This window comes from Diadema antillarum, unplaced genomic scaffold (assembly GCF_040938485.1).
Source record: "Diadema antillarum isolate AM-2024a unplaced genomic scaffold, OU_Dant_1.0 seq00000288_RagTag, whole genome shotgun sequence".
Classification (NCBI taxonomy): Eukaryota; Metazoa; Echinodermata; class Echinoidea; order Diadematoida; family Diadematidae; genus Diadema; species Diadema antillarum.
This window is the reverse complement of record NW_027271315.1, coordinates 1062907-1134995: the sequence shown is the minus strand read 5'-3', so window position 1 is coordinate 1134995 and position 72089 is coordinate 1062907. Positions and strand designations below refer to the sequence as shown.

General features: G+C 39.1%; 2 protein-coding genes across 2 annotated transcripts; both read right to left on the bottom strand.

Annotated features, from left to right (window-relative positions):
• Positions 1-22507: 22507 nt before the first annotated feature.
• Positions 22508-45949, bottom strand: LOC139730061 (vacuolar-sorting protein SNF8-like). The gene is made up of 5 exons (XM_071640972.1): positions 45837-45949; positions 42625-42814; positions 41571-41754; positions 35734-35878; positions 22508-22663 (listed from the first exon to the last, which is right to left on the bottom strand). Exons 1-5 carry the CDS (start codon positions 45885-45887, stop codon positions 22508-22510), a joined length of 726 nt encoding a protein of 241 aa, XP_071497073.1. The 5' UTR covers positions 45888-45949.
• A 4501-nt stretch (positions 45950-50450) lies between these two features.
• LOC139730069 (D-3-phosphoglycerate dehydrogenase-like) lies at positions 50451-71013 on the bottom strand. The gene is made up of 11 exons (XM_071640979.1): positions 70776-71013; positions 66590-66741; positions 65463-65528; positions 63129-63282; positions 61092-61224; positions 60304-60452; positions 58283-58435; positions 57161-57299; positions 55378-55508; positions 54490-54715; positions 50451-53461 (listed from the first exon to the last, which is right to left on the bottom strand). Exons 1-11 carry the CDS (start codon positions 70908-70910, stop codon positions 53310-53312), a joined length of 1590 nt encoding a protein of 529 aa, XP_071497080.1. The 5' UTR covers positions 70911-71013; the 3' UTR covers positions 50451-53309.
• Between the last annotated feature and the right edge of the window lie 1076 nt (positions 71014-72089).

Sequence of the window (72089 nt, the reverse complement as noted above, 5' to 3'; positions counted from 1 at the left end):
TGCAGCCACTGCAAATCCCCCCCCCCCCCCCCCCCCCCCCCCCCCCCCCCCCGAGAGAAAAGCCCTATTAAAGACCCTGTGTATAGCGGCCACCTGTCTAATGCGGCCAGCGACCACCTGTCTAAATGCACCCAGCAGCCAAAAATTTTGTTTCCCGCGGTAGATTTTAACCTGTCTATAGCGGCCACAGACCCACATGGAACCGTAGAGGAGCCGGTAATTCAGCATGTTTTTCTGCTTCGTTGCCGTGCCATTCATTCATGGGCAACATTTAGTGATAGCCACCGCTGCATTAATCACTCATTAACTCATAATAATTCAATAGTGTAAAGCTTTCTTCACGACTGTACACATGCTACAGTGCAACAACTTGATAAGCAGCGGCATTGTTCGAAGCATTAAAGACACATGTGCATACATATGCACATACAGAGTACTGTAAAAATTGATATTTTCGCACTACTAATTTTTCGCGCTCGGTTGAGAACAGTTCGCGTGTTTTTAATTCCACGGAATCCAGGCATAAACTACTGGAACATATGGCAAGCAAAAATATTGGCATGCTTTTATTTTCACGCAGATTTGGGATTGTGCGAAATGCGCGAAAATTTCAACACCGCGAAAATTTCCACTTCTACAGTATATATGTACGTGTAAATGTCAGGGGCAGATCCAGCAATTCCGTAAAGGGGAAGCGGCTTTACAAAATTAAAAGGGGGTGTACGCACCCATTTTTTTTCCTTTTGTTTTAACAAAAAATAAAGAGAGGGCGCATGCCTGGTGCGCCCCCCTCTGGATCCACCACTGCATGTTAAGTACTTACAAGATACATATGATGATACATGCAATGTACATGTAGGCAACGCACACAAAAGTAAGATAACCAGTCTATAGCGGCCACCTGTCGATAACGGCCACTTTTTTGTCTCCTTTGAGTAGCCACTATAGACAGGTTTGACTGTATGTTAAAACCTGTTCCATACTAAATTCTGAAATCCCCATAGAATTAATATACAGGCCACCAGGTTCCTGTATGGAACAGGTTAAGTTTTGTGAATATTTAGTGGTGTGACCAGATGTGTCTGGAAATAATCAGAGGGTATTTTTCCAAGACGGCAAAACATAAAATGTTAAATAAGATAAGAAAATACCAAATCGTTTCACATGATTTTTCATATGTGGATAACTTTCATCACTTTACATCACTACTGAAAGTTTAAGCACTTTTTTTGTCACTATACAACTGCAAAGAGAAAGTGAAAGTTTGGCGAAAATGTGAATGCCTGATTCAGAGTGCCTCTATGACAGTTGAATATTCAAAACATTTGGGGTGTTTGGGGGGAGTTAATTATAGCCATCGGCTGCAACTGGTTATCAAAAGTGAATAGTTTATCAGTACAGGTGATATGTGGTCATAGATCACTTGACAGCTACAGCATAATGCCAAATTCCTCTTTTTTTATGCGGGCCAGCTTATTTTCTTCAGCAAAGTTCAACAATTTCTGAAATTGAGACACAACAATTACCAAACAATGTCTTTAACCATATATGCTTTACCAGATCATAGTCCAAAGCACAAGGGAGTTGTTGTACCTTAATCATACCCTCATCATGGTTATTCACATTTTTTTTCTGATTTATTCAACACTACACTAAAATTACACATTTTTCAGCTTGCTACAGCGAATATGCAACCTGTGCCCTGTTTCACACACGATCAGAAGTTGCCAAACAGTTGATTCATCATATTTGCACACTCTGCCGCAACCGATGACAAAAATCACAGCTATTATACCATAAAACTTCAGTGGTAGGTTGCTGACAGCAGCGACATTCTTAACTCCACAGACTTGGAGCAGTGCAATTTTAGAAGATTATGGGTCATAATTAGAGAATCATACCCAATTTATACAAGCAAAAAGTGGGTTCTGAAACCTCCTATAGCAGCTTTAATCAGCAGCCTTTCAGCTCAGTATAAAAAGACAGACAGAATTCTGAAAAGGAGATCTGATTAGGACAGGTTCTGTAACTACCTACTGCAGAATAAATGTTTAATATAGAGTTTGAGAAGCGGCTTTTTTGCTGACCTGGAAGTAATCACTGAAGGTCATTGCCAGCTATTGTAAACAACCCAGCCATCATGACTACTCGCCGCTAATAACAGCCCCACAAATTACACGCTTTTGCGCAAAGTCTGTGCCATGTATCAGAGGGGAGCTCGGTTTCCATGGGAATGGAACCACAGTTGCGTCTGCTAGGGTTTGCTTTGGGCAAAATCAGCTTGCGCAGTATAAACAGAAGAGAGACCGCTTTTTCAAGCGGGTTTTCCAACTTCCTCGAGGATCCTCAAAAACCTGCCTGCAGTATGAACAGGGTATTAGTAGTACACATTTCAGCAACAAGAATTCACTAGTGTTCTACTTTCTGTTTGTGTTTTCCATCCTACTGGATCTATACCTTGTAAACTTCATGACATGAATATTGTTCAAAATCTATGTGAGCTACATAAGCATTTCTTGCTGTGAGAAAATAAATAGCTTCAAGACAGCTTTGAGCTGCTGAAAGAGCTCACTGGCTCGCCACAATAGGTACTTTACACAGTACACAGATCTACATAGGCATAGCTGGCCAAGTGTGGTGTGTGATCTCAAGGTCTTCGTTTCAAATAAAAGGCATGCTACACAGGCTATTCATAACTATCCTACCAGAACGTCCTCAAAAGCCCTTGCCCACTGATCCATACACCACACTGCACCCTACATCTGGAATTCTCTTTCTTGATCATGAATTGAAAATGTGTGGAACAAAACACACTCGTAGGAGACAAGCACACACTGTAAAAGAACGTCCTTCTTTGTATATGAATCGCAAGATTAAGCAATGTCAATCGTATTTGGCTGTGCCTGCACTCCTCAGGCTCACATGTTTATTTTATCACGCGTAAAAAAGAAAAAAAAATACAAATCACATAGGGTGGTAATGAGTTGTTTCTTAATAGCAGAAATATTTGAACTTAATCTTTAACCCATATCCGCGGATTTACGGAATATCTTGTAGTTTGCGCAAACGCTGCCAAAGCCGATCTTCAATACGTCATTTATATTGCTTTTACAGCCTGTAAACTCTGACCTGATATCCCACAGTAGTTTGCATCACTTCCTGTTATTGATATCCTCATTCAAATTGGTATTCCACTTTTTTGAGGTTTACAGCAGGCTGCTGACAGAATAGGTCTACATCTATGTGAGATCGAATACCGCTGTATGCATACGTGAAGGCCTACTTTACTGTAGTCCCGTCCATAGCGTCTATGAGTTTATTGACCACACTGGTCTGCAGAGCGCAGATCTTTGAGTTATCATAATTCCATATTTCTTCATATTTGGAAGCATTATGCCCTATGAGTTATATACCATCGGAAAGCTTACAGTATGAAGATTTCAAAACTGAACTTTGTTTCTCTGTATAAGGCTAGGTGGTGCCATTTCTTTTAAATACTCAACATGATTTTTCATAAATCTGTTAATCATACAAAAATATTAGAATCATATAACATCACATACTTCATGATATGATGCTGATTTACATCCTATATGAAAGGCCATTACTTTCTCTTTCAATTGACATTTAGTTTCCATAGTTTTCTTTTTATAAGTGTCGGAGACATCACCTTGAATTTGAAACAGCAAAGTTTAGTGCAAGGAATAATTTTCCTGGTATATTGCATTGCAATTTGCTATGCATTTTCACACCACTGCTACACAAATTAACTTTTGTGTAGCAGTTTTCTTACATATAAGTGTACAGGATATCATTGAAGATATATTTTTCACCAGCTGAAATTGCTTAAATTTGAGTTTGAAAATTATTCCCTGTAGTGAATGTAAGTGAAATAGCCTCCGTCACCAACAGCTTATAAAATGCATTATGCAACCGGTGACTATGGGTTAACAATCATGATGAAGAGATCCCCTGTTCTTCTCTCGGTCTTCTTCGTTTACCCTCACCTCATTCTTTTTCTCTTTCCACATATGTATCTCTCCCCTTTTTTCATATATGTGACCCTGCATCACAAAACCAGCAAAGGGTCGCCAGATACGGATTTTATTAGAACCCACTGGTTTGTTGGTTTGTTAGTTAGTTTGTTTGTTCGTCCATGTGCAAAATAACTCAAAAAGTAGATAACGGATTTAGATGAAACTTACAGGAAAGGTTGAGAATGACACAAGTAACAAATGATTAAATTTTGGTAGTGATACTAAAATTTTGGGGAACCTATGAAGGATTTTTGATATTCTGACAGGTAGGGTCAATGAACTTGGGGTTCAAGCTGCGCATTTTTTGAGGTTTTCAAATGCGCACTAAAGTGCGTGCTCTAGTTTCTGCTAGGGCGAGGTGTGCTGTGCAGCTGAGGGTTTATGACGTAACAACTTAGGCTTCTATATTGGAAATCGGGCGATTTTTCAGCACGTACACTGTGTGTACCTATGGGTGGAAATACTGATCTCTATAGAAGAGCCCATAGAGCTTTTCCCCATTGGTGGAGAGGAGAAAAAATCTCTTTGAGAAGGGCAAGATCATCAGTGGAAAGTAGCTGCTTGGTAGAGGTCTGCGCTCTCAGAGTGCTTTTCTAGTTATAAATATACTGAGAGAGAAAAAAAAAAAAGAAAAGAAAGGGGGCTAAGAAGTTTAGGATCTACTTAAGTGCTTAATATCGCACCAAGCTGCTTGTGTAATGAATGGAACAAAAAAACAGGAAGTCACAACATCCACAAAGAAGGGATTATAAGATTTTAACAGCTGAAATGGTGCACACTCTTCAATATCAAAGCACATTGTACTCATGGCTAATATCAAGCTTCACTGCAGTAGGGTCATCCTTTCAAAAGTTACAAGAGTTAAAAGTGAAGAGTGCGTAAAGGGATTTTAAGAAATGAAAAGAGGCCTGTAAGGTATAGCAATTCATGATATTCTACAAAATGCATTCTAGAAAGACTAAAAAAAAAAAAAAAAACCCAACAATTTTGAATTCATTTTGTGATTCCAGGCTTCAGAATAATGTAAAGAATTGTTTCTTTGGCAGATAAACCATTTTTAACAACTACACATACACACACATGCACACACACACACACACACACACACACACACACAAACAAACAAAAGCTCTATCACTTCTGGTTCTACAGAAGAAGATTTATAAAGATTTCATAATCTGTTATTTATTTCTGTATTTCTTTATTGTTTATTTTATCTTTTTTTATTTTATTTATTTATTTATTTATTTATTTATTATTATTATTATTATCATTTTTTTTTGGGGGGGGGGTGGGGTCCCCTTAGGGTGGGGTCCCCTTACGGTCCCAAAGAAAGGCAAGTTGCCCATTTGAACAAATTGAGATCCTGTCCCTGTAGGGATGCTACCTGCCAAGTTTGATAAAAATCTGTCACGGTGTTTTCAAGAAGATGAAATGTAAAAAGTTAATGCAGGTAGCACGACGCACAACGGACACCGGATAGTGAGCGATGTTCAGCTCAGATGACCTAATAAGGTCCCAGGAACTAAAAGAGGGAGCAATCATCAAGTAGTGATCTGGAATGTTCAGAAAACTAATAACAGCATGCCAACCTAAATTGTAATCCTCTTGCAAAACATCAAGGAATTCCGCTATAAATATGACCTTTGCACGCCGAACATCATTGGATGCAAGAAGGATGCATACTAACAGTTTTCCCATCTTTCCAGTTGATTTGACACAAATATATCATTTCCTCTTTTTGCATAAACGGAAGACGACAATGCACCAACTGTTGTGGTATCGTTACCACATATGACACCCAAGCTACTGCACTCTTGAAAGATGACTTTGCTGTTTGCTGCCCTTCTGTTTCAGCTATGCTCCATTTTACTACTGAATGTGACTGCCTGCACAGGTTCACTATGCTTTGGGTTGTGGAGTTGCTAGTAGGTGTTTTCACATCAGCCCGATAAAAATCCAAGCTTGAGATATTTTTTGCGATCACAAATTAGCGCGCTATTTCATTCCCTATTCACATCAGCCCGAAGAGAATTAGCCCGAAAACTTTTCGAGCTAATTCGACAGCTGAGCATGCGCAAACAGTGTCGGGTATACCAATAGAGCGCGCCCTTTCAAAAAAAATTACCCGCATGATCGCCATTACACACGCTAGGCATGATGGGATGCATCGCACTAATTTCTGGAGGCAATTTCACATTATCAAATTGGGCGCTAGTTCGCAAATTAGTTCGCAAATCATCCCGCTATTTCAGAAATTTCCTGAGTCGGACTCGAGAAATTTTCTCGATCAGAGCGATGAAATTAGCACGCTAATTTGTATTCACATTATCAAATAGCGCGCTATTTTGTGATCGGGTTAATTTCCCAAGTCAGAAAATAGCGCGCTATTTCGAAACATCACGCTGACGTGAAAATGCCTATATAGTGAAAGAAACCACTGACAAACATTCTTTTACAACTATTATTTGCATAACTACACTGTATGACAGACTCTCATAATCAGAGACATTCACAGAGAATGCACCAATTGTTGTGGTACCGTCACCACATGACATCCAAGCTACTACACTCTTGAAAGATGATTTTGCTGTTTGCTGTCCTTTTGTTTTAGCTATATATGCTCCAATTTACTGATGAATGTGACTGCCTGCACAGGTTCACTATGCATATGGAAAACTTGCGCGCATTTGCTCCGGAGCGAGAGCACCGGTGCTTATAACACGTGAAAAGACGCGTCATATCCCCCTCCTTTGGGACAAAAATAGCTCTGCACAAAAAACATGGCTATGAATTCAAAACCCTCGCACTCCAAATGAAACTAGAATGTACCCTCTTTCTACTCTGTGTATTTCCCCAAAAATAGGTTTTGGGAAATTAGGGCACTTTTCCCCTGAAATTCTGCTTCAAATCACCAGATCTTGAGTTTGTCTATGGCGGCGTACCCAAAATAAGCCATAATTTTCGGACATGCCCAGATAAATCACAGGCTGTACCACGGAAGCTTAGTGGAATTGTTTACCCTCGCACTTCAAAACGAAGTAGAATGTTTGGGCTCTTCAGTGATGTATAACTTGTTTTGATTGGTCAGAGAGAAATTAGGGCACTTTTCTTGTCAAATCAAAGAATGTTTTACAAAACTGCTCGTGACTTTGCTAAAGCGTGCGAGCTTTTGTGCTGTCCATTGTACACAATTCCCCTAATGCTTACGGACAACGGACGAGCGTGCGTAAACAAACATTTGTGTTTGTGCTGTGAAACGAAGGCGGGAGAGTTCAAGTTATTCACAATTTTCGCTGGATATCATGCTTTTTGAATCGTCTTTCGTCCACATTATAACAGATTAGTCTTTATTGATATTCTGACAATCCTGCAGAGTGTATTACCACTTCTTTCAGAGCTAAATATTGCCAAATTCAAGGATCATCATGCGTATTTTGCTCTGCAGAGATGACTTGAGGTTGCAACAAGCCGTGCTTGAACAGACCATGGTTCAGTCCCATTAAATCAACAGGGGTTAGTGAACCCATTATGTAGATACTGTACGCGTTGGTGTGTGTGCTCGTGAATGGTCAACTTGTGTGGTGAAATGGAAATGCCGTTGTAGGAAATCTAGATTCCCGGTACTAAAAATACTAATATCATTTCATTATTAGCTGTCAGATTAAAAAAAAATGGCTTCCATGTCCATGCATGCATTTCTTCTAAGGCGTATTCTGTCCCTCCAGTAAGCACACGCACGGTTCTCCCGATTCCCGTACAATGGACGAGTCCGCTCCTTCCCATATTATGCTCGAGTGCACTCGGCTGTTGGTTCTCGGCGACTACGTGCACTCTGGTCTGTCAACCCTAAATGCGCGAAATCGTGCGAAAGTTTTCCATATATGCTTTGGGTTGTGGAGTTGCTATAGTGAAAGAAACCACTGACAAACATTCTTTTCCAACTATTATTTACATAACTATGACAGACTCTCATAATCAGTCACATTCACAATCTTCCAGAATAGACTACATTTGCAAAAAATAAAAATCTTTTATGTGAAAAAAAATGATGATATTACACTACTGTGCAAAATCTATAGATGGCAAAACAGAATTTCAGCATTTCTGCAACAGAAAATGCCTTTGATGAAGAGATAGTACTAGCTGTCCGAATACATTGAACAGAGTTATTTGTATTAGGAAACAATGGAGATCAAATATTTGCAAAAGCTGCTGAGGACTAAATATACACTCTTATGTAATTTCACATAGTTGATACAGGGATATGTATACACAACATCGATAGGTGTATTATCTGTGCCTGTGCACATGTGCAGAACGGATGCGCAGAATGGAAAACACTATTCAAGTGAATATCTGATCATAATGTTAATGACACAGTATCATCATGACAGCCATTCCCATTAAAAGTAACCATGCAGTGTAATATGCATGTTGTGTATTGACTCATAACCTCAATCACCACTTTACATGTTATGTGGCTAAAACTTAAGAATAAAAAATCGGAGTGTATGTGCTATGTATTATATTTCATAACATAGATATTTTTATATTTCCATATTGTTGTTCCTTCAGATTACTTGAATACATCAACAAAAAACAAAAAAAGACCTTTCCAACCCAAGATTCTGCCTGTAAATCATCTGTCAATCACTGCTACGTACAAAGTACTAGTATGTACTATAGTTACGACAGGAATGCAATTTTCTGAAGACTGTTAATGAGTATAATTAACATGTTTACCTGCTGTGTCTAGTTTCTTAAAGTGGAAAGATGGAAGTTATGTTCAGTCTGGGGAAAGGTGTACTCCGATGATTTGTGCTAATCATAATAGCAATAATTGACAGATGATGTCAGGGACAGAATCTTGGTTTGTACTTTTTTTTTTTGGGGGGGTTGAGGGGGCATACCCAAGGTATCTGAAGAAAACAGTATAAAAATTGTTACACAATATCTGTATTCATTGGCTATGTGATGTTGAGGGCATCATAAATCAACATAAGTCACCACTGCATTATAGTTCCTTACAATGCTATACAGAATGCATACATTAAACACTGTCTCCTTCATGACCGTCATAAAAAAAACAAGGAAAAGTAGAAATTACGCGGTGCGTAATATATGTCCCCGCCGGAAGTAGCATTTTGTAACAAAATGTGCAATATAGGTAAAAAATCAAGGTCAAAGGTCAAAGAAGTCAAAGGTCAAAATTCTGTGTAGAAGTTTTGAAGCCCTCACCTAGTGCCATCACATAAAGCAAATTGAATCGAAATTGGGTTAGAAATGGCGAAGGAGTAGCATTTTGTAGCCAATGTACAATATAGGTCAAAAATCAAGGTCAAAGGTCAAAGAAGACAAAGGTCAAAATTCTGTGTAGAAGTTTTGAAGCCCTCACCTAGTGCTATCACATAAAGCAAACGGAATCGAAATCGGGTTAGAAATGGCGAAGGAGTAGCATTTTGTAGCAAAATGCAGAATATAGGTCAAAAATCAAGGTCAAAGGTCAAAGAAGTCAAAGGTCAAAATTCTGTGTAGTAGTTTTGAAGCCCTCAACTAGTGCCATCATATAAAGCAAACGGAATCGAAATCGGGTTAGAAATGGCGAAGGAGTAGCATTTTGTAGCAAAATGTACAATATAGGTCAAAAATCAAGGTCAAAGGTCAAAGAAGTCAAAGGTCAAAATTCTGTGTAGAAGTTTTGAAGCCCTCACCTAGTGCCATCACTTAAAGCAAACGGAATCGAAATCGGGTTAGAAATGGCGAAGGAGTAGCATTTTGTAGCAAATGTACAATATAGGTCAAAGGTCAAGGTCAAAGGTCACAACTGAAATTCTGTGTAGAAGTTTTAAAGCTCCCATGTAGTGCTATCATATAAAGCAAACAGAATCAAAATTGGCTCATAAATGACAGAGAAGTAGCAAATTGAACATTTTGATCACACACAGACGCACACACGGACGGACGCACGGACGCACAGACACACACACGTACGGAGCCCGTTTCATAGTCCCCTGCTTGAACTCGTTCGGCGGGGACAAAAAGAGGAAAATTCATACAAATTTGGGGGTGGGGTGATCATGTCCAAATTAAACTTGGGATTTGATGCCTGTTCAGTGCATTGAGGTCCTTTGGAAAACAAAACTCACCTAATGTTTTGTCACATAACGGAAAAATCTGAGCTGCGAACAATGACGGCAGTGTAAATAATGCTACTATGAGTTGATTTTGTTGGGTTTTCCTTTCTTTTTCTTTTTTTTTTTGGGGGGGGGGATTATCTTTTAAGCCCACATGTCCAACTGACAATGCTTACAAGTAGACAATGACTGGTTAAGGTGAGTTAAAAGCAACAGGATTCTGAACCGCAGAGTGATTGAAATAGAGGGGTCGTTGACAAGTTCACTAAGCGGTCACCTCAGCCTTATAGAGTAAAGAGGGCACTCTGACATTGATAGCTTGTCGCTATTCAGTATTTGTTAAACAAACACTGGATACATAAAGATAACAATACAAGGTATATGAAACAAAGAAAGAAGAGTTCAGTAATGGTGGGATTCCCTTCGAAGAAGCAGTGCCCATAGATAGGGGCCCCAGCAAACATAAACAGATAAATTTATAATGGCAATGATTAGTATCCAGGGGAAAAGACAAATTGATCATTTCATACGTACAGGTCAGTCTGCAAGGGAGATTTAGTGAAAAATACAAACATACACAAACACACATTATGACAGACCCACACACACTTCAACACAACCAGGAAAGCTAAGAAAGTAGGGACGGAAGTACGAAACAGATGGTTAAGGAAAAGGGGGAAGTATTGGGTCATAAGTCTGACAGATTGGATTTGAAACAGCCTAACAACACAGCAGCAATGACAATCATAAATCCTCATTCATATCGATAAGGAAACAATGATCACTATAAATCTAGGGTCTCTTCGTGAATAGGATATCAACTCAGTTATGAGTAACACACAAAGTTGAGAAAACAGAAGTCCAGTGTCATAGTGAAACAATAGATACAGTCTGTTCAAATATCTGAAAACACCAAATTTGGCACAAATGTAGACTAACATAAAGCAGATATGGATGTATATTGAGCTCTTCAAGATTCTGCTCTAACAAATTTTATTTCCAATTATACCATATTAAAATTCAAGAAAAGTGACTGAATTTAGAGATTTGGAATTACTTGTTTGGTTGCAATTAAAGTTTTAGTTAACCTTTGATGACCTATCCCATTGCCATGGTAACACATTATTTTTGAAAAATACACATTATAAATTGTAATGAGAGTGACTAAATTTGCAGAATTAGAATCACTCATTTAATTGCACTGAAAGCCCTAGTCATCTTCTGGTGTCTTCTCCCATTGCCATGGTAACAAATAATTTTTTAAAAATACAGCATGTATCATACAATATCAAAATGTGACAAAAAGTGACTAAATTTAGAGACCTACACCATAGCATTACCCATTCAAATGCAATCAAATCCTTAGTTGTTTGAGTTATGAGAATGATAAAAAATGTCCACTGTCGTGGTAACACTTGGAATTCCAGAAATTAAAGGGCAAGTCTACCTTCATCATGTACATAAAGATCGAGAGAATGCAGCAATATTAGTAGAACACATCAGTGAAAGTTTGAGGAAAATTGGACAATCCGTTCAAAAGTTACGAATCTCTTAAGTATCTGCGCAGTCACTGCTGGAAGAGAAGACTACTAGTGTATGATGTCACATGCGTACAACTCTATAAAAAGAGAATTTCACAAAACTTTACTTTTTGAATAAAGTGCAAATTTCTTCGACTTGCTACTGACGTATGTTAAGGGTAATATTATTCCCCCTCCCTTCTGAAAGACAGAAGTCGAGTGTTCTTTTGTTATGCGAGAAAAATGGAAATATGTTGAATTTTCTTTAGTATTCTTTCTCTATATCGTTGTACTCATGTGACATCACAAGCTATAGTAGTCTTTTCATCCAGTCATGACTGAGCAGAAACTTCAAAAATTCATAACTTTTTAACGGATTGTCCGATTTTGCTCAAACTCTCACTGATGTGTTCTACTAATATTGCTGCATTCCCTCAACCCACATTTCTATGAAGGTGAACTTGTCCTTTAATCAACATTAATTCGTAATGAAATGTAACAATATAACAGGGTGCTACATAACCTTTTTTTTTTTTTTTAACCACTTGAACGGTTGGGCAAGCAGATTTTCAAATCATTGCAGAACACTTGCCCAAAAAGAAAGTCCATAAAAGAAAAAAAAATGTGATATAGAAAATCACTTGTAAGTCAGCGGCTTTAATAATATAGGTTTTCCCGGTCAATTTCATACTTTTGTCACTCAAATTCACGCAGCGCACGCACGCGAAAATATTCGGGCATTCAAATTCAGATTTCGAGCGATCAATTTCATTTATGGGCGTTCTATTTCGTTTTCGTGAAATCAAATTCACGATTGGGCGTTCAATTTCAAAATGCGAGCACCGACTTTCCTACTCGTGCATTCAAATTCATGCGATAGTCACGTGATAGTCCCAATGAGCTTGTTTGGAGCGTTCAAATTCATTTTCAGGCGATCAAGTTCCTACTTCGTGCAATCAATTTAACGAGGAAAATGGAGTAGACTTTTAAGAAAGGGAAATGGGCCAACACAACCAATAAAGGCTTGCATATAGTGTAATTATGGTTGTTTACAGGTTCTACATTGTTCTCTGTTCATGTATTCTTTGTTTTTCATCTCAATAAATTTCAAATTGCAATGTCCAATCAGCAGTGCATCCAAACAACACAACGACTAGTAATCATAATTTATTTCTTGGTGATACTGCATGCTGACAACGCCCCAACACCAACCACATAATCATAATAATGACAATTCATCAATTTAAAGACAAACTGACACACAATGATCTCACATAGTCCCGCAAAAGTAAATCAATAAGACAGCAATACATAACAAAAAACACGTATTTAAAATGTTAGAGTATAAGTTTCAATATAGTCGAAATTGTTGTTTTTTTCCCTCGAAAGTGTCAACCAACCCTCAATATTATGCTCGTCTGTAGGCCTATACAGTGTCTAATTTTTGTTTGTTTGTTTCGTTTTCCATCAAACAAGATGGCTGGATAACCCATATTCAGCTGCAAAAGCTGGTCTTCTATAATATGGGGTCCCGATGATGTTCTGCTCTTTGCGATGAATAAATGAAGTGGGATCTTTTACGTGCATGAGTTGTGACTCTCTTACACATGGGACCTCCATTTTATGTCCAATCCGAGGGACATGTGCCTGTATATTCCCATTTGCTAAGCACGAGTTCAAAATTGTCAATGAACAGGTGGACCTCTACTGCAAAATAAATAATCATCATAAATCCCATTATATTCAAAGCCAAATGAGAAACACATGCATACACGACCCCAAACTAACTAAATTCAGGACTTCTTTTACATTGAATGCAGTTATTTGGAACATGGTTGCCTATTCACGAATTTGAATGACCCAACGAGATTCCGTCGCCAGCTTGACATGAATTTGACTGCTCATTGATGAAATGCGTGCTCCTCTCTTAAATTTGAATGCTCCGATAGTGAATTTGAATGTTCCGATAGTGAATTTGAATGCTCCGACAGTGAATTTGAATGCTCCGACAGTGAATTTGAATGCTCCGATAGTGAATTCGAATGACCGGATTTTGAATTTGATTGCTGATTCAGTGCTGCGAGCGTGGAATGCGTGAAATCGAATGCTCGGAATAGGAACTTGAATGACAAAAGTATGAAATTGACCGGGAAAACCTATAAAACACCAATCTTATGAATAAACAGGTTGATTCACATGCTTAAACACACTGGAGAAATTAACAAATGTAGTGTTTGTGTTGCATAGCATTGGGGCTTCTTCATGTTAGTGTTGGAAAATTGCTAAAATAAAATCAAAGTGCATTTCATCACTAAACAGTCATTATCTTTGGGCTTCTGTATGGCTGATGTCATGGATTTGAAGGGGGTAAAAAAGAGAAAAAAAAAGGTGGCTTCAGAACCTTTTTGCTTGCCCAATTTGGGCAAGTATTTTTGCTCATTGTTCCAAAACACTTGCCAGGCAATCGGGCAAGTTCTTCAGCACCTCGACTTGCAGAAGTACCTGGGAATTTGTATTTCAAGTTAAAACTGCATTTGCCATTAATATCTTGATCACCTAAAGTCGCATTTCTCCTAAAACCAGGTGATTGCTATGGCAATGACTTTGCAGAAATTGCTGTTGGAGGAATAAGAGCATTTCTATATCAAAACATAACACAAATCACTAGGTACAGAAAGTTCAAACAATGGCTTTTTACAATATAGATGTATGTTTTCAAGGTAAAGGTCATGCCTGATGGGGCAATTGCCATGGCAACATAATGATGAAAGCGTTTGAGTAGGTATGCTGGGCTTACAAATGAAAATTGCATGTGCTAATTATTTGTAAATTATCCCTCTATCTCTGACACAACAGCATTCAGTATGTTTGTGTTGTTTTTTTTCCTCCACAGGTCTAGTTGACTTTAATGTCCTTACCTGTCTGTTTGCTGATATATTGGTGGTAAGTAAAAATCCCAGGGATGTTGTCATGGTTACAGATTAATTAGATGGTGAAAAAATTTAACCTCGTGTGTGTTTGTGCAAAATGAAACAAGAACACAAAGCATTCTGGGAATTACAATGCATTTTTCATATATCATAAGTGTAAAATTGTATTTCTATCAAGAATATGTTTCACTGCAATCAAAATCACATAGCACTTGTTTTTCTCAAGCTATCGATATCCATGATGTTGTCATAGCAATCTAAAAGTTCACGTCATACAATGGTGAGGGTCATTGTTGGATGTAATTGACCATTTGAGATTTGAGATTTGAGAGTTATGCCACAGGAAGACTTTGCTGGTTTTACTTTTAGACATCTTTGAACAATCGGTCTGATATATTGGGCTATGCTGCTTTACTAGAGGTCTTGTGCTGGCCATAACAATTCATGACAACTGTCTTTATTATTCTATAAAAGTATTTCAAGGAAGTGGATTCTTGTATAGCCTGTGAATCCTAATAATACTGCAGTAATCAAAGTGTGGTGACATGATCGTGATACTGTTTTACCAGATAACTTATATTTATAATTTGAGGTATGATGTGCTATAATCTTCTATGAACACTAATAAGGCCTTTGTGATATTTTAGAAGAATTCTTTTATTACTGATATGTGGTCTCCAGGAGAGAAATTAATTCATTGTGACACTAAGAAATATCATTATCAAATTATTAGTATATCATTCATTTTATTTTAAAAATTTAAACACATATCACACACACACACAAACAAGTCAAGTAAAGGCCCATTAAGATTCCACTGTCCATTGGAAGCTCATCTGATCCCCCAAATGTAAAAATTTTGGCGTTCCGATGAGCGCCAATGAAATCTGATCCCATAGGCTCCAGAGACTGGCACCATGGCTCACTGAGTGTGATACCAATGCCAGAGAGCCCCAGAACCAAGGCTCAAGTTAGCCTGTCTGATGACCATTATATCGTCAGAAACTCAACATACTGTCATACGACATCAGCTGGACACACCCGATAGTCGCACAACACAAGTCTAACACACATCAGATTGACTCGACACTTATCTATGCGCTTCATATACTCTGTGCCTACACCTACGGCCAGTGGAGCTTACCCCTGTGGAGCCGGGAAATGTGCAAACGCCGGGAAATGTGCAAACGCCGGGAATTGTGCAAACGTCTCGCCGGGAAATGTGCAAACGCCGGGAAATGTGCAAACGTCTTGCCAGGAAATGTGCAAACGCCGGGAAATGTGCAAACGTCTCGCCGGGAAATGTGCAAACATGACGACCCGGGAAATGTGCAAAAGTTCAATTTTGCCGGGAAATGTGCAAAACGTCACCGGGAAATGTGCAAATCATTTACTTTAGCGATATTGTGTATAAAGATAGTAGATAAACTCCACATTAAAACTGCCCATGAACTTCCACCATTTAGATTTTCTTAATGAAGTCCTTGACAGATTTTCAACAAAATTGGCAGGTAGCACGATTATGGCAATGGGATCTCAATTTGTTTATATAGTAGCCAACCCCCTCCCCCCCCCCCCCCGAAAAAAAAAGGGGGGGGGGGGGGGGCTCAAAGTCCCAGAACTACGGTATTATCGAAATTCTTCTTGTATCATGTATAACCAAATAAGAATGAGCTAGGTTGGTTCGTTAAAGATATTGATGTCAGGAGTTCACGTTTAATGGCAGATCCAGGGATGCAGGGCATGGGGCGATAAGTGGGGAGGAGTCTTCAAATTGAAGCCTCAGAGTCCCTAAACTAGTGCTATGAAGACATTAATGACTGAAATTGCATGTTGATTATGACGAATCCAGGGGTGTCCGGATCGCGGGGGGGGGGGGGGGGGGGGGGGGTGAGGGGAGGAGAGGGATTTTCTACATTTTCAGTATCTTCTTTAAAAGTCTAGGACAGATTTTCACTTAACTTGTCAGATAGTCTCATTAGGTGATATGATCTTTATGAATTGAAATTAGCCCCCAATTCCCCCCCCCCCCCACACCCGGCCGAAAAGGGGGGGGGGGGGGAGTTGAAGCCTCAGAGTCCCTAAACTCTGGATTTGTAAAAATCTTTTTCTGTCGAACAAAAAATAAAGAAGATAGAGCTAATCAAATCTTTGAAGGCTTCCGTGGTGGTAGAACGTTGGGCGGTAGAAGGCTTCACGGTGCACCACGTATTCTTCCTTGAGAACGGCAAGAACATGCTTGCCGAAACGTCGGGATTGGGTAGGCCCTTTTCAGGGCCACTCACATACTCCAGAAAGAATACGTGGTGCACCGTGAAGCCTTCTACCACCCAAGATAGAGCTAAGTTAGTGCCTTGAGGACATTAATGACTGAAATTTCATGTTTGATTATGGCGGATCCAGGGGTGCCCTGATTGGGGGTGGGGGAGGGGGATTGTCCACATTTACTGCATCTTCTTGATAAATCTCAAGAAGGATTTTCACCAAACTTGGCAGATACCATCTTTACGGTGATATGGTCTTATATGGTAAAATGAGCCCCACCCCCTCCCACTGCCAAGGGGGAGGGGGGGGGGGGGAGGAGGAGTTGAACTTTCAGGTCTCTAAACTCTGGAATTTGTAATCTTGTTCTGTTGAACCGAAGAATGTGGAACTACGTTATATGAAGACACTGTAGTTACTAAAATTTCAGGTTTGATTATGACGGTTCCATGAGTGCCCTAATAAGGGGTGTGAGGGGGAGAAGGGGGATTTTCCACATTTTCTGCGTAGTCTTGTAAAATCTATGACGGATTTTCACCAAACTTGGCAGATAGTATATTTATGGTGATTCGATCTTAATTTGTTAAATTGAATCCCCCCCCCCCCCCCCCCCGCCGATGAGGAGGGGGGGGGGTTGAACCCTCAGAGTCCCTATTCTCTTTATTTATTTTTATTTTTTTACCTCTGTCGAACCGAAAAAGTTAGTGCTGTAAAGACATTAATGACTGAAATCTCATGTTTGATTATGGCGGGTCTAGGGGTGCTCTGATCAGGGTAGGTTAGGGTGTGGGGGAGGGGATGCTGTTCGTTATTCCGAAGGTTCGCTATTCCGAAGGTTCGTTATTCCGAAACACGCACAGTCCCTATACCTACAGGTTCGTTAATCCGAAAATTTGTGGCGTTATTCTGAAGGTTCGTTATTCCGAAGACTGGTTAATCCGTAAATGAAATTCGGAACAATGAACCTTCGGAATAACGAATCTGAGGAATAAAGAGCCTTCGGAATAACAAACCTTCGGAATAACGAGCTGTAACCAGGGGGATCGAGGAGGGGGATTTTCAAAATTTTCTCCATCTTCTTGAAAAATCTATTTCGAATTTTCACCAAACTTGGCAGATAGGCCTAGCATCTTTATGGTGATAGTACTGTAAATACAGTTAATGCATGATGTAGGTTCAAGTTTACTATGACAGATGAAGGGATGCCCCAAAAGAGGAGGGGGTAGGAAGGAGGCTTATTTTTCACATTTTTTGTCTTTTTCCTGAAAACTCAAGACGCATCCCTCGGATAATAAAATTATATATCACCTTTAAAAAAAACATTCTATACAAAAATGATGGAGCTAATAGAGTGCTGGTGCCTGTTATGGTAAGTTGATTCATGAATTGATGTTAAGTGCGGTGGAGGCGGATTTGTCACATATTCACCTTCTTCTTGAAACCCTTATATAATAGATATTTGCCAAGCTTGAAACGTAGCGTAGCGTATTTATCTGGTGATATGACCTCAATTTGTCTAAATGAGCACTGCCCCAACCCCTAAGGTGGGAGGAGATGGAGCTCCCACCCCATCTCCGCCCCTTGAACTTGAGAGGGACCATGACGAGGGGGGTGAGGTCGTTCGGGTGGCATTCAGAATTTTATTGAAAAGCCTATACATATGAAAAAACGGAATACATACTTTTTAAAGACATTTTCTATACAACCAAGAGTAATAGAACACAATTTTATCATATTTTTAGAAGGTAGATCTATACTTTGATGAAATTTCACGTCTGCTTACTAAATGACGTGGGGGCTACCCTGGTCTTATCCCTATCTTTGGGGAAGGGGAACAACTTGGATTTGTTGTCCCTTCGAACAAAGTGGGATTCTATTACCCTAGAGATACCTCCCACGTTCGGTGAAAATCCATCAAAGATTTCTCAAGAGGATGCAGAATATGTGTAAATCCCCCTCCCCCCCCCCCCCCCCCCGATAAGGACACCCCTCGATCCGCCACAATCAAACGTGAAATAAAATTTAGGGCATTAATGTCTTCATAGCACTAACTAAGCTCTCTTTTCCAGTTTGACAGAAGAAGATAAAAATTGAGTTTAGTGACTCCGAGGCTTCACCCCCCCCCCCCCCTTAAGCGGTGTGTGTGTGTGTGTGTGTGTGTGTGTGTATGGGAGGGGGCTCATTTTAACAAATTAAGTGCCTATCACCGTAAAGAGGCAATCTGCCAATTTTGGTGAAAATCCGTCGTAGATTTTTCAAGAAGATGCTGAAAATGTGGAAAATTCCTCTCCTTGCCCTCACCCCCTCGATCTGGAGACCCCTTGATCCGCACCATAACCAAACATGAAATTTCATTCATTAACGCTGTATCTTCATAGCACTAACTTAGCTCTATCTTCATCGGTTTGACAGAAGAAGATTAAAAAAGTTCCAGAGTTTAGGGACGCTGAACCTTCAACCCCCCGCAGCCCCCCCCCCCCCCCTTTGGGGGGGGGGCTCATTTGAACAAATTAAGATCATAATTATTACCATAATCTTGCTATCTGTCAAGTTTGGTGAAAATCCCTCATAGATATTTCAAGAAGATGCTAAAAATGTGGAATATCCCCCTCCACCCATCACCCCTCCACCCATCACCCCCCCCCCCCCCCCCCCCCCCCCCCCCCGATCTGGGCACCCCTTGATCCGCCATAATCAAACATGGCATTTCATTCATTAATCATGTTAATGTCTTCATATCACTAACTTAGCTCTATCTTTTTCGGTTTGACAGAAGAAGATTTTTTAAAATTCACATTTTTGCGGGGATGTTAAAAGTGAAGCTTAAATCCTCCCTCCCCCCCCCCCCCCCCTTCGGCGATGGGAGGGGGGCGCATTTTAACAAATCAAGATTATATTAACATAAATATGACTGTATCTCACAAGTTGGGTGAAAATCCGTCCTAGATTTTTCGAGAATGTGCTGAAAATGTGGAAAATCCCCCTCCTCCCCCTCACCCCCGATCAGGGCACCCCTGGGTCCGCCATAATGAAACATGACATTTTAGTCATTAATGTCTTCATAGCACTAACTTAGCTCTTTCTTTTTCGGTTCGACAGTTGAAGAAAAAATATCAAGCGTTTAGGGACTCTGAGGCTTCAACTCCTGCCCCCCCCCCCCCCCCCCCCCCTCCTTATAGAACTGGTGTGTGTGTGTGTGTGGGGGGGGGGGGCTCATTTTTACAACTTACGATCATATCACCATTAAGATGTTATCTGCCAATTCTGGTGAAAATTCATTGTAGGATTTGCAAGAAAATGCTGAAATTTTAATTAAAAACTAGAAATGTCGCTATGGCGACTGATGCCTCCGCCAAAATGCATAATTCTCCCAATAGGTGTATTGTATAATGTCTTCACAATGTGAGATAACAGTTTCACATATCTGGCAAAAGTCTGACTGACCCTTTTATAAGTTTAAGCATTGAGTAATTTTCAAGGTATAAAGAAAGAGTGTAATTACAGTATAAAGTAGTTTTTTTTTCATTTAAACCTGGCCTTGACCCTTAACCTTTGACCTTTGACCTTCTGGCAGGAAATTTCCAAGAGAATCTCCATTAGCTAATATATGTACATCAAGTTTTAAAGATAATAATGCAAGCATTGCATATACTAGTATATGAGGGAAATAGTAAAATTTTGATGAGATGACCTTGACCTCTGACCCATGACTATTGACCCATGACCCCTAAATTCCCTAGATGATCCCTGCCAAAATGTGTATATACCAAGTTCCATGAAGATAGGCCTACATTGAACCATTTGTGAGAGAAGTGAAATTGTAACATTTTCACCTAATCTTTGACCTTTTGACCTTTGACCTTATGACATGAAACTCCCCTTGGAGAATCCTTATGCAGTAGATATGTTTATGAAGGTGAACTTGTCCTTTAAAGAAAATACCTTTGGGCATTGCATGGATATGGGGAAATAGCGACATTTTTAGCATTTGACCTTGACCTTTTGACCTTTGACCTCTTGCCAATGTCACTAAAATCTACTCAACTAATTGCCGTATCATACATCATCCTTGGACCAAGTTTGGTGAAAGCTGCTTCATCCAGTTTTGAGTTATCACGTAAAAAGTTAAATTTTAGGATTTGACCTTGATCTTTGACCTTTGACCTCTGTCCGATTTCACTCAAAAATTAATCAAGTAATTGTCTCACCATACATCATCCTTGGACAAAGTTTGGTGAAATTTGCTTGATCCAGTCTTGAGTTATCGCGTAAACAGATAAAATTTCATGACTTGACCCTGACTTTTGACCTTTGACATTTGGCCGATTTCACTCAAGATCTAATCAAGTAATTGCCCCATCATACTTTATACTTGGACCAAGTTTGGTAAAATTCCCGTAAATATTACTCAAGTTATCGCGTAAATGAATGCGGACGGACGTACGGACAACACGAAAACATAATGCCTCCGGCACCACTTCGTGGCGGAGGCATAAAAAACAAGACAGATGGTTGCTAAGACAGGTGGTAAAGATGGTAATGGGTCGTGCGCAGCTTTGATTGAGAGTTTCTCTTCCATCTCTACATAATATAGGTGAGATGAATGGTTTGCACATTTCCCGGCGACGTTTTGCACATTTCCCGGCAAAATTGAACATTTGCATATTTCCCGGCGCCACGTTTGCACATTTCCCGTTGATGAAATTTAGAGATTTGCACATTTCCCGGCAAGACGTTTGCACATTTCCCGGCGTTTGCACATTTCCCGGCGAGACGTTTGCACATTTCCAGGCGTTTGCACATTTCCCGGCGTTTGCACATTTCCCGGCTCCACAAACCCCCCCCCCCCCCCCGCACTTTTTTGCACCATACAAATGAATACATAGAGTGTCACCACTCTGTCAGCTGAAGAAACCCGGAAGTTGCACCCTACAGAAGTTGCGGTGACGACCTTTTTTGTTTTGTTTTTGTTTTGCTTGTTAGCTGATGAAAACTGGAAGTGGCACCAGAAGTCTGAAGTGGCCCCCCCCCCCCACTTTTGAAAACGTGGCGCCGCCCATGTGATGGGGCTTTCAGTTCAGACAGCTTGCCTTTAGGACTACCGTATGTAAAGTTGGGATGTTGCATACAAACTGTACGTATTGAGGGAGCCTACGCCTGTGCTGCACTTCATACACACTGTGCACGTGCCTATACGCTACATGGCTGCAGCATATAGGCGTAGTGTGTAATGGAGTGCTAGCACGCTCATAGCGTATTACATGTGTGTACTCCAGGTTTTGTCCACATACGTATAGAAAACACACTATAAGTAGGCCTACTATACAGAGAAGCTAGACTACACGTGTACATGCCATGACTGCGCAGTAGTGCAATATAGTTATATTTATCATGTACTACTATAACAAAATTTCTGCACGTCACATGGTATCAATCTCGCCAATCACAAATCTTGCTATTGATAGCGCTATCCCCTATAAAGCAATATACACTCAACATGGGATGCCCCCACCTTCTCACACATTCACTACCAGGCATCTACCAAAATATGGCCCTTCATGCACAGTACTTAATTACACAACAGTCATTGATCTTGGGTCACCTCAAAACTGCGATGCCTATCAGCACCCTTCACGACGCATAATAAAACCAAAGAGAAAATGGTGAAGAGCCAACCTGGTGTTGCATTTAATTAAACTTACCATGACCATTCTTGCCCTGTCTTCATCCCATTTGAGTTTTTCCTTCAGTCCTGACACAGCTACACAGCCAGTTCCCTGGACACGGGCAGCAAAGAAGTATAATTGCATTTTAATAGGAGAGCAACAGAACAAATTGAGACTACTTTCAAGATGTGGGCATTTACAAATGCATGTGCATGCTCTGCAATATGAAATTCATGTGAAAACAAAAGTATGCGACTACACTGCTTTGATACATCCTAATTTAGGAAATATCAAATTACATAATTGATCTCAAGGTAGATACATTGTAAGGGTATAATTCTTCTACATTTTTTTTTTTTGTGTGCAGTTTCCCTGAAGTTCAATAGTCTTGCAAGGTGAGTAGATTTGCTAATGCAAGGCAGACCAGTTACCATTTACCATTAATTGTACAGTTCTGTATAAAGATACTTGAAGTACTCCTTCAATAGTCAGACAGACTGTCTGTGAAATTCATATGGTAGCTAGTGCAAAGGATAACGAACACAAAAATACTTCACAGTTAGGTTATCAAAAAGTCAAGGTCTGCAATCTTGAACATTATCTGTTCATAGATAGCCCCACGAAACATCCTGCCTGATCTTATCACTTTTGATATCATCTGTAATGACTTATCTGGGAATATACGTAGCTGACATTTCCCGTTGTATCACATATGATGTACAAACACCTAGATAGATCCTTGTCATTTGATTGGTTATTTGCTAATGTCCCAATTTACCAAATGTAATCACTCGTGCAATTGTGGCTAAAATTTCTGTGCAATCTTGGATCCATACGATTTGCTCCATCGCAAGCAATGCCGAGAACATGTAAAATGCTTGCGTTTGAAGTTTGTATGTGACAGCACTCTCGCGCAAAGCGCTCAGTGAGCACTCTCAATCTCAGATCCTGCACATTCTCTTTTGTTTCTAAATTCATAAAACATCAAATGACAAGGATCTATTTCAGGGCCCTGTTTTATGAAGAGTTAAAATTGATTATATAGTTGATTTCAACTGTAAGTCTATGGCAGCCTGTGTGGTAAGGAAATTTAAAATCGATGTTATCTTTTGATAAAACGGGGCCAAGGTGTTACATAAAACAAATAATAAATGCTTTTTATTCATAGTGTTAATGGACAGAATATTTGATTTGGTGAAAGAGGAAATTATTGATCCATTCAACTCAGCTGCACCTCGTTGAATGGATTTCATCTTTCATCTCATGAAATACTCTGTCCATTGCACTAATACATATTCATTATTTGTATAATATTGGGATGCTAGAAATGTTGCTGTGGTGACTGGTATGCCTCCACTATGTTCTATTGGGTATACAATTGATACATCTTGATGCGAGATGACAGTTTCATACAGTTGGAAAGAAACTGAAATGACATATAAATCTAAAAGTTTGATGGCACAAACTCAAAACGTATTGAGTAGTTTTACCTTCCTTGATTCAAGTTTCATTTGCCCCTTGCCCCTTGACCATTGACCCCATGGCCCACAACTTTCTCTAGATAGTCACTATCTGATACCTCACCAATTTTGGTTCCAAAACTTTTAGTCATTTTCAAAATATGGAAAACTTTGCAATTCTTGCTTTCTCACATGACATTTGACCCCAAAGCACAAATATTTCCCTACAGAAATATTGCTTATTACTATACCAATTTTAATTAAGTGTATCATACATTGCGTCGTTTCCAGGGTATGGAGAAAATAGTGTAATTTTAGTCATGGTTATGGTACATGTATAATTTTTGCATTTTAACCTGACCCCATGACCCAAAACTTCCTATTACAGACAATCATTGTCAGGAAACTGTTTATGTACCAAGATTCATGAAATTATCTTGAGCCACTTCAGAGATATGGAAGAAAAAATGTGAAATTTCAGAATTTCAGATAGACCTGTAGAAACATACAGATGACCTCTAAGTGAAAACTAAGTTTCGGTAAGTGCTTGAGAACCTGTCTAGCACCATTTCATTTTTTCTTGCAATATATCGAAAGAGTCCACTAAGAAACTTACCTGGCTGACGCGGTTTACCGGAATGATGAGTCGGTTTGGAGTATTTTGAGAAAAATAATTATAGTAGGAAAACCGACTTTTATTTCAGAAGGCTTTGACTAACTCGGTCTCGGGAAAAATTCGACCCTACTTCAGACAATTCACACGCAGTTCGTGATCGCCACATTCTACTGGCCACTGCAGAATTACCAAATGAGGCCTAACTGAATGGACAGGAAAGTGCGTGCTAACGTAATCCTGTACAAACAAAACAAAAATGACAGCGCGCGGTCCTCAGTTGCTGAGACGCGCGGTCTTTGGAGTTTTTGTTGTTGTTTATCAAGCGCCTTTGATTGTTTTAGAGGTGCTTGATTGGCGCACACTAATTTGGCATGCGCGCGTTGTAACAACTCGGACCATTACTACGAGTAGCCAGAACACGAAGCGCTAGTTTATACAGGCCGCTCCCATAGGACAACATTGTACAATCTAATCAGAGGGACAACCATTACAACTCATCCCGCCGTCAAAGCGAAGCCGTGTTATCCCCGAGTCCGAGTTTAGCCTGACCCCGTTCGGGTAAGTTCTGAGACTGAACCTTTTTGGTTAATATTTCGCATTTTCGTCGTTACCCATCGAATATCTTGTCATAACATCATTATCCCGCACATTTCCTAAGCATACGTTCACATTTGGGAGTGAAATTTGACAACTTTTGCAGGCGTACCAGAACTTTGTTTGGGCTTTAACCTGGAGCATGTATGCCCACAAGTTCATAGGGGCAGCTTTATCAACTCTCATTTACATATTTGTATCCCACTTTTTCATTTGGATACCTTAAAGGACAAGTTCACCTTCATAAACATAAGGATTGAGAAAATGCAACAATGTTAGTAGAACACATCAGTGAAAGTTTGAGGAAAATTGGACAATCGGTGCAAAAGTTATGAATTTTTAAAATTTTTGTGTTGGAACCGCTGGATGAGGAGACTACTACAGCTTGTGAGTCATATGCGTACAACAGTATAAAGAAAATATAAAGAAAATTCAACATATTTTCACTTTTTTTCACATAATAAAAGAGCACTTGACTTGGCTCTTTCTAAAGGCAGGGGGAATAATATTACCCATAACATTTGTCGGTAACGAGTCGGGGGAATGTGAACTTTTTTCATAAGATGAAATTTTGTGAAATTCTCTTTATATTTTCCTATATTGTTGTACGCATGTGACATCTAAGTTATTCACACACTGCAGTAGTCTTCTCATCCAGCGGTTACTGCACAAAAACTTCAAAAATTCATAACTTTCGAACGGATTGTCCGATTTTCCTCAAACTTTCAATGATGTGTTCTACTAATATTGCTACATTCTCTCAATCCTTATGTCTATGAAGGTGAACTTGTCCTTTAAGATATGGCGCTAAAACAAACAGTTCTTATCAAAGTTTTATATCGTTCACGAAACTGACTGCAGACGGATGGATGGAAGGATGAATGAACAACCCAAAAATATATTAAAAGGCATAAAAAATATCTACACTTTAGGCTATTTCAATCTGCCCAAAATAGGCATAAAACAAGTTAGGAACACTGCAAATTATTGCCTACTATGATTCATAGCAAAATGCAACCATTTTGAGAAAGTTTGCCATGCACACACAGCTTCCTCACAATAGTACAAGTGTTTATCATCATATGCACACTGGCATTAGTCTGATTTTCGGACCAGTAAAAATCACCGTCAAACCAGTAACTTTTGATATTAGGAATGGACCAGTAAAAAAAAAACCCTGAAAAACTGCGTACCTACTCGTCTGACAGACAGGTCGGACCAGTAGAAAAAAAAAAGGGGTTAGTAAGCACTCCTGTATACCGCAAAGCAAGAATTTCTGCAGCATGAAATTTTCACAAATTTGAGCTGAAGGCCTTTTTTCACAGCATTAGATTTTCGCGAATTGTTACTGGCATTCAACGCATATATAGTGTAGACAAGAACTTCTGTGTGCATTTTATTTGCGTGAATCTTGGCTCTTGGGAAATTTGTGAAATCAAAATGCATTCAAACATTCCTCATTTAATGGAACAGTAATCTTATCTTGGGAGAAACAGACACATGGTCAATGATCTCTCCTTATGAGTAGCCAGTGTAGGACTGTAACTGTACCTATGCCATGGGGCAAAAAATGACAATTTATTGTTCCTGAATGGCTGACTGGCCAGATAAATAAGGAAAATGAAGTCCATAATGACTTGTCTGTCGTATAGATGCCAGATAGCTCATTATGCTAATTGTGCTTGTGACAGTCAATTATGGCCTAAAATTGCCCAAGGTTAATAAAATGGCAGCAACGCTACCAATCTAAAATAATCAACAAAAAAGGTGATGAAAATCTTTTCCAGTTTGTGCACATGGTGCATGCTCATGGCACTGCCTACGTTGTACATATTAACTCATTGAGGACGGACTGATTTTGCTACAACACGCATTTCCCATAGACACCTATACTCGGGACTCGTCCACAACGGGTTAAGGCTAGCCAGCTCATTATGATAATTACTCCATTTGGTCCTTGTTCTTTCAGACAATTGCATTACTAAAAGAATTGAAGCTGGTGTCATAAAAGGATTCATTTGTCATATAAACTATTGACAAGCTTGTGTTATCCTTGTGTTCAAGCTTCCTGCATTAAGGTAATAGCAGCATGTTACATATTATTTTCTTTTCATATTAGATTTTGCTAATTAGCCTAATGAAGTTGTTTCAAACGGAAATTTACTAATCCTTCCACCCTTTAACCACAAATACATTTACAAATTTGCCCATCATTTTTGTGCTGTTTTTCATGTCATATGCAGTAATGGTTGAATATCAAGAATGATATTTTGTTAACTTTCTTGGAATATGCCATTAATAGACCTTGGGCATTGGTTTTTCTCCCGCATATCATATAACTCTGTTTTCTCTTAGTATCTGCTTTGAATATGTGTTTGTTTGTATTGTTGTTCTTGTTGTTTTCTTTAGCTTTGAACCTTTGTATTAAAGTAATTCATTATGTACCAGTTCTTGAATCTTTGTATGCTTCTATCAAATGTGAAACAAAGGAACTTGAATTTGAAGATAATTGGCAATGTGCCATCAATGTTTAATGACTTCAAAAATCTTTAAAAAACCTCTTCCTCTTTTTTCTTGTTTGTTAGTCACATGAAACAAAATAAGAGAAGTACAATTTGCATAAAGAATATTCTGAATCATAGTGACATGCAAATTATAACACTATCCAGCAGGGATTATAGATTAAATTAAAGAAGATTTTTGATATGATAAAATACAGACCAATGACAGGAGTTGTTTAAAGGTAGTTGAGCAGGTTTTTGGTCACAGCATTGAAGGCATGCACAGTACATCAATAAGTATACACATCTTTTTGTTTTGTTTTTTTGTCTGGATATATAGACATCATGAAATAATCGTTGCAGAGCTCTCCTAACTGAGTATCAATTACTTTCTCGCTCAAGGTATAAGGCAAGGACAATGGGTCCTCATCAAAAAAATAACATGAGTTGAGAGCATCCTACACCATTGTTCCTTCCATACCTTTCCTTCTGTCAATACAGGACAAAAGTGTGATGCTATGCTCCCCTCACTCTGCCCCCCCCCCCCCCCTCCAGCAAAATGATCTCCAATCTTAAAGGGACACTGATGCAAATTCATGTATACTGATTCACAGTACCTCCAACATCTCTTATGTGACCAAAAGAATACATTTATCTAAATATGTGTCCTGGGGATGCTTTATAATAATAATTACCTCCGCCAAGGGTGGAGGTTAAATGTTTTCATCACCATTGGTTTGTTTGTTTGTCTGTCTGTGCGCAAAATAACTCAAAAAATTGTGCACGGATTTGGATGAAACTTGCAGGAAAGATGTAAAAAAGACATATGACGTAACAAAGGCTTCTAAATAGAGAAATCCGGCGACTTTTCAGTGGGCTCTCAGAGTGCTTTTCTAGTTTCTACTATCTGAAATCTTCCTTCAGATTATTTGCATGAAATGCTTCCCCCCAAAAAAAACAAAACAAAAAAAAAACCAAAACCTGACAACAGACTTCAAAACCAAAATTTTGTCAGTGACATCCTTACTCAAATAAGTACTAATGAATCACAAAAGACATGACAATACACCTTTCCCTTTTAACTCTTCGAGTGCCACATTCACATGCCAGACTCAGTCAATGCCGTGCCGAGTTTGCATATTATGCTCAAATGTGCAAACTCGTTAAATCCAATCGATAAATCACCCAATGCCATAGTATAATGATAGCCTATCACATGATTCCATTCCTGTCACATGTAGCTTGCATATATGTGCTGATTTAATACCAAGCAGCATTCCCTTATTGAATTTGGGACTTGTAATTCCAAGTGTTTATCACTATTTTGTGCGCAAGAGTCATGCTTCTGCAATAATGCAGCTACTGGTCATTGAAAAGAAAAACAATTCGAGATATGTCATAAAATTTACACCAGCTTCAATTAAATCTCAGACTTTGCTCATTACATGTCCACTGTAACAAAAATCTATAAAAAGTTACATAGAATTTAAAAGCAGAATGAAAGCATGACTTTTTTGCTCTCACGGAATAATGTAGCACACAAGAGGGTTTACACCATGGTACATAAAGAGTCAATAGACCAATCATAACTTGCATGTTTCCCTGCAATATCCTTGGTTGACGTCAGTAACATGGAAAACATACAAGTCTGCTAAGTCCGGGGAAAGGTGCATTCAAATGTCATTTGTTAATCATATTAGTACTTTAGCAATGATTGACAGATGATGCCAGTTGGCAGAATCTTGGTTTGAAAATTTTTTGTGGGTATACAATATGTATATATCCAAGTATCATCTATAGAAAAATAGTACAAATATTCATAGTAAAATGTTTATGGCACATATTCACAGTGCCATAAGTTATTGATGCCGAGGGTATTGTGAATCGATGCAAGTCAAAATGTATTTGCACTGCATAGTTCCTTTAAGTTCCTTTAAGTATACCTGCACATTTTCTGGCCTGTCACTCACTTTGGAGTTGGCCTTCCACACAGTGTCTCCTTCCTTAGACAGGAACTAACAGAGCTTGGCAACATTGTTCAGAGGATCTCAAAAACAGAAAAATCTGAATCTATCTTTGTACACGGGACACAGGTTTTAAGTCATTAGATATCTCCACTGATGCAATATGTACAAGAAATGGTGGCCTTAAAAGTACAGCAAGGCAACACTACAGATAACTGCACGTACATTGAATTTATTCTGGTAAACTGGTTGAATACAATGTACACTGTATCTGTCTTTGATAGTTGTTCAGTTGGCCTTGCACCCCACCCTTTATTTGTTTATTTGAAATGCTTTTGATACTACATGTATTAGTCATACTTTTCTCAGTTTTAGGCAAGGAAAATTCAGTGGAGCTAAAATCTTCTTTTCCATGGTATTATCTCACACAAAGTCATGATAAAACATGCTTCATTTCAAGGAGATGTGAAATTTATTGGCCTTTGGCGCATCAGCAGGCCAACATTGTTTAAAAACACACCTGGCACTCTCCAAGAGTTACACCAGTGCCGTGTCATGAACAATATTGATCTACCAATTTTGGCAACAGCATCTGATCAGAGTTGCACTCCCTCCATTGGCACACCCAGTTTGGGGAGTTGTCACTCCCTAAATTGGCAACCTATTCAGAACATCACACACAGCTGAAGTCAATTATGCCTTTCATACACAGCAGTCCTTTATGTCACAGCACTTTATGTCTTGATGTGATATCAGTCAAGGTTACAAAGGCATAGGCTGCAAACACACACATCCCGCAATTCTATGAGCACCTTCAATGCCCCAAAATGAGATTCTTTTTCCAGGGGGCGAAAGAATGGAGAGGTTGGTAATCCACCTATGCCAAAGCAGTCAAGCGATAAGTGCAACCTTCTTCCACATTCAACTAGATTTGTACATGTGCCATTGAATGATGAAAGCACTGATTGGGCGAGAGGTAAAAAAAGAGCATGCACTGATGGGCTCACAAACATTTTTGATATACACAAAAGATGCATCTGAATGGGGTCAGCCAACTGTTGAAATCAACTGTGCTCAGCCTTGGTGATGATTGCTAAATTTTGCGTGTACATCTTCATACGAGTTTTATAGCAAAACAAGCGCACTTATCATTGGAAAAAAAAAGGTAACTTAGGCAATGATACACTGAGTTTTCATATAGAAAGAAACAAAATGATAGAAGAAACTCTAATCTTTCTATCAAAGCCATTTTTCTGGGCAGCATAACAAAAATTTACATGAATATAGGCAATGAATGCAGACAGCCTTCTCTACACTTTGGGAACCTGGTATACATGGTTCTCAAAAGGAATCATGGGTTTAACAGATAACAAGCTGAGGTTTTGAAACAATATTTTATTTGGATGGTGTGAATGAAAATCCAGATTTAGATGTAATGAGACATTGCTCAATGAGTCTATTTGTGACTGTGCATCACAAAACGAACAAAAATTCGCACACTGATTTTCTGTGAAGACTGAAAATAGGTGAAATGGGTCAACCTAGCCGATCCTGACTTTTTCATATTTTATGAAAGGGCAAGTCTTCTTCTACATTATGCTAAAATCTAGGATCATAAAACGGGCAGGAAAGTGTGTTTTTAAGCAGTTTACCTCAAACACTTTTTGGTAGGAGAGTGTGATTAGGCTTGTCTTAAGAGTCCCCTTTTCATTTCTTACAGACCTTGCACACACTCTTCACTTTCAACTCTCATAACTTTTAACAGGATGATGTTACTGCTTTGAAAGTTGGCATTAACTATGGACAGAATGTGTTAATAAAGGCATGCTCAATTTCAGTTTAATCTGATTATCCCTTCATTGTTGTTACTCCGGTGGTTAATGTCCTGTTTTTTATCCCATTCATCGCACAGCCAGTGTGGCTTGGTAATGATTAAGCGCTTGAATAGTCACTGTACTTCGGAGCCTCTTTTCTCAGTTCACACTTTTCCTGAGTGTGTGCTTTCTTTCCAATATTTAGATAGGTTAGGAGAGTCCACTTGATTTGAGTTATATATCATTTTAAAGCTTAAACTCTGCTCTTTCAGAATATGCTCTTAACTAAAATTTCCTGTTTGGGGACTTTTTGTTTGTTTTGTGATGCAGGGTCACATTTGTTCAACAGTGATTATACTATACAAATGAAATGAAAATATTCACCAAAAGAATACACCTCAAACACCTCTTGTGATACAGGGCTGTCAACCTTTGAGTGAGCTTTTGGAGTGAGACACTGCAAGAAATCAAAGCAACCAATTGGAGGATGGGGTAATGTAGAATGGGGTGTCCCCCCCCCCCCCCCTTTTCCACCATAGGGAGCTTTGACAAGTTTATATTTTGATTGGTGCAAACTGTTGTATACTTTAGTCATGACTTCAATGCAATAGAGCAGGTGCCAGGGAAATCTCGAAACCTTTGGCTTGGGCATATCAAATGTTCAGAATATCAAGGTTTTGGGAGATTTTTTTTTCCCTGCATAGTTTGGGGGTTTGGTATGAGAATTTGTTGATCCAGAGTGAGACGGTTAATACTGGGTGAATACATGAGTCTAATGCTGACTTTACGATATACATATTATGGTATTATTGTATCAATTTCTAATGAACCAACTTAACAACAAAAGAAATACTGATTTGAATGCCTGGAACTAGAGAGAAGTAAAGGTGGATAACAGTCAAATCTGTCTACAATGACTGCCGAAGGGAAACACAAAATGTGATCATTATCAACAGTTGCTCATGTTAGAAAACAAGGTTCAAAGACATCTTGTTTATCATATGTTTGTTGTACTGTTGTCATAAATTCCATCAAAAACTGATCCATACACACTCTCTACACACCTTGCCTACACATTGCGCTCATTGCCAAACAGCATTTTATCTTTAAAGAGTTTATGGAAAGCTCGCAGCAGAGATTAGTTCAATATGCTGGCCTTTTGTAAACATCACAAAATATGCTGACTTTCAGAGAATACTACCATTATTACCCTTTGTGTACTTTGAATGCCAAACAGCACAATAAAACCCATAGCATTGTAAACACTGTCCAAAGTCCTTGAATTGGTAAAAAAAGGGTTAAAAAAGACTAACATACGACAATGCAGTATCTCTATGACTTTGGGTATTGGTTTAGTGCAAAAACAAGGTGGGACTGCTTTGTTACAAAGGTTCCTGCTTACAAAACAGCTGCTGGTCTTACAAGCTCAGCACTGACACCTGTACAGCCAAAGTTTAGAGAGGGCAGCATACAATTACTTGGCTCAAAGTCTGTCATTCAGGGTCTCACATCAGTACATAGAATGGACCAGCCTGAGCCCCACCACTTTTTCTTATCATACATACTGAAATAAATCTTGACATAAAACTTCACAAATAAAAAAGCCTTTCACACTGTTAAAACTGATTTATACTGTATGGTTGATGAAGAGTGAATCCTTCTAAAAAAGGCAACTTGATTTGGAGGATGGACATGCTTTACAAAGTCAGGGGAACTACATCTATTTTGGTTTGGATTCAGGAAAGAAAAATGTTACATTTTTGAGTGGTAACAACATACTATTGAGTCTTCCTCAAAATTCAATTCGAAATTCAATTCAATTCATTTTTATTCGTCCAATAAAAAGCATAACAGGAAACTCATCGCGGGATTTTCACATATAAATGTCAAAGCATAACAAATACAATATATACATAAAAAAAGAACACCACGGAATAGCACTTGACAAATAAGTAATAATAATAATAAATAGAAGAGAATGAAACCCAAATATATGTGTTGATTGAGTGAATAGAGCAATAAAATACATGTACATCAGTGAAAGTTTGAGGAAAATCGGAATATCCATTCATAAAGTATGATTTTTTTTTTGAAGTTTTGGTGGTCAATGAGTTACATGCAGCTGTATCAGAAGACTTCTATGGATCATGACATTACATATATGCACTGCCATATGAAGACAATACAAAGAAAATTCTACTTTTTTTTTTCACTTTCTAGTATAATGAACGAGCACTAGACTTACCGCTTCCAGAAAGTAAGGGGAATAATATTACCCTTGATGTATGTCAGTGACAAGTCCAGGAAATGTGTACTTTTCACATGAAATTATATTTTGGGGAATATTTTGTGGTATTATATGATTAAATGCACTAGAAGGTATTGTACAGACTATACAGTGTGAAGAGTATCTTTGTAATTAAATCTAGATAGAGTTCTCGTCAGAACTGTCAGCATTAAGAATTAACAATTTTGTGTTAGGCAGTAGCAAATTCTATTGAAGAAGGAATTTCTTACTTTTATATATATATCAACAGTCCATTTTGACCAGAGTTTCTGTAATATATTATTAAACAACTTTATGTGCAATGACAGCAAAACAATTATGCCTAAGTGGTTTTTTGCATCAAGTTCTACGGTGATATCAGATGAGTTTCACATATTCTAGAATGTTTAAGACGCATCATCTAGAATTGTATGACAGCATGACTTTGTGTGGACACAATACAGCAGGCACAGTATCTGCAGTGCCATCTAAAAACCCTTTTTAATACGCCCAGGCAATGAGCTTTATAGCTTGCCACGCTTTGTCATCAGCATTCAGTATATTCATTAAACTTTTTTTTTTCCTAAACCCACATCTGTAGATTGTGCCTCAGTCCAACAGGAAGGCCATGGTGATACTTAAGGGATTAGAGGGATTCAGGTAATCTCTATTCACTCACAGTTTCTTTCAGACCTCTATGCTAATTGTTGCAGAAAGCACTTCAGCATGTGTGTAACTTGGTGCACAAAGCTCAGTTAATCCCTTTGGTATGACATGATAATATGATATGGACTGGCCTTCAAGGGAATATGACATTTATTGCCTTAACTAGAATTGTACTGCCAAGTTGAGGATAGGGGCAGTAAAATTTTATGAGGGCAGGTAATGTTGTATCGCCCGAGAGTAGTCAGTCCATATCATTCTGATTAAATAAGTCAGATGTATAGAGCAATCTTGAAAATACAGTGTATTGACAATGCAAAGGGGCAAAAAAAAAAAAAAAGGGCAACTTGTCATGCATGCACGGCGAGCCATCTTTAAATTGATAAATGCGTGAACACATGCCAAGTGGAGTCAAAAGGGGCCTGAGCTTTCGATCCAAACAGAATCTTTGTCGGAGGCAAAATGACAAGCAAGCAGGGAAAGCAATCACATAAGGACTTCACACAACAAGAACAGTCCGGAACAGGCTGGGTACACAGAACAAAGAAAACAAAGGGGAGGGTGGGAGGTCACAGGCAAGGAGCCCAACAGGTAAAGGGAGGGGGATTAGAGCAGGAGGGTGGACAGACAAAAGGCAGAGGAGGGGGGACAGACAAAAGGCAGAGGAGGGTAGGTAATGATCATGAGGATCATGGGGGCAACCACTGAAGGAAAACGATGAAAAGGGAGGCAACATCAAAGAAGATAAGGAACACCAGAGGGATAAAGAAAGGGAAATTCCTGTTAACTTTCATCAGAGGGCAATACTGTAATTAAAAAACGAGGAATATCCATGTACATTTTAATTTCGCGATTTTCGCGAGAGCCAAGATTTGCGAAATTAAAATGCACATGAACACGCATACATGACTGTCAAAGTGGGGTAATAAGATGTAACAATTACATTGCTCAGCTGTCTGATGTGGATAATAACAAGCACTGAAATGTCCATACTGCACAATATTTCATAATTTGTGATTGTAAGCAGCACATCTTGGGAAACCTCACTCCTCTTCATAATGTAACATTACATGACCAATGCAAAATGGAGGAATTCTCCATGGTAGCCACGGAAACGTACTCTCCGAGTGGTGAAAAATACTCGGCAATGCTGTGAAACAATTTTGTTCATCAAAATCAAACCAAGCAGAGGTTGACATCCACTTAAGCACACACCACCTAGGGACTTACTGTGTGACAATAGATGACACTCATAAAACCATAAAGGAAATATTGAAGGACCTGTACACCTCTGCCAACTTACCTCCGCTATATTCAAGACACTGGTATGATCCATATTCAGCTCAGCCGGCACTGATTGGACGATGAACCTCCCGTCGTCAAGACGATGAAGACCAAAGCCATTGCCAAGGATCTTTAATTTCTTGATTGCTCTCACTATGTCATCACTAGAGATAAAGAGAGAAAAAAAAAGAGGAGAAAAAAAGAAGACAAATATTAGGAGTTATGATGAAAAATTTCCAGCATCAACAAGAAACTGCAACATAAGATTAAAGCTGTTTTTGTCCAGTTTCAAAAAGCCAGAGCCCTGATCAAGAAAGGAGTGGTTGTGTCTCAAAGGATAAGATGACTGTCAATCAAAAGGTCCCAAGTTTTAGTCCCCTGGCTGCAGAAGTTGTGCCCTAGGGCAGGGCTGCACACTAACCCATTTCTTCTACTGGTCCAACCTGTCTGTCGGACCAGTTGGTACCCAATTTGTCAATTTTTTACTGGTAAAGTCCTGAAAAAGTCACTGGTCTGACTGTGATTATTACTGGTAAGGACCAGTACCAGTGTGCAGCATTACCCAAGGTAAATACACTTTATCCCCATTTATACCTAGTTCAGTGCTTCTCAACCAGTGGGCCACAAAGCTCTTGCAGGTAAAATTTTCGCTTATTGGAGATGACAGCATTTTTCGTGGCATGAAATTTTTTTGCAAATTGCCGCTGGCATTCGATGCATATAGTGTAGGCAAGAACTTTTGCATGCAATTTGATTTTGCAAATCTTGTCTCTACCAAAATTAACAAAATTAAAATGCACATGAAAATTTCTGGGTTTACAGTACTGACCCTGTGGTTGCTTGCTTACAAGCATTTATTGCTTCCTTAGTGGTCACAATAATAAAAACAGAACATAAGCAAACAGAGAAAATGATCTAAACAATGTAGTCACAATTGATAATAATACTAATCATCATATTTCAAACAAACCACAAAGCTTGCTATGATGTGGGTAAAAAGGGTCTTGAATCATTATTACCTGTGCCAAGTAGGCTATGTTTTATTCAACATTGTTTTGTTTGTCTGCCTGTCTGTTTTTATTTTTTTATTTTTTCTGTTTGTTTGTTCTTTTGTCTGTTTGCAAAATATCTCACAGAGTTATGAACATCTTTGGTTGAAATTTTCTGGAAAAATGTATTGTGCCACAAGGAACAAGTGATCAAATTTTGGTACTGATCCAGATCACTATCTGGATTCAGGAATCTTTTTTGAATTTTTTGAAGGATTCTTTATCACTGGGAAATAGGGCCTTTATTAGCATAAGAGTATACATGGGTGGAAATGATCAGATAGGCGGAGGTCTGCGCTCTCCAAATGCTTTTCTGGTTTATCAATATCATATCGTAGAATGAATAGCTCATGATGGACTTTGAAGGCAGGAAAAAACACGCATTGCTGCACACCACTAGGTGGTGCCTTCATATCAAAAGTACAATTTACGAAGGCATGGATAATCATTAAATTCACTTCCCACAGTCGTGTGCTTTGTCTGAACAAGCAAATATTTGCTTATCTGATGAAGTAAGCATCCTTTCTATTGATGTTGGACAGTTTGCTTCCAGGCACCAAATTTCATAATCATAGCAAGCTAATATATGATCACACACGCAATGTTTGCTATAGTACGGCCAGTGACGTAAGAAGAAGCCTCACAATCCACAAAATCAAATCACAAGTATAGAGCGTTTGCGGGTCATGTCAACAAAGAATGCCGCTGGGCAGTCGCTCATCTATTATGCAGGTCACAAACGCACCTTTCAGGCTTCTGTAACAATCAAATAGATACTGCATCAGCTTATTAGGCCCCTAGCATGCACAGAGAATTGAAACACGCTGGTCTGTTTGCCACACCATTGGAATGGAGAGATCCATCATTCTCATCAGGGGCACCAATCACAAGCATAGTTTTTTTTTTTTCTTTTTTTTTTTTGTCTCAATTTGCATCATGTTTGTTCTTCGTGACTGCTACAGTCCCTGCGTTCACATTTAGTCCCCAAGATGCATAGTGCTATTAGCTCTGTGGGACTTTCTCATCGGAAAACTCGCTGTGAACACTCATTGGGACTTGTTCCTCCCCTCCCCTCCCCCCCCCCCCCCCCCCCATGGGGTATGGGGAGAGTGACCTTCGGTCATAATTTACAGTATAGCACCCAGCTGTAGTCATCAACTAGAAATATCACTTAAGGTAATTAATACCCCCGCCCCGTGACGACAGTCTTACCCAAGGAATGATCTTTCCTTGATCTTCTGCCATTTAAATGCCGTTACCATGGCAACGCAGCTTCCGACATGTCCGAAAAATATGTCTTGCACATCTTCCCACCAAGGCTATTGTGTGTGCCACATTTCATAAGCTTTTGTCAAAAACTGAGGAAGTAGTTCAATCCACAAGATCTTTCCTTGATCTTCCACCATTAATATGCCGTTACCATGGCAACGCAGCTTCCGACACGTCCAAAAAATATGTTTTGCACATCTTCCCACCAAGACCAATGTGTGTGCCACATTTCATGAGCTTCAGTCGAATACAGAGGAAGTAGTTCAATCCGCAAGATCTTTCCTTGATCTTCTGCCATTTATATGCCGTTACCATGGCAACGCAGCTTCCGACACGTCCGAAAAATATGTCTTCCACATCTTCCCACCAAGATCAAGGTGTGTGCCACATTTCATAAGCTTTGGTCAAAAAACTGAGGAAGTATAGTTAAATCCGCAAGATCTTTCCTTGATCTTCTGCCATTAATATGCCGTTACCATGGCAACGTACTTTCGGGTACTGTCAAAAAATGCGTCTTGCACATCTACAACCAAAGGCACACATCTGTACCAAGTTTCATGGAAATTGGGCAAAAACTGAGGAAGTAGTTTGCAACACAAAATTTTCCATCATTTTGGCTCATAATATGTGAGCTGTTACCATGGCAACATACTTTTTGTCACTGTCAAGAAATGTGTCATGCTGACCTATATCCTAAGACAAACATTCAATATGAATTCCATGAGAATTGGAAGAACACTGATGAAGCAGTTTTGCCATGAAGCATTTTGCCCTATATTTTACCAATAACATGCCGTTACCATGGCAACGCACTTTTTGCCACTGCGGAAATATGTGTCTTGCACATTAACATATTCAGACGAACATCTGTACCTAATTTCATAAAAATTGATCAAAAACTGTGGGAGGAGTTCGCGACGCAAGATTTGTACCCATTTTTGCCCATAATATGCCGTTACCATGGCAACGTACTTTTGGGTACTGTCAAAAAATACGTCTTGCACATCTACAACCCAAGGCACACATCTGTGCCAAGTTTTATGGGAATCGGTTGAAAACTGAGGAAGTAGTTCGCGACGCAAGATTGCAACGGACCGACCGCCCGACCGACCGCCCGACCGACCGCCCGACCGACCGCCCGACCGCCCGACCGCCCGACCGACCGTCCGCTGATTCCTATATACCCCCTTCAAACTTCGTTTGGCAGGGGTATAAATATGTGCATGAGTGTGAAGTCCGATTTCAAGTGAAGTGGTAAGGCTCACCCCAGGCCCCAATTTCTCACCCCCACCCCCCTCCCCCATCCCCCTCCTAGCTCGGAGACAGTCAAGATACCGGTGTGTGGATGGTCAGTTGTAAAAAAGATAAAATCTCTGAGGACTGTCCCTGCGATGCAGGGTGTAATAGCAATGGTGTCTAATGTCAACATGTTTTTTTTTTTCTTTTCTATACTAAATTGACTTCAGTTGACTTCAACTGAATTGAAATTGAATTGAATCTACACAAATTATGCCCAGTTCATGCTTAGATGTGGCACAATGATATACAATTGTACCTGGTACCTTTCACTCCAGCGCCATCTCTAGCCACACTGTGCACAGTCAGTAGGCCTACATCTTTAAGGCCAAGTAAAAGGCAAACGCTGACCATTTTTTATTTTCATACCTACTGTAGACAAGATGTAAAGATCTAGCATATATCTTACCCCATCTATGTTAACCCTGCAATTCACTACTTCAGCAGCAATAGGAAAAAATATTGCAAAAGTAGGAATTTCACCCGCATCATATACATCACTATTTGCTGGTATTCAAAAAAGAAAAAGAAAAAAAGCAAAACCAACAATAGAATTTCAAGGGTGAATAAAGCTTCAATCTTCTTTCCTAAATCCAGGTACACAATGTATAGTTGACAGGTATCTTAGTAGGAGCAGTAGTAATTGTTGTACTAGGTGTAAGATCAATATCAGCAGTAATAAAAGCAGAAATGGAAGTAGAAGTAGTAGTAGTAGTTGCAGTGTATAGTGGTGGTACTGCTGTAAATGCGGCATGTTTTCCAGGTGTGGAACATTTTTTTTTTTTTATTGGACAAAGTAAGAGCATTAAAAATTTGAGAAGATATCAAGATGTGTGCAGAAATACTGCAGCAAATTTACAAACAATGTGCGCTAAAAAAAAGCCCAATGCAAGATATCAGTTAATTGAAAGTTTCAATTTCTTCAGAAATAACAACATTGCAAGTAGCTGCAGCAGCAGCAGCAGTAGTAGTAGCAGCAGTGGTATCAGTAGCAGAGTAGTTGAAACAGAAGTGGTAGTATTGTCATGATTACGGTATTATATATTCAATGTTTGTTAACCCTTTAGCAACTGAAGATTCTGTATTTATATAACAGAATATGATTCCCTGGAAGGTACAACAAAATTCTCTCATTTCAACAACTTTCTAAATGATGCAAACTAGCGCATTGAATGTTTATTTTTGTCTATTCTTAGTTATGTTTATTTGAAAGCCTATTAAGAGTTTACCAAGTGAATGGTGTGTAACAGAAATAATTCTAACATACTTATGTTGACCTTTAACCTCTTTCAAATTATACAATCATGTATACGATATGAAACAACTTAACCCTAAAAGGGCCGGGGGGGGGGGGGTGAATCAACCCAACTCCACATTTTCCGCGACCATGCTGCAGCACAAATTTTTTTACCTCGCCACTCACTGACTTTTTACTTTCAAATCTCGCACATCTTATGACACCTTTTTTGCGAAAATCGGACATACAATTACGACGCTGCACGACCTTTTATACATGCTTGTCAGACCGAAAATGACTCAAAAGTGTGATTTTGTGCACAAAGTCTATGCAAATGGAGTTTTCTCACCTTATTGAAAAAGATATGATTATTTTCACTTTCAATGGCTGAAATCAATTAATTTCAGCATAATCATGCTTAAAATAGGTTCTGTAATAAATTTTGCGGAAAAAAAAAAGAAAAAACAAAAGGTCGTAAAACCCCAAAACAAAAGATGTACGTTGCTAGGAATGCTACATGGAATAATGTCACCAAAAATTACATGTAGGATGCCATTAGCTTTATTTTCTGAATTAGAGCAAAATTTATGATTTCATGCACATAAATCAATATAAAATATAAGAATGAAAAATTACATTTTTTCTTTTATAGGTTGGTAGATTACGTGACAAGTAATGTATGTGCCAATTTTCAGGGCGATTGCATGATTGAGGGCCGAGATCTTGGGGGGGGGGGGGGGGGGGGTTGAATCAACCCTCTCCCGGCCATAGAACAGGCCAAAAAGCCCAGCCTGGTTAGGGTTAAAACTATCAACAACAGCAACAACAACAACAACAACAACAACAACAACAACAACAACAACAACAACAACAACAACAAAAATGGATGTGCAGTTTCAGTCATTTTGGGGAGTAATAGGACGGGTGGTTTAGGGCATTTCAGTGCCCAATGGGTTAAGACTGAAGCCAAGGCTAGCCACTATTCATCCTGAGCCCAGTACTTACAGACTGACATCCTGCGCTTGCCGTGATTTGCCCCTGGTCATCCGCACTTTGTGATGGAGTTCTTCCAAGCTCAAGAGACCACCATTGCGGTGCTGCGTGGCCAGGCACACCTCAATGATCTGGACGCCAATTTCGTAGTAGAAGTCCCCAACGCCAAGCATTTCAGACCAGAAACCTTTGCCAGCTGAGTGAGGATATGATAAGTTTAGAGTGATTTGTGTTAAACATCCTCAAAAGTGGCTTTAGACAATGTGTGCGTTGATAGAGAGGGATGTAAAAGGGTTATTTTTTGTTTGTTTGTTTTTGCAAGAGCAATAAGTAACTTAACACTATTCTGAGATCTCCCAACACATTTATTGAATTATATTCTGTGCTTCAAAAAACCAAGCTGATAAATTGTGAATACAGCTGGTCATGTACTGCATTAATGTGCTATATGCTATGACGTGCACATTGTGAAGGACTTAGGCCTACACTGTGGCTGGCCTACTGCATGTGTGCACTTGCACACAAGTAATAAAGCATAATTGCTTGAAAGATTTCTACCACATGTCACTGATATTCGCATACCATGAAATAATCATTTATTATGTATCTATTCATCCATCTCATTCAAAGAGGGTAACCGCATCAGTGGTTGTACACTGTTGTTCTTGGTGGCCCTGTATCAAAATACAACATCACATAACTAAAACATGAAAATTTCTGCTATGTATTATGGAAACTGATCATTCAAGCCTTTACAGATTAATCTACATCAATGGGAGAAATTCCCATCTGCCCTCAATAGCAGTCCAGTTTACCTGTGTAAATACATAGCTTGTGTAAATATGGGAATCTACTCCCGAAACAGTTCTAGCCATTCTTCTGTGTAATTTCCCCAATATTTCTCCATTTGTTTTCATCACAATATCGAAACATGTTCTTAAAAATGTGATTTTTAACTTTTGACGTAAACAATTTGTACCTGCAATCATCTAAATGGATAACTGGCTTGGTTATGTATATTAAACATTTTCTTGAATAAAGAAATGATTCAATCAAAGTAACTCACAAGCGAGGGGGTCTACACCGATAGTGGCACACATGTCCTGGAACTGCATCCTGAACTCTGGGTTCTTCTTGATCTCTGACTTGTGGTTGGCAGCAAACTCCTCCAAGTTGGTGCGGAAGACCTCCAGCTGACGACTCATCTGGTTCAGTTGGTCTTGCGCAATCTCAGACCCTTTGTCTTTGTACTTAGCCTACAGGCGATGGATGGAAAGTGGTTAGAAGATGCCTCAAAAACAGGATATCAAACAAGCATGCTTTCATCCATGTGCATGATATGTTAATTATCAAAACTAGATGGCATTTAGTCATTAAAAAAAAAAAAAAAAACACAATTCATATTTATACATACAACCTGTACCATCCATCAAAAGGAAAATTTTGAAAGTTATCACTTCTACTTAACTTAGAATAAGCTCGGGTCTAGACTTCTGAACTGTAATTTACTGATGAGATTTTGAGTTGTTGAATGAAACAACAAAGGAAGTTGTTGAATGAAACATTTAGTTACTGAATCTGTGGCCCCGTGGGATAAATCGCTGTCATTCCTGGAGCAAACATTCTATGCATTGAATCTTGACTCAACTTCCCTTTCATACACCATCCCCCACCCCCACCCCCAACCCCCACTCCCCCCCCCCCCACAAAAAAAGTTCTCCGCATCTGTTCAAGGTCGTTTAAAGATTGTGTATACTGAGGGTACTGATTACATCACTACAAAAGACTGTTCCAAGTTTTTCTTTCATTTAAATTCACACAGGTAGCACCTCAATGGCTTGATCTTCACAACATCATATTGACATTGTATATTGTGTCCTTTTCATAATGCTCCCCCCCCCCAAAAAAAAAAAAAAATACCACACCCAATTTAATTTATTACTTAACCCCCATCAAGTGTGTCCCCCTCTTAGAATGTTGAAGTAGAGCCAGAAATACACAAATGAAAGCAGTATATAATTTGCAATAAGAACCTGGGCTGGATATGACATTGCATTGGCTACAGCAGTGCGGGAAACCCGCTCACGAGGACTGCCCCCCAGTAGGAGCACTGCCCCGCCTCATGAGGCCCCCCATTCACTTTTTATTCATCTCACATCTGACGTATAGATTGTTGCAACTTTGCACGGTGATTTTTTGTTACACACACATGCCCACTATCTATGATGAAAAGAAGAAAAAATTCTGTCTGTTTTTTTTCTTTCAAAAATCGAGTTTTCATCAACCGACGCAGAGCGACCCATCAAAACACGGGCACCAGCGTCTTCGCACAATGCAAGACTGCCGCACCTAGCAGCCTGATCCGACTTAATATTTTTGGTGCTTTTTTCTGCGGCTCTCACCTCTCCGCACACGAATCAGCCTCGTGAAGCTGAAGTCTGGTATCTTTTTTACAAAAATTCGTAACGAGGGGGGCGGGCAGTCCTCGTGAGCGGGTTTCCCGGACTGACACTGACAGGGAAGAGGGAAGGGCAGAGTATTCAACCTGCTACTTTGGACTTTGGTGGACTTTTATGCTCAGGGAGTCAAGCCCAGGGTCTTACTCTTACACTGTAATACATAGTGAAAAAAAAGGCAGTGTAATTTATACAACCACACGCGTGTTTCTTTACCATCCAGCCACACGCACATGGTTGAGTAACCATGACCCGAGCTGAGTCGCTGGATACAGCCACACGTTGTATACTGAACATATCTAGATACATAAATTTACAGAGAAGCTGGCCCCATCGCTGTATTTATGGGAAGCCCGCTGTGTCTCACCTTCCTGGCCCACATCATCATGCAGTGCATGACTACGACTCGTACGAGGCCGTGAGGACATCACATCTAAAAATTAACCTCATTTTCATAAACAGAGACTAGAGTAAAATATCCCGTTTGCAGCAGTTTAAGCATTGTTAAGGGTTTTTCCAACTTGTGAACAAATCAGGCAAATTATTTTCAACCATTTCATGATCATAGACAAGATTATTCATTAACGCAATTGTTTTCATAAAAGAAATTAACCATTGACCAACGCAGTTTTCATGATTTACCAGGGCAAAACCCGGCACAATTTTCGCCGATAAGGGCGATATGCGACGTAGTATTTCTGCTTGCGGCACGATGTACAATCTCTATGCAATACGCGCGTGCTCCGCGATCTTTAGCTGAAACGCCTTCACATGTCTCGCAAACATTGCGTAAGCGCCAATTCCCATTGCGAAAGCACGTGAAAATAGCGTGCGCACATGCATTGGCCGCAAACAAGATCGCAATTCTGGCAGTGTTGTTGATGTCTTTCTCGTGTTTTTCCCGTTATTTTTCGACAGTAACATCCACTTTCCGAAAAAAATGGCGGCCCACATCGGCGCGCGAAAGTTCTATTTTACGTGAGGATGTGTTTTCAAAATCCATGAACATCGAGAAAACGACATAAAATCCAGTTTCTTGGACCATTGTTTCTTAACTGTTAAGAAGTACCGAAAATTTCATTTTGGATGCGATATGTTGTCATTTCGGTGAGAAAATTTCACTTTCGTCAGAGATTGTGCCCATTTTATCGGTTGGTTTTTGTTGATTGCTAGTGTGTTAGTATATGTGTAGTGTGCATGTAACAGTGCAGTGCTGTGTTTAGCGGTATATTACCCTGTATGTTGTACCTGCCGCGAACGGCTGCACGGCCGCTTACTGACGCAGTTACTCTAGTGAAAGAAAAAGGCAGTGTAATGTATACAACCACACGCACATGGTTGCATAACCATGACCCATAAGCCGAGTCGCTGGATACAGCCACACGTTCCTTTATACTGAACATACATAAATTTACGGAGAAGCTGGCCCCATTCGCTGTATTATGGGAAGCCCGCTGTGTCTCACCTTCCTGGCCCACATCATCATGCAGTGTACGACTACGACTCGTACGAGGCCGCAAGGACATCACATCTCAAACATGGCACATCCTCAAGAGGGTGAGCCATGTTTTCCTCAGATGACTGGAACTCTACATTGTACAACGGTTTACCTTACGCTTCTAACTAGTATAGTCTAGTACTAGAAAACGCTACCACAACGCTACGAGAAGTTCAACCCATGCAGTTTATGACTAACACGCACAGCAATGATATGGGACTACACCGGGACTTCCCTAATCGTTGCACGGACTCTTCAATTTCGTGGACTGATGGTATGAAATTCGCCATAGTATTATCCGTAAAATAATGACAGTGGTGTCACCTGAGCAAGTTTCTGCTTGTTTATTTTCCCAAGTCCTGCAGCTCGCCTCATTTTAGACGAATGTTAGCAATTTTCATCAACTTCTGGAAATGTACTGAATGACGCTGTCTCGCCGATAGGTAGTTGTTGTTATTGATGTTTATACTGATCTTTATCATTGAACGTAGTCTTGAATTGAGTCACTCTTACATTTCCGCACCATCAAACCACCACCGCATCGCGCACAAGCAATCTTCTCCTTTTTCTTCAAGATACTCCTCAACGTTCCGTCTGTAACCAAACGAGGAGGAAAAATTTAACAAAACAAAGATAAATCAGTGTCTGGTTTTTCAGATCTAGATAGACTAACAAGGAAGTACGGGTGCCTTCTTGGAACGATCGTGGAGGGTTTTTTTTTTGGGGGGGGGGTGGGGGAGCTCACTTTTAGCATACAATAACTGATCATCTGTATAGCGCCTTTTCTATTACTTCGAGTATGTGAGGTACATAATAATGTTTTTCTAGCTGTCTTGTGTTTGCTGAACACCATGTCAACATCGCTCCTTTGATCATACTGAGCGAGATTGATCCTGATGAAGATGTGATTATCATATATTCAAGATGGCTTGTATAATGATTCTACTTTGGCTTTCCAAGTACTTTGTTTCATATTTCTGTTCAAATTTTTTTTTTTTTAATGTGTCATTTCTGTTTCATCTCCAAAAGGCAACTGAATGCACATGCCAGCTCTTTTTTGAATTCTGATATCAAAAAATATTCTAGTTAAGATTTAATAGCAATATATGAGGCAATGAGGATTCCATTCTTTCATGCAGTTGTTGCTGGTGATCTATATAATACCACCCTAGCACGACTCAACCTATGATGTGACTGACACATTTTATTAATTGAGTTTGATGAACCAAAATCATCACTTTCACTGAAAGGAAAACAAGTCCCTTGGGATGAAAGGCACTATATGTAGTTTTTTTTCCTAATTACTGTGCAATATTATCTGTGTGTAGAATGCTTATAAATTATGGGTATATAATTTTGTGCTGACAAAAAAAAAATTGTACTTGCGTATTTTACTAAGCAAAAAAAGAAATAAAGAAAAAAGTATCATAGATCATGTGAAATGAGTACATGCATGTCAGAACACTTAATGGTGGCAAGCGTGTGGGCGTGTGTATGCATTTTGTACATTTAGTGGAAATGCATACGCTTGCAGATTATAGGGAAGGCAAACCCAAAAACAATGTGGATTGAGTGAAAGCAGCAACATTAGTAGAACACATCAGTGAAAGTTTGAAAAAAATCGGACAATCGATGCAAAAGTTATGAATTTTTAAAGTTTTGGTGTTGGAACTGCTGGATGAGGAGACCACTAGAGGTTACTGTATTACGTATGAGTGGACAATAATATGAAGAAAATATAATAATAATAATAATAATAATAATAGCTGGTTTTTATATAGCGCATTTCACACACACTATAATAAAAATATAAAGGAGATTCAACAAAAATTCACTTTTCTGGCATTATGAAAGAGCACTTGACTAACCACTTTCAGAAAGCAGGGGGAATAATTGCTACCCTTAACATATGTCAGTATCAAGTTGATGGAATTTGTAATTTTCATGAAAAATGAATTTTTGTGGAATTTTCTTTATATTTTCTTTATATTGTTGTCCACTCATACGTCATAACCTCTAGTAGTCTCCTCACCCAGCGGTTCCAACACCAAAACTTTAAAAATTCATAACTTCTGCATCGATTGTCCTCAAACTTTCACTGATGTGTTCTACGGTGTACTAATGTTGGTGCTTTCACTCAATCCACATTGCTCTTTGGGTTTGTGTTCCCTTACAGTATTACCAGCTTCATCATACCTACATCGTGCTCTCCCCCTCCCCCATCCCTCACACCAAACACCCTCCAGACCAGTACAAAGTTAGTTTGAAAAGAAAGAGTGAGATTTTCTATGCGAAATGATAACAATTTTATCCAAATCTGATGAAGATAAAGGAAGTAATATATATGATATTGCTCATTTTCATGAAGCAGCTCTTCAATGGTCCAGATGAATATGCAAATAGCGAACAGACGATGTCAGCCCCTCACAATTTGCCATTAAACAGTTAGCACATAGAATTTGGGATTTACATTTTTTTTTTTTTAAATGCAGTTATGCCACAGTCTCTAGACCTGATATATCTGACTGATCATTTTATAAGTTATCCAACCAGGAATATATTACACTTTACACTTTCATAGTAGAAAAACTGAATTATTAACATTTTTTTGTACACTTCCAATGGAAAATTTGAGGTAATGACATCATGAGCCCACTCATTTACATATTCATACCAACTGTTTGACATTTCATAACTTTTAATTTTCTTACAATTTTTGACCAAACTTTCACTGTCGTGCTTGTCATACTTTACTCTTTCTTTTCAGACTAACTTTTATCTGGACCAGAATTCCCCATTAAAGTTACTCCCCCCCCCCCCCCCTCCACACACACACACATACATCTATACAATCTCTGCACAGTATTAAACCGTTATACTTTCATTCTTCTTCATGTGCTTGTTCAATGATTGTAAAAATACAAAATACACACATCAAACATTTTTGTACTTTTTTTGCATGTTTACTTCCATGGAAGAAACAACCAATTTCAAAACAAAATTTGTATGAATTTAGAATTTCAAAGAATTTCAAAAACACTGACATGAGCTGAGACAAAATCAAAAACAATTCTAAGCAGATAAGCATAGAGCACACATATGAACAACTTATTTGTTTGTATCATGAACAATGTTGGATTCAACCAACAAAAAATAAAGGGTAATGTTCAGTAGGCACCTATGTGAATACAATATTACAAGAATGCATGTGTAACTAAAGCTTGTGATAGACAAGGGAAACATTTCACAATATCAATAGTTTTAGATGTTCATACGCAGAGAAAACTAGACAGGGGGAGATAATTTTGCAAATCAAATTCTCAATACAGTGGTGCAGAGTTTAAAGGTCAACAACATGCATTACATGTATTGTACACAGTCAACTGATAGTTTTTTCATATGAATCTGGTTCCAAGTTTCTCCTGTATCAAATCAATCATTTCCTAAATTTTTAGGAAATCTCTGGAAGAAGTTATTATCATGCGGGAATGAAGGTTATGTATCCCTGTCAATAAGACACCTACCTCAAAAGAAAAGAGAGAAAAAAATCCCTATTGTTTCATGCCTTTGATTCTTCCTCCTTGTCAGTGGAAATAGAATTAATTTTGCATTTTTTAATGGGTGGTATGAATGTCTCTTATACACCTGTACAACGTAATATCGGTTCAGAAGTTCAGGTCAACAAAATAAAGTGTACAAGTACTAAAAACTTCCACACTTTATTATAATTTTGTGCTGGTATGACACCACACGCGATGCCAATAAAAAAAATCCACTTGGGGATTTTTTGTTTTGTGTTTGTTTTCTTAAATGTCAATGGAGCTTATTGGCGATTGCCTTCTGTTTAAATTGATAATACAAGTGTACTGTACTGGATGTTTGATGGCTCATAGGGTACTCTGTAGACCAAATATTTCATGAGATCCTTATTTTTGCAACTTTCACGAGTCAGGTGTGATTTGCAAATCTAAAATCAGGTGAAAATATAACTCTGATCCCTATAAAAATGTAATGTGTGTGCATGCATAGACCAACATTTCTCCATTTAGTACAGTACAATACGATGATGAATTCAACCACTCGCAAAATCATCTGAGTCCCGATCCACAACAAAAAAATTAGACTCCTTATTACGGCATATACTGTAAACAACCCCAAAAATCATCACACATAAAAAGAAGGAGGGCGCTTTCACATATCCCAAATTCTGTCATACTTTATGTAGTCAAAAAGTTTGCAATTCAGTGGCTTATCAATTCAGTCATTCGATATCCAACAAGTTGGTTGTGCTCGCCAAGATTTTTCAGCAATAAAGAATTCAGTTTCACCTCTTTGAAGGTTCTCCTTACTTAACCCCACGGATCCATGGTTTATGCAGGTCTGTTGGCAGTAGCTGGTGGCAGTGCCATATATAAAGAGAACCTGAAAGTGTAGTGACCATGTAAAATAAACACAAACAAAGGCAGACAAGCCCAAAACCTACAGGATGGACACATTTTATTTGAAAACCTTTTGAGGTACAGTGTGCATCACGAGCAAGTCGATGACTAAGCAGATGGCAGCACAGCATACATACATGATTTGCAAAGTAAGGATATATCAATCCAAAGAAAGCATTTACCATACTTATATATGCATACGATGTAAATCTTGAATATTAAAGTGTCCTTCACAAGGTTATGTTGCTATGAATGGACTTAAACTTCACATACAATGTACATATTATGTACATATCATTCTGTTCATTATCAGGAGAATTTTTTTAGCATTACTGAATCATGAATACACACTGTATGTCAGTAATGCTGAAATTTACTCAAAAAGGAGGGTCATTCATGCACATCAGAAGAAATCATTATCATCTGGTTTAAGGACGCAGTGATATAAAGCTTTAAATGTTCACGGGTACACGTTTCATAATCTTCAGCAAAGCTTTAGCATACTCCACTCTTATGCTAGGCAAACTATTTTTAATATGAAGGTGAACCTTTTTATAATGAGGTCTATCGCAAGATACCTACTGTATTAAGGTAATTTTGCAGGTCCAAATCCTTTCTCATTCCTTTGATTCTATCCCTGATATATCACGATACCCGATATTACCAAGAAATTGAAGTGGTCCCAAGCAAATTGTTATGATACACCTGTTCCAAAGCATCAATACTGCTGTGTATGGCTGTATGTCTCATGTATTTTGCAAGAAAAAAATTCTTGACCTGTGACACATATGCATAAACATGTACAAGTTGTAAATCAATAATTTTTTTTTTTTTTTTTTAAATCTGTATTTCAATACATCTTTCATCATCTCATTTACCATCTTTGGCTTCGTATGGGCAGAATGGTTTTTGACACTTCACTAGCAAGAGCTTGGTTATTGTGCCATCCGCAACGTGCAACTTAACACACTCTCTCAATCATGGTGAATTGTTGTTACATTTTGCACAGTCTATCAGTAGTCTGGACACAGAACAGGAAGTTAACACTAGCATGATTTGCTACTTGTTTATTTTAGTCAGGTACCACGGTACACACAATTGAGTCACTCCTCTTTCTTCTTACCTTACTTTGAACGATGTGAAAAATATTCAAGAGGATAATCCACCAATTCAACATGTATCAGCATTTTATTCGATTTTGATCATTGCGTTTGAAAGTGACGCTACAATAAATAAACGGCATCTCCTCGTCCAAAAAGCAAGTAAAACACATAACATGAAAATGAATAAGATGATGAGCAATACACTGTCAAGCATTTTGTTTTCATGTTGAAAACTACAACACTGCTTTCAGTGAAGGCAAGATCCAAATTAAGAAATCAAATTACAGTAGCTGATGGCAGATTTTGAGTGTATTAATCTTTCTTCTAAAAAGCAGCACTGTACGTTTTCACAAAAATATGCAAGTTACTTTTTATGCTCACTGGAGCCTACCTCCCCCCACTCCCTTCAAGAGTGTAGCACCATGTCCAGAATACAAAATATTGCCAAACTAAGATGGTTACTGATAGCAAATTATCAAATCAATCTTTGTTCCCCCTACAAGTTGCCATAGAGACAACATTACTGGTACATTTTGGGGTTGGTTTCCAGCTTTTCCGAGACAGCTCATCCTATTACCTTGATGTATGTACTAACTGGCTTTCTAATAACAAACATTGGGACATAATGCATAATGATGCAGCAAGAAAAATGTGCATTATGCACAGCAAAATAGCAATAAGCATCTTTCTCTAAGTTTTTTTTTTTGTTCTTTACTTTGTTGCCTTTTAAAAAATCTTGGAAGTACTATTAAAACTCAAAGTTCTTCTGTAGTGGCATACATGACTCAATTCCCTTCAAAACACACACACTCACACAACAGATACACACACACACACTCTCTCCCTCATTCGCAATCAAACCATGCAAAACTCTACATACCATGACGGAGAAGGCATCACTCATTATTACAGTTGAACATTTTCAAAGTGACCTTGCAACCTCTAATGCATTTGAAGAGGATGAAATGCCCATTTTCTCATGGAATGACTGAATTAGATGGCTAACAGTGTCACGCCACGAATTATCAGACCACATGAATACATGTACCACATGTATTTGATAATACCCAGGCTACACCTATGTCTGGAAATGCACTTGTCGTCAGCAGCATCTATCAAACTTGAGAGAGAGAATCACATGTCAAAACATGTTTTGAATGGCATTTAGGAACTTGGTTTGACACCCGATTCTCAGGGTGCCATGTTTATCTAACCTTTCATATAATTGCAAGTTGAATGTTGTCATTGTGCAGCTGCTATGCACCATTCGACCCTGAAAGTAGAGGTCAACTGCTTACTACCAAACACGCCTTCATCATTCATGCACAAGCAATGGGTAGAAAACACAAAAGGCTGTACTTTTCTCCACAACCGCAAACAGCTGGAAGTTGATGACAGCTTGGAGAAATGAGCATGTTTCAAAACGGCATTGCATTTATCTACTGCAGAAAGGCATCGTGATCTCAAACATGTTTTGAATCGCCCTTTGAATGGCATTTCTCAACGTTTCTAGATGTGTTTGAAAGCACAGTTGCGTTTACCTACTACTTGAAATACCTCATATGCGTCTAGGATCATGATTCTGCCAGGAAATTTTTAGATAAACGTGCTCTTCTTCACACCATGCATTTGACATTGTATTTCAGTTCATGTGCCCCACCTACCAGCTGACTGTATTCAATTTACAAAATCTGATGATGATTCGGTGCTGGCTGGAATAATTACATGTTTTCTTTGGGAAGTTGACACAAACACAGACTCATGTGTAAGCCTTGAATGTAAGCAAACACACCTGTTATTACACATACAAGCTGGACGCAACACACAAGCGACTGGTCATGGCATAATTACTGTATGAGAGTGAACACATCGCAAGTCAATGTATTTTACAGGTCATCCATAATGACAAAGATAAATTGTATACATTTAAATCGAATCACAAAAGACTGGCAACATACTGCATAAGCTGTTATTTTCATGTACAGATATTCTTGCAAATGGGGAAGTCACAGACATTCTAGCAAGATGTTGTTTTCGCGATTTGACACTAGGGCTACCATAAGTGCATTATTAGCCTAGTGTATGGTGACAATTTTGCGTGTTGTTAAATTTGTGGTCTAGCAGTGATTTGCGTACTTCGCGAAAAATTAAACCCTCGCAAAAATAACAGCTTATACTGTACAACAGATAGACGCTGATAATATCTTGCATGTCAGCTCACTTAAATAAGCTGAGTCACTGCATGTGTTCCTTGTCTAAATACTGAAGGTCACAGCTTTGGAAACGTTGCTCACAAGAGCCTCGGCACCAGGTTGTGGTGTTGCCAATTTGACGACACTCCAGGATTCCCCATTGATCTGTGCACTGGATGAGAAGGCAAGCAGCTGGTTCTTATCTCCGAGACCACCTGCACACAGATACGGCAAAGGGAAGACAGATATGCACAGATAAGGAGAAAAGAAGGAAGAGGCATGGGACAAGATAAGAGGGAAAAGACAAATATTTGTAAAGTCAGAAATATTTCTGACTCAAAAAATTCTTCTGAAGCTGTCGGAGTAGAGGTAGCCAAATGAAATTGGTTTCCCATATAATGATGTCACAAATAAACTGATAGAGAAGACAATGATATTACAAATAAAAATCATCTGCTAGTTAATAAGTCTCATAAGCAAATTAATCTTGTTCAACCCAAATTTTATCATATTCATTGCTACTCATGTTCTCAATGTTGAGCTCTATTTAGAAATTTCACAATGACTGTAATGACAACAATTAATACAGAATATTGCATCACATTTAAATATTCATAATCGCATATAGTAAAGAGACATGAAGGAAAGCTGCTAGAAAAAGATGAAAAGTACCGATGTATTTCAGCTGACACATGCTTAAGAGTTGAGCAGCAATGCTCAATACATGTAGAACAGTATTCACGTGAAACACTTGTGGTTCACAGGGAAGAACAAAATATAAGTGTAATTCCAGAAATTCCTTTCTTTTCTTCATGATAAAATACTTTATATCCCAAGGTAAACGATACACTGAGGACATGACTGTCGCAAGACTATCAAGTGGGTTACTACTGGACACTTCCACGAGAACCTAACAGTTAAAGACCATCTAATAGACTTTGTGCAAATAGGGGTCACTATATATTACAAGAATGCTCAAGACGCTAGAAAGGGTATCATCCCCTTAAATTTACACCAACATTGGATGGGGCTACTGAGTTCAGGGCCCTGTTTCATAAAGCTGTTTGTAAAGTTACGAACAACTTACGAGCGACTGGTGATCGGTTCTGATGTGCTATAGTTATCAGAATATCCATAATTCAGCACAAGAACTGATCACTAGTCGCTCGTAAGTCGTTCGTAACTTTACGAACAGCTTTATGAAACACCCCCCTGCTTCAATTATTGAAAGGGCAGCACTGACCGGCAAGAGCAGCAAGAACAGCCGCTGCATTCTGGGACCGATACAGAAGACAATTCCCGGAGAGGGGGCAGCCAGTGTCAAAGGTCGCGCTGTCCACCTCCACCAGCACGGGAACGGGGCCGAGCACCGCTCCGCCCAGGCGATGGGGGTTGCCACCTACGGTGATCGTCACGGCAACAGATGCCTTGCTATTGGCAGGAGCCGAGTCCTCGTGGTTGACATCGATCTACAGTGGGGAAGGCATACCATAGGAAGGGTGATACACTTGCCCAGCACACAATCACTGTACACAAACTCATCCTGCTAGCAAACTACTAGTAATCAATGACTATCTGTGGTCTTACAGTTCTTTGACATGGCCGTCATGTAATATATGTATGCAGGCATGTAGGCACGTCACATTCATGTGGAGATCAGGGTTAATACTTCCACTTGTTGTGAAAAGCACAAAACTCACAAAATCTGTGATATATCTCCACGAAACATATGGCACAGAGAGCATATTACACAAATTCCAAGAGCAGACACAAGTTTAACAAGTGAAAATTAGCATGAAATATACAGAAAATACATAGAAAATACCACACTGGCAGAATCTATTCAGTGTACCAGCAATGAAGTCAAAAGTACATGTACTTTTGTATCTTTATGCATGTGTTTTTTGTTTTGTTTTGTTTTCCAAATTTACAAACATAATTCATATACTAATTCCATGTTGGAGGAGAGAGAAATTCAATATTTTGAGCACGTATAAATGCAAAATGAAAAGGGCCTAGAATGTTCAACAAAGACAACAAGACAGACAGTGAACTGGTATTCGTCTCAGAAGAGGTGACAATGTGTCAAAAGGTGATAAGGGGGAGAGCAAAATAGAGACTGGTAACTAACCTTTAGTCCTAACTCAGTCAGGAGGGGTTGTGCATTGACCAAGTTGATATTGTTACCACCAGTCTGTACCCTCAGTATCCCAGCAGACACTGCGGCTTTCATGTAAGATCCAGCCCTCTTGTGCTCATCACCTGGTAATGAGATAAGCAAACTGTGAGTACCTTTTTATGATATCACAATCAAGCCATACTCATCAGTAAGGTGGAACTAACAAAATGGGCCAAGCATGATGATGGGGCAAGCAACTCTTCAATCAGTGCAAATGCAATTTCATTAGAAATACCGCACAATGAAGGCACCTAAAGATGAATTTAATTTCAAGATATCTTTACCACAATTAGACCTAGGCATTTTCTCTGGGAGTATTATATTAAATAATGATCACATTTATCACAGCTACACCCAAACAGTTCAGAGAGAGTGTATGGTTTCTGTCATCTGTATGGTTCCGTGTAGAGATGTATACAGAACAGGTCACTATTGCATACCACAAAATGCTCCAAAATTTTCATTCAGATCCCCGTTTTAAGTTACTACTAATAATAATAATAAATATCATTTATAAAGCGCTTATTACAACGTTTCTAAGCGCTGATATATTGTCAAACTTAGTCAAATATACAAATTAAATTCCTCCCCTACTGTTTAAATGTCTATATCCTGCTTATGAATATGCCCTACATGATCTGTAAAAGACAAACTTTCTTTGCTAAAAACATCACATGTAAAACTTTCCATGTGGATTTGCATTAACATCTTTGTATGATAGTAAATGAATCTGTTGGCAAAGGAAACTAGAAATGTCGCTACAGCGACTGGTTATACCCCCGCCAAACAACATTTCATAAGCTTTGGTCAAAACAACATTTCATAAGCTTTGGTCAAAAAACTGAGGAAGTAGTTAAATCCGCAAGATCTTTCCTTGATCTTCTGCCATTAATATGCCGTTACCATGGCAACGTACTTTCGGGTACTGTCGAAAAATGCGTCTTGCACATCTACAACCAAAGGCACACATCTGTACCAAGTTTCATGGAAATTGGGCAAAAACTGAGGAAGTAGTTTGCAACACAAAATTTTCCATCATTTTTGGCTCATAATATGTGAGCTGTTACCATGGCAACATACTTTTTGTCACTGTCAAGAAATGTGTCATGCTGACCTATATCCTAAGACAACCATTCAATATGAATTCCATGAGAATTGGAAGAACACTGATGAAGCAGTTTTGCCATGAAGCATTTTGCCCTATATTTTACCAATAACATGCCGTTACCATGGCAACGCACTTTTTGCCACTGCGGAAATATGTGTCTTGCACATTAACATATTCAGATGAACATCTGTACCTAATTTCATAAAAATTGATCAAAAACTGTGGGAGGAGTTCGCGACGCAAGATTTGTACCCATTTTTGCCCATAATATGCCGTTACCATGGCAACGTACTTTTGGGTACTGTCAAAAAATATGTCTTGCACATCTACAACCCAAGGCACACATCTGTGCCAAGTTTTATGGGAATCGGTTGAAAACTGAGGAAGTAGTTCGCGACGCAAGATTTGCAACGGACCGACCGCCCGACCGACCGCCCGACCGCCCGACCGCCCGACCGACGGCCCGACCGACCGTCCGCTGATTCCTATATACCCCCTTCAAACTTCGTTTGGCGGGGGTATAAAGATTTAAATGGCACCAAAACACAAACTAACAATGCTTTTACGGTAACCACCAAATCATTCTCCTTGGACATAGAACATACAGAACTGGGCATTGCCTCTTACCGTATGTTGTGACCTGGACTGTTGCGGCTTTAAGCTGACCCTTTGCCAACGACGCTGCCATGACACCAAGCCCTTCGCCAAGCTCAATCATTGGCTTTGTCTCTGGCCTCAGGGCATTGGTCAGGGCCTGGGCATTTATCTGGAGAAAGAGTCAATCAAGAAACACATGAAATATTCAGTTTCAAACAAAATTGACACCTTTTACATTATAGAGTTGTCACTCAAAAATATGCAAATAGCATTTTAATAGTGAAGGGCATGCTACAATTATGTCAAAGTTCTAAGAAACATATTTTTCATTTCAAAAGCATTTATATTCTTCACTTTACTGAAAAAAAGGCATGATAAATATATATCACTAAACATGCTCTCTTTACGTTTCCCAAATAGATGTCAATGAATTGATTGTGAAACTTCTGTCCTTATTCTATACAGCTCCATGACACTGCCAAAGATAGCAAACCCTTACCCTTGAAATAAAAGAAACGTGGTGGATATCTACTATCTAGGCATTCAATATTCAATTCAACAATTCTATTCCAGAACACAAAAATGGGATATCATCCTTACATACAGCATAATCGATTAATTAGCGAAATTGCAAAATATGTAACATTTATCACGTAACTCTTTACAGTAGTGTATAAGTTAATATAAAAGTACACTGTAGTTGTACAAAACACTGTAAAACTAGAAAAGTTTGCATACATTTTAATTTCATGAGCCAAGATTCATAAAAACAAAATGCACACAAAAGATTTTGTTTACACTATATGCAATGAATAACAGTGGCAATTTGCGAAAATATCATACTGCGAAAAAGGTCGTTGACTCTAATTGCAAAAACTTCATGCTGCAAATATATCTTGCTTTACAGTATACATGTATTAAGATGTGTAAGCAAAGTTAAATAATTAGTGTTGAAAAAAGAGAAATTGATTTGAAGGTATGGCTTGTATTTATGTGGATTATATTAAGGAAAAAATATGCATACATGAGGTAATATAAAAGAACGTAATTTTCAACAAGGGCCATCGCTCAATCATATGAAACCCCAAAAGACAGAATACATTTCATAGTCTAGAATGTATTTTCAAGACAGCAGGCAAGATAAACACTTACAGCACCAAATAGCGACTTTCCGTTGGCTCCGTCCACAAACTGCTCGGCAATCTCACACGCGACACGTTCCTGGGCCTCCACCGTACTGGCACCAAGATGGGGCGTAACAATGACCTTGGCATGCTGAACGAGGGCAGTGTTGGTTGGTGGTTCCTGCAACAGAACAGTCAAGAATATCAAGCGTTAGAATGACCTTGCCATACACACAGCATTACCTACAAGTTTAATCACCAACATTTGCTATTACTGTCAAAGTGGAAATTTTTGCTGTATGGAAATTTGGGCATACTGTATTTCATGGGACATGTATCTGGCATAAAAATATAAGAAGGCAAATTCTTTTCTTGTCATGCAATACCATATGATATTTTTTCCTGCTGAATCAAAATCAACGTTCATCTTAACTAGCCTGGTGTAAAAAAAAAAAAAAAAAAAAAAAAAAAAATTACTAGTGAAAAATTTTTAACTTTTACCGGTTTGTATCTATAAAATTACCACACTCTTGTAGCATCAATATTTTTTGCCTAAAACACTCTGAGATTAAAAAATATATACATACGTCTGCTGGATACTGATGTACATCAGTACCATATTTTCCCTTTCATACAAGATTATGTGCATCCTGGAAGATTAACACAAGAGTGAATCTGTGATACCTGTATGAGGCCTTTACGACCTTTTTATCCAGACCTTCTGCTTGCCTATTTCTACTCCTTTATACTTCAAATGAAACTGTAATAAAGCATGCCCCAGGAAAAAACATTACTCTCTCAGATAAACACCACAATAATACACTCCCACTCACAGAGTAAGACAGAGACACACAGGGCGGTGAGTTGGCCTAGTCGGTAGCACGTCTGCCTTACGATCCTGAGGACCAGGGTTTGAACCCAAGTCTGGACTGAGCAATGTTATGTGTAAACATAAAGCGCCCTCTAGCAAGAGGCAAAACACTCTGTCCCTCCGATAGGACATAAAATGGAGGTCCCGTGTATGAGAGAGTCACAACTCATGCACGTAAAAGATCCCGCTTCATTCATTCATCGCAAAGAGCAGGGTGTTTAACCTGGTGAAGTGTGACCCTGCACCTCAAAACAACCAAAAAGTCGCCAGACATGAATTTTTAGTTAAGACCATATTCTGAAAGAGCAGACTTTAAGCTTTAAAAAGATGTATAACTCAAACCAAATTGACTCTCCTAACCTATCTAAATATTGGAAAGAAAGCACAAACCCAGGAAAAGTGTGAACTGAGAAAAGAGGCTCTGCAGTACAGTGTCTATTCAAGCGCTTAATCTTTACCAAACCGTGCTGGTTGTGCGATGAATGGGACAAAAAAGAGGAAGTAAACCACCAGAGTAACAACAATGAAGGAATTATCAGATTAAACTGAAATTAAGCATGCCTCATTAACACATTCTGTCCATAATTAATGCCAACTTTCAAAGCAGTAGCGTTGTCCTTTCAAAAGTTATTAGAGTTGAAAGTGAAGAGTGTGGACAAGGTTTTTCAGAAATGAAAAAAGAATTCTAAAGGCACACCTAATCACACTATTCTACGAAAATGTTCGATATAAACTGCTAAAAAAACACACTTTCCTGTCCGTTTTATGATACCAAATTTTAGCCTAATGTAAAAGAAGACCCGCTCTTTCAGAAAATATGAAAAAGTCAAGTTCGGCTGGTTGACCCATTTCATTTATTTTCAGTCCTCACGCAAAATCAGTGTGTGCGACTTTATGTTCGTTTTGAGGTGCACGGTCACAAGTGGTCCCACCTCACATCCAACTGGACCCCCATGGAAGACCAGCTGAGCATAGTTGAATATGGGCTATCCAGCCATCTTCTCAGATGGAAATGAACAAACAAACACACACTCCCGCATGCATCCAAGTACTTGGCTCCAGATTGTAGCTAATCATCTGAATACGTATTTGCAAGTTATTGCAGGATTTGCCCAACCTGCAACACTGACAACACAAAACACGAACAAGAACCCAGAACACACACACCCTAGGCTCACCTCAACGAACACGTCTAGAGCAGCGCCACCACACTGACCAGCATCTAGAGCTCGCACGAGGGCCTCCTCGTCGATGATGCCACCGCGGGCAACGTTGACGACTTTGACTCCAGGTTTGCACAGCTGGAAGGACTTATCTCCAAGCAGACCTGGATGACAGGAACATTGTTTCAGAGTTTGTGATTTTCAGCTGTCTGGAGAATATAATTCAATGCTCTTTCTACGGGAACAACTTTATTTGAAATGAAAAATTAAAGTGATATCTGACTGTTTGTTCATGGGCAGAACCATCCATTAAGCACTAAATAAAGCTAAACTCCATTTCTGCTGCACAGGCTTTACTGTACAGCCATTCAAATACGTAATATTATACATGTAATTTTATTTCAAATATTTATCAGTCACATCTAAATTTCATTTGCCAATCATATGAAGATTCAGGAACTATCCCGCAGCCATGAACATATACCCCATATGTTTATTTTACCCTTTTGCAAGCTACACCACACTACCATTCCTAACAGAATAATAACACGGCAATATGAGTCTCCTGTTAGGAAGTTTTCTCCTTTTTTGAATGACACAGTTATACCTGCCAAACCCACAATCCAATAAACCGGAATATATGGGCAAGATCGTTTCAAAATTTTTATTTTTTTTTGCTTACTCTTATACATCACTCTTAGCAGTTATTTGAAAAACTATGAATACAAGGTTGAATGGAGCTTCTTCTTTTCTGAATAGAATAATGAATAGTTGGCAGGTATGCATGAGGAGTTGCTCTCTACCTCTGGTCTGTGGAATGAGGGGTGTGTGCACAGTGATGTAATCACACTTTGGCCACATCTCCTCCAGCGTCATCCACTCTATGTTGGACTGCCTGGCGTCTTCCGCCGACACGATGGGGTCGTATCCAATCGTCTGTATTGGATGTAAGAAGAACATAATGCATGTAGGATGCATTTCCATGTCACATTATAAATGCCAGACTAGACTCAAGTGACCTGGCTTTTACCAATAAAAGAGTGCGATTATAGGGATTTCAAGACAACGATTCAAAATTGCCTCAAATTGATGTCCCATATGGGAAACAAATTATGTGTTTCCATGTTACTATAATATACAAATGATGCACAGGATAGAGTGCGTTAGTGGAGATGTAGCGCACTCGAGGGTATTTACAATTGTGAAACATGCACTACATTGTAAATACCCGAGAGTGCGCTGCATCTCCACTAACGCCACGAAATAATCCTGTGCATCATTTGTTTTATAAAATGGGTCGAAAACTAACAGCATTTTTCACGTACCTTTGTGGGTCAATACCAGTCAGCTACATGTAGCACTCACTCAAGAGTCAAGATGTCCGAAGATGCTCATCCCAAACATTTACGCACGTCGCACTCGGAAATCCCGTACATATACAAGTACTGTACGTATAAGAGTATGCGTATGCCACGCATGTTATGCACACAAGAAAGGCTGGCCGGCAGCCCGAACTAGAAGTTGTTTACAGGATTGACAGCGTGTATAGTAGCGCGCGACGCACTTGTAACAACTAATTGAGTGCGCACTGCTAGTGTAAACATTGTGACGTCAGGCCGTGCATGTTAGTGAGAAATTAATGCAAGCACACGTGACTCATTTTAGCGCTTCCAATTGGTTACATTCTTGAACCCATTTTATAAACATGATTAACAAATGCCACCGCACATAAATATGAAAGTTTTGCTCAGAGTAAGGGAAGGTGAATTACAATGTCTTTTGTCAATCACATTGGTACTTTAGCAATGATTGACAGATGTCAATGACATAATCTTGGTGAGGATTTTTTTCCCCTGGTGTATCCAAGTGATCTGAATGAAACAAGTAAAAAAACCATTACAAAATATATGACACACATTTAGATATTCTTTTAGCCACATAAGGCCAAAAAAAAAAAATTGTTGCATTGGCGTAACCCGCCCGACCCTAAAAATTCCGCCGACCCCATGTTTTTTTATTATTTTTTTTTGCTATCGATATCAAATATCTTGTTGATTGCGATCGCGATCGCACAAACCCGGAAGTGGAAACGGCTCTGGGGATATCGGATGTACGAGGGAGAGATCTAGCGCCTCGCATAAGCCTTCCTTGATCAGTACGTCATCTGTTTCCAACACGGACACGTACTCTAACAAGATTTATTCAGTGTATACGTAGCATTCAGACTGCGATGTATTGTGCACAGTTTTGCCATAGGTTTCTTGTGTGGAGAACTTACACGAATCTGTATATGTGGGACTGTAATAGAGATCGCCATGTGCGATGAAAAGATCGTACATATGGGTCAATTTGCATCTATCTTATCTAAGTCAAAATAGTAAAATATGAAGTGAAAACATTCAGGATAGGGATTTCAACATCTTTAAATTCTGTGAAGGGGTATAATTCCAGTAATATTGGCCTCATAAATGATTTGTAGAATAGATGAACACAGCACATTCGGTGCAGCAGTTGTAACTGTTTACTGAGCTGAGCACGAGTTTTACACGTAAAATGCAGGTAGCAAAAAAAAAAAAAAAAAAAAAAAAAAAAATCCGCCCGACCGACCCTATTTGAAAATCTCATGTTACGCCAATGCAACATTTTTTTTTTTTTTGGCCTAAGTGACGATCAGGGTATTATGAATCAATATAAATCAAAATCATTTGCATTGTATAGTTCCTATTGAAAATGCCACACACAACAGGGCTTCACTGGACAGGGCCACAAGCTAAAATTCCTTAATGTATAGAGCCTAACTGTGATGTCACAGTAGTCGGGGGAAAAACATTCTCATTTACCGTCATGCCAAAGGACTGCATGCGCTGAGCCACCTCCTTGCCGATGCGGCCGAGACCCACAATGCCGAGGGTCTTGCCGAAGAGCTCCGAGCCCATGAATGCCTTCCTGTCCCACTTGCCATTTTTCAGGGTGTGGTGGGCCTGGGGCAGGCTCCTGATTAGTGGGAAATGGAGGACAGACCACATACAATTTGTAAGGCGTCATGCAGTAAATGAAAATTTGTGCAACTGAAAAAAATAGAACAAACAAACAAAACAATACAGATCCAACATTTTAAACAAAAAACAAGTGATATGATAGACAGCATACTTCATGTAAGAATCACAACAATCCCTTTACAACATAATAAGCATAAACATGAAGTATAAAACATATTAAGCAACAAAAACAGGAGTTTTTTTTTTTTTGACACAAGGAATACCAATCATGCAGTATTGTAAACTGCCTTCCAATTTATAATCAGTGAATCATTGACTTTAGTGTATAGCTTAGTATGCAAGTCTTATCATTTTGCAGTTGATACACTATGATAAAGTGAAGTATATTCTGTCTACAGTATATCTGTACACTGGGGGCAATGGGTCACACAAAGACTGTAGGGGCTGTGGAACTACAGTACCCCCCCCCCCCCACAATAAAGCAATCTATGGCATCTTATCTGCAACTTAGAGTGTGTGTTGAATCAGTAGACCAATCTCACAGTGACTTGCAATTCTCACATTACCTCCTTTGAAAGCTGTAAAATTTCTTCCAAAGCCCCGACACACACTTTCAGGGACAAAGAGAATTGTCCGTGCCACTTAAACTATTCACATCATGCATGGTACAAACTCTACAATTGATACATTCGGTTATAATTTACAATCCAGAACCAAACAAATAAGTGGCCTAAAGGAAGATGTGATAAATAGTGTATACTGTAATTCTTTGGCACTACATTTCTGGTAAAGATGCCGAAGTCATGTTGCTGGTATATGAATGCTGCAGCAAAATGTCACAGTATGAATAACCTCTCGGTCATTATGCTACTTTGGTGTCCTGACCTATTTTCCTGATCCCATGAGTAAACAATTGCTATCAACGTCAAATATAAGACGACAATGCAAATATTGGTTTAATCCACAGCACACCCAGTGGTACTGACACTCAAAATTCGAGGCCAAGTAGTCCTTACCAGATATGATTCTTACACAAAAGCGTGCCTGAAGTAAATCCCATTAACCTTCACATTCGTCCTTGTTTTCTTTTGCCAGTACAATGAGTGAGAGACACTGGGACTGTGTAATCTTCTAACTTGCAGGGACTCTGCTGATGATCTAAATGTTAATCTTCCTCTCTTTGTTGTTGTTGTTGTGTTTTTTTTTTGTTGATAATCTGTGGCACTTCATGGGTTGAGCAACACAAAGCAGATTTGTTAAGTTCTCTAAAGCTAACAAATAGGGTTCAAGTCAGACAATGACAAATTATACGTTTCTCTTCCTGAAGTGTACCTCTGATTTTGTACAATTCTCACTGTTGCAAAAAGGGATATACATTGTATACCAAAATGTTGCAGTACCAGTTGACATAGCTGAGCGCAATTTACAATCAGTCATTTTCAATGACACAGGTGTCTTAACTGACACTAAAGATTGTCACTTTGTGACATTACTATCATATTATTGCATTGTGACACACTGTTGTGTGTGGAAGTTTCCATTATTTGTTGCCTTCATTTCTTGTTATTGTTGTTGTTTTTATAAACTTTTTAAAGAAAATATAATAACATTAAGCTGCTACTTTCCTGTTGCATATTCTTTCTTTTTTTCCTTTACCCTCATTATCTAAGACTTAAATCAAAGTGTTTGTGTATTTCATTGTCGTTGAAGACTAGTCGCGCGAATACTTGGGCAGGTGTCTATGAGAAACATATAGCAATATCAGCTCAACCTACACAGGTTAAAGTCCCTGATTTGAACATGTGTAAAGAACATATGAATTTGTATTGTCTGTATGCCTGTAAATATGGCAATCACCAGTGAGCAGAAGTGAGTCATATCAGGGCAATTACCCTCTGAGGACAATTACACCCCCCGCTAAATACTGGTTAGTGATAAGGTTAGAGTAAAGACTAGGGTTAGAGTTAGGTTTAGGGTTAGAGTTAGAGTTTGGGTAGGGTTAGGATTAGGTTCAGGATTAGGATTAGGGTTTAGGGGAAGGGGAAGGGGAAGGGGAAGGGGAAGGGGAAGGGGTAATTGCCCAGGGGGTAATTGCCCCAGACCCGAACTGAGCATCAATGATCCCCTTGTAACCATGGTACCTGCCTCTCATGATGAAGCTTAGATGATTCTTACCTTGACAAGCAGCAGATCATGGCACAGGTGTGTTCTGCAGCACTGAGTGTATTTCCTCCAGGGGTACTGGACAGACACAAGACAACAGGTGAAGAAAAGGAGAGGAATAACATGTGGACATTAATTTCTGCCAGATACTGAGACTAAAATCATGATCATAATTTCATTCTTTAGTGGGCCACATGTTTCAATACTGTCCGACGTGATCATGTACTGACGCGACAACTTGACTAATGACACCTAACCAGCACAAGCCATATATCTGCATGGCAGTTTCAGGAGTAACTTCACTTGCCATTTGAAAGCACTGAACTGAAGGTCCTTATCAAAGGACAATTTTGTTTTCCTTCTTTATTTATTTTTTTTTTAAACAGAGGATGCTTTGATTATTGCCATGGATATTTTTACCATGGCACAATCTTACGGAAATAATTGTTTCTATTACATATTGCAAATGACTACAGATACAGAACAACCACAAGTTAAAGGACAAGTTCACCTTCATAAACATAAGGATTGAGAGAATGCAGCAATATTAGTAGAACACATCAGTGAAAGTTTGAAGAAAATTGGACAATCGATGCAAAAGTTATGAATTTTTCAAATTTTTGTGTTGGAACCGCTGTATGAGGAGACTACTATAGCTTATGAGTCATATGCGTACAACAGTATAAAGAAAATGTAAAGAAAATTTAACATATTTTCACTTTTTTCGCATAACAAAAGAGCACTTGACTTGCCTCTTTCTAAGGGCAGGGGGAATAATATTACCCATAACATATGTCGGTGACGAGTCAGGGGAATGTGTACTTTCTTCAAAAGATGAAATTTTGTGAAAATCTCTTTATATTTTCCTTATATTGTTGTACGCATGCGACAAGTTATTCATACACTGCCGTAGTCTTCTCATCCAGCGGTTACTGCACAAAAACTTCAAAAATTCATAACTTTTGAACGGATTGTCCGATTTTCCTCAAACTTTCAATGATGTGTTCTACTAATATTGCTACATTCTCTCAATCCTTATGTTTATGAAGGTGGACTTGTCCTTTAAGTCCAATTGTGAGTTATTTTGTATGGAAAGGCTCCAATACTGATTAAGGCAACTTCACAATCAAGTCTCATACTTCATCACGATGACACCCTGTCGAGTAGCTGCAGATATGTCAATGTTGTCGACACCAGTACCGGCCCTCCCGATGATCTTCAACCTTGTCCCTGCTTGGATGACCTCAGCCGTGACCTTTGTAGCAGATCGCACGATAAGTCCATCATAGTTCTGGTGAGGAAAGGGGGTATGATAAAAGCCATGATATGAAAGCAGATGATTAGTAAACATTAAAACATCTAGACAAATACAACCATGATGCTGTACGGTAACCAAAGTTTGTGTATAATCCATGGCTGGCGCCACATTTTCAAAAGTGGGGGGGGGGGGGGGGGGGGGGCGGGGGAGGGCAACAGCTGGGTTTTATGAGCTAACAAGAAAAAAAAACAACTAGAAATGTCACTATGGCGACTGATGCCTCCGCCATAATGCACGATTCTCCCAATAGGCGTATAGTACAATGTCTTCACAATGTGTGATCCATGACAGTTTCACATAAGTGGCAAAATATTGAAATGACAGGTTTGTCAGAAATGTTTTGAACTGGGTTTGCTATAATTTTCTAAGAGTGCAGGTACACATATTTGGGGAATTGAGAATTTTTACTTGAATTCTGACGGTATGCAATGAGTAATTTCCAAGGTATGAAGAAAGAGTGTAATGACGGTACAAAATAGATTTTTTATTTTATTTATTTATTTTTTTTTTTTTGGGGGGGGGGCATTGAAACCTGGCCTTTGACCCTTAACCTCTGACCTTTGACCTTCTGGCTGGAAATTTCTTGGAGAATCTCCATTAGGTAATGCATGTATTAAGTTTTGAAACTAATAATGCAAGCATTGCATAACACTAGTATACACTATGAGGGAAATAGTAACATTTTGAGGAGTTGACCTTGACCTTTGACCCCTGACTATTGACTCATGACCCCTAAATTCCCTAGATAATCCCTGCCAGTCAGTACATGCGTATGTACCAAGTTCCAAAAAGATACATTGAACCATTTGCGAGAAAAGTGATATTGCAACATTTTCACCTCACCTTTGACCTTTTGACCTTTGACCTTCTGACATGAAACTCTCTCTGGAGAATATTTACGCAGTAGTACATGTCCTCACCAAGTTTCAAGAAAATACCTTTGGGTATTGCATAGATATGGGGGAAATTGCAACATTTGTAGCATTTGACCTTAGCCAATTTCACCCAAAATCTAATCAAATAATTGCCCAATCATACTTCATACTTGGACCAAGTTTGGTATAAATTCCAGTAAATATAACTCAAGTTATTGCATACACGAAAGCGGACGGACGTACAAATAGACGGACAACCCGAAAACATAATGCCTCCGGCACCACTTCGTGGCGCAGGCATAAAAAGGCCTTCAGGGCAACTCCTCGTGCCACTTCCGGGTTTCTTCAGCTGACAAGCAAATTACCCCCCCCCCCCCCCACCCTGTAATCTATCATATTTTGGCCTTACTAACCAAAAAGCTTGCCAGAGGCTTGCCCTACCTATATAACAACAACTATAGCTAATTGAATTCCTGCCTGTGAAACTTAATGAGAGATCTGGAGCAGGTGAATGAAATGCTTCTTTAATTACTAGGCTATAGGTTGTTGGAAAAGAAACATCCATAAATTGTAATGAATTACAAAAAAAGTATATTATCTCACAGTTTAGTTTTGTGTCTAACATACCCTGGCAATTCTTCAGTCGCTGTTAATTTAGCAGAATGTGCACCTCATCATCCAGGCATGTACAGGAGTATGCATGCATACAAGGAGTGCAAACAAACTTAACCAGTACACATTTATAGTATGTTACTTAAATTACACTACACACACCCACAAATGCATTGTAACATGTGCAATAATTTCATTGTTCATGGCCAAAGTGTGTTGGATCATAATGACATCAGTTTATAGAGAAGCTGAACATGTATGACCCAGAGTCAGTTTGAGGTCAACACTGTGCATGGCCCCTACACCCTCTGGCCCTGGATTACCCAACCCAAACTGAGTGGGATTTTAAATGTAATGACATCAAAGTGAAGCCGAATGGAGATCATCAGGATAGGCACGTGAAATAATACATTTACGTGTACCGGTATACCAAATCATTTGTGTCAGTTTAGTTACCTCAAGTTCATAACTAACATAACGTTAGACCTGCATGGCCCTGAACAACTAGACCAGTGGTTGATTTAATCTAATGTACGTTAGAACTCATTTCTACACAAGTGAGGCGACGTGATTGAGACAACTTTCCGTTCTGAAACATTGTAGGGGGTCATAATGGCTGTCTAACTTTATTTGAACCAGCACAGATGTGATAATGATCTATATGCTACAGCATCAGACAGTGGCCCTAAATAGTAAATAACCCTGGGTCCAGAGACAAATTCATCACTGCAACTTCTCCCTCTCAGCTCCGACGAGTCAGTCATAACAAAACTGAGTGATAGAAACCATTACATACCCTCTAACATATAATGCAGAACACAACTTTCACAAGTAAATCTAACACTGTGGTAACAGTGTTATAACGTTACTAGAGTTCTGTAATTGACTAACCCCGGGACGCTCCCGTATACACAGTTACACACTGTGGGAGCGTCCTGAGTCAATAGAGTGCTATATCGGTAAGCTTGAAAAACATACACAGTCTGTCACAGATTTTCGCACCTCCGTAAGTTTCGAATATCACGAGGAAAAAACGTACTTTTATAGTATACATAAGATTCTTATCTAATTAATACCCTTCGTTCACCTTGTTCTTGTTCACACTGGTCCAATGATCCTGAAAAAACGTTTTTTTCACGGCCATATACGGGTCCGTAGTCCTAGCTCCCCATCCCATTCACCATTTTCGAAATCAGTATGCAGTACACTGCGCACGTAAATATTCATGTGCTGGCGGAGTCGCAATGCGTTTAGCCTTCTGACAAGGCCTGCGCGCGCGCACCCACCCAGAAAGCAACGCAATATACAGCGAGAGGGTTTGCCAACAGTATGATAAGGCCTTGCCACAAAGCTACACGACTTGACGGCCAGCGCATGCGCACAAATCTGAAATCCATTGACTGTATAAGATGTAGTTTTCCCGAGTTCCTCTCGACCGAGTCGCATTTAACTCATCAAACCGAGCAGAAAGGGACTATTGCCAGAACCAAAAGTTGAACGCAGTCAGTCTTCAACATTACATCTTCACCTGTAAGTCTTCATATTGCAGAATTTTTGCGATTTCATATTGATTTTTAGGCGCTATACTTCGCCTGTCATGATCATGTCTGCTACAATGCGCAGCCCCAACACTGCGTGTTGGGGCTGGTCGCAGTTAGTAATTGACATGTCAACTTTATGGAGACTAAAATGTTAATGCTGCGCCTGTGGATTACTCTAACAGGTAATACTCCATTTTCATTGAATCAGCCCAGATGTCTAACATAGCAAGTTACACTTTACAGATGTACCAAAAGGTAGTGTTTTTAGTGAATATGAACATTATATGTACTACTAACCCCGGGACGCTCCGTATACACAGTTACACACTGTGGCCCAACACTGCGTGTTGGGGCTGGTCGCAGTTAATGTACTACTAGACTAGATCTAAATTTGTGTTTGAAACGATGTATATGCATGTAAATATATGATATCTTTTCATTTTTGAAGCGCCATGAGCACTGAAAAGTGGACCTGTGCGCTAGTATAACGAACGTTACTAAGTAGCCACTATTAATATTATTATCAATAATATTAAATTCAACTGCAGAAAAGTTTCGAGAAGGAATGCCAGATAAATAAATCATACATCATTAAATTTACATGCTTCTTCTTCTTCTTCTTCTTTTAATGATGATCCATGATGGAGAAAATTCATGCATGAATAACTTGTAAAGAGACATCACATGGAGAAAATTCACGCATGAATAAATTGAGAGAAAGAGACATGTCTCCCCTTCAGTCACAAATGCCAAAGCCTATGCAACGGGCAATGCCAATGACATTACCCACGTGCCTGTACAGTGCCAGGGTCTAGGGACATAGGAGGATTTCCCCCAAAACAGCTGATCATGCGAGCGACAGGATTTGGTGCGTGCTCGACTTGTCTCGTACGGTCGTAAGCATGGTTATAATATAGGGCAACGGCAGCCCGAGGATGCTGTGCACGCATGCTCCCAGGGTAGGGTTCTGCCAACTCACCGGGATTTCTGCCAGCAACTCTTCCTTGCTCAATTTTGTCTTGTTGTCCACAGCAATTCCATTTTCCTTCAAGATTTCTGTGCATCTCGGAGATACACTGTCGCTGATAAGAACACGCTGCAAAGTGTATGCCATCCTTGTTCTGATAAGATTCAGGTAATTCAGGCAAAAATAATTTCACGAGCTTCGCGGTCCGTATCTTTCACGAGCAGACGCTCTTGTGAACGTGAAGAAGGAGAGAGCATGGAGAAACTTACTGCCGCTGTATTCGGGGTGGGAAGTACACAGCTGGCAATGGGGGACCGGACCCGGTGGTAGTTTTCCACTCAGCGTCAGGTTTACACACTGTACCCGCTCACACACCCGTTGCTCGGCTTCTCTTGCGCCCCACGCGTGTGTGTACGTACAGGAAACTTACAAAGCACGGAGACTGCGGCATGACTTGTCAACCACCATGGCCATGTGCGTTGGTGGTAATTGCGCATGCGCAAAGAAGAACCCAAAGAATGCGTCCGGATTTTTGTTTTTTGTTCTAGCGGGCTCCGTGTGGATCAATAAAAATCAATGCATGATATTTGACCAATCAGATTACAGAGATTCTGAAGCCCATTCTATATCTTGTAATTACCGAATGACTGAATGATTTAAAGGGGAAATCCAGTCCAATAATAAGTTAGTCTGATAAAAAGATAGCAAAATCTTATGACATCATCGGTAAAATTTTGACTGAAATCTGATGAAAAATAAGGAAGTTATGAAATTTTGAAATTTGATTTCTGCTAAACAGTTCTTGGACAGTGGATATGTTAAGCAAATGAGTGAGCGGACCATGTCATAACCTCATAATTTTCCATTGATCATGTACAAAAAAAATGATAAAAATTCAATGTTTTTGTCATTGAAGTCTGAAACATGATGTTACTCCTGGATGAATAACTTCAGAATAGTGATCAGTTAGACATACATGTATCAGGATTTGAACCTCGAGTGTAATTGCGTTTGAATGAAAAACTGGAAATTTCAAAATTTTATGTGCAAACTGGCAAGTTGTGGGGGGGGGGGAGCTGACATGCTAATTTTTCCCATTTGCATATTCATATTGACTGTTCAAGAACTGTTTCCTCAAAAATTAGCGAAACTTCAAAATGTCATACCTTCCCTATTGTTCATCCGATTTCGATCAAAATTTTACCATTGAACTATTAATATTTTACTCTTTCTTATCAGACAAATTTGTATTTGGACTGGATTTCCCTTTTAAATCTTTCCGCTGCTCTTGATCATCTCTCGCTTTCTCTATTTCTCTCAACGTTT

What these genes read in the sequence shown, in the direction of transcription:
- LOC139730061 (XM_071640972.1), bottom strand. Translation starts at nt 45,887, where the DNA reads ATGAGGCGAGCTGCAGGACTTGGGAAAATAAACAAGCAGAAACTTGCT. An exon ending in ACAAGCAGAAACTTGCTCAG is followed by an intron (nt 42,815 to 45,836) that starts GTGACACCACTG and finishes CATCGCCTGTAG; the next exon opens with GCTAAGTACAAAGACAAAGG. An exon ending in CAAGCGCAGGATGTCAGTCT is followed by an intron (nt 35,879 to 41,570) that starts GTAAGTACTGGG and finishes CTTTATCTCTAG; the next exon opens with TGATGACATAGTGAGAGCAA.
- LOC139730069 (XM_071640979.1), bottom strand. Translation starts at nt 70,910, where the DNA reads ATGGCATACACTTTGCAGCGTGTTCTTATCAGCGACAGTGTATCTCCG. An exon ending in GAAAGTCGCTATTTGGTGCT is followed by an intron (nt 57,300 to 58,282) that starts GTAAGTGTTTAT and finishes CTCTTTCTCCAG; the next exon opens with ATAAATGCCCAGGCCCTGAC. An exon ending in AGTCCAGGTCACAACATACG is followed by an intron (nt 55,509 to 57,160) that starts GTAAGAGGCAAT and finishes TCTCATTACCAG; the next exon opens with GTGATGAGCACAAGAGGGCT.